Here is a 72,089-nt window from a genome sequence, read left to right as displayed (position 1 = left end):
AATAGCAGTTGGTAAACTAAATCAAATTCTATAATAATTATAATTCTATATGTTTAATATTTTTCTGAATTTAGAACTGTTTCTAATTTGAGCATACTGGCTCAAGTCATGGTCTGAATTTTATCAAGCATTAGAAGCCTTTATTTTCTTGAACTTCGATATCTTAGTGCTGAGCATCCAATAATAATACTCAAATTAATTAATACACACAAGGTTTTAACAAAAAATCTGTTGCTAGGTTCTGCTTTTCAAGAAGCTCTGCTTTGTATGTTCCTGTGACTTGTTATATTTTAGTATTGTTTATTGCCCTTCGAGTTTATAAATATTAGTCTAATATGCAAACAAAATTATAAACTATTTATTTTAATTTTCATCAAAATTGTACCTTTCTTACTAACTGCCAATTTGTGTAAAAGTTGAGACTACATTGTATTGTTCCACAATTAAATCACTGAATCTATGTTTCAGCTAATTGTGTCTTCTTATAAATCCTAAATCATCATTTTAAGTATCGTATTTATGTTACTTTGCTTGAGATTGGTCTAGTGAGCCTCTTCTGAATGGCAAATAATTAAAATTTTCGAGCACATTAGAAGTGGATAAACAATGTTACCAAGATATGATGTCTGATAATCTTTAGATTTGATTTTTAATGTAACTGAGAAGCTTAATAAGACATGTTATTTTTGATATTAAAATACTGCAATTGTTTATTTGAGTCTGCAGAGGAAAGACTTGATACACGACTTCTCAAGGAAGAATCGACATAGTAGCTGTTGGATTTCCCCTCTTATTTCTTCTCTTCTTATTTCCCTTCTTATTTCTCTTCTTCTCTAACTTAACAAATTCCTTGAGCTTAAACTATTTTTCTGGACCTCTCCAGGTATACACATGTCCTCTTGCCGGCTGGGTTGTTGGGGTGTACATTTAACAGAAGGAATAGCGTTATGGCTCACCAAAGAACATACCAATGAATACTTTGATAAACATCCAGATGGGAAACAAATAAGTCGGTGTTGCCATTTATTGAGGAAACTATTGACGCCACTTTTGAAATCTCCAAGTAAAATAAATAGTGCAAACACCTTCTTAATCGATTGCATTCCATCTGTATTTGGTGCACTGAATCGCCTTTGGGCCTTAATTTATGCTGCTTTAAAGTCATTTTTTTTTTCTGATTTGCAGATGGTTATAGGGGATGATAATTGAGAATTATCCAGAAGACTCTTTCTTTTTTCTCCCTCATATTTGTTCTAGTCAGCTCCTGCTCTACTATCTGTATGCCTTCGGGAATCTGTCAACCATCCCCGTATGTCCACTGCGGATATAGAGTTGAGTTAGAACTAAGATGAAATAGCTCTATCTTTATCCCCAGGAAAGCCTGGGTGACCAAAGTTTGATTACTGGCAGGGATAAGGACGAGGACCATGGTGTGAAGTTTAAATCTCAAAACTCTCTACTGCTTCCCAAATCAGTTTCTTCACTGAGAGGTTTCCCTGGGTCCAATCTGCTAAGTCAGCTTTACTTGATTAATGACAAGAGAGTGTTTAAAATCTTCACTAAATCTTCTCCATTGAACTCCCTTCAAGTCGGGACCCCTCACAGAGATGCCATTGGATCAAGTTGCTCTGCCTAGATAAATAAGGATTCTGGAAACTTCGGGGAGAATATTTGGTGACTTTGAATTATTTTCTCTACTGCCTCATACTGGGCCATACTGTGTGACATGGTCTTTGCAATGTCTATTTAATTACCTCAAATACCCAAGTAGGGGGATCTTTGTGTTTACAGTGGTAAAAGTCGGAAAACTTCAACTCTGTAGTGCAGATCACTGTTAAACCCTGAATGATTGAGCTGGAGTGTACTTACTCCATCATTGTGAGCCAGGCAACCTGCCAAAGACCAAGGTCCTAATATCACTTTGCAAGTAAGTTTTCAACAAATCAAATTAAGATGACACAGATAATAGTGAAAGCCTACTGCAAACAACAAAAACTCTTTGCTCAATTCAAATTTAAAAAGTTTAGTAATTTAATTGCTATTTTAGAAAACTAGTAAAGTCCATTCACAAAACACTTTTTCTTGATTAATTACCCTAACTATAATTAAATATAAAACTAGTGCTATTTCAAATGAGTCTAGAAATGATTAAAATTATCTTACTAAATATAGCATTTAGTATCTTTGGGATGGTGGTTTAGGAGCTCATGAGGCCTCAATTCTACACAAAGAAAAGCAGATAACTAAAGTATACTGAGAGGGGTAAATAATTTCCCCAGAGAAGGGCATACCAATTGAATATCCAATACCAAATAGTCAGTGTGCAAAATATGCATGCACGTAACATTATAAAGACTGAGAAGGCTGTATTTGTCTAGTTAGCTATGTGAATATGTGTGTGCATGTGTATGTATTTGTAAATGTGTGTGTTTGTGTACATATATTGAATTATATGCATATAGCAAAATTCAATGATAAAAGTTCTTGAATTTGAAAGAGTACAAAGATATAGATATATCTTGAATTTATCTTGAATTAATATATCTTGTTTTATATATGTATATATGTTGATATATTTTGATATATATCTTGATAGCTCTTGAATTTGAAAAAGTGCAAAGATATATATTTGCAACTCTATGGAAGGAGGAAAGTTAAAGGGGACTCTAATTATATTACATTTTCAAAAATGAAGGAAACACAACAAACAAAAAAGTGTGAACTCACCATACTAATAAAAAGTGTAAATATATTCAAATTTTTCATAAGGCAATTCAAAATTAATTTAGCATAAAATTAAATAAGCTACTTAAATTTGCTACAATTTTAACAAATTAATTGTCTCTAGAATAAAGATAGAATAGAAATTAAAAATCCTCTCTTTTAATATGTGAATATACAAGATATTTAACAAGATAGTGTTATTAATTTAAATGGGGTCTGAGAAATTTTTTATTAGTGTAATTAAATTTCCATGATTTTTTGCTTCTCAATTAAAATATGAACTTTATTTCATTTTTCTATGTTTTACTTTGAAATTATATTCTGTTGAAGCCCAGACCATTTAAATTGGGCTTGATGGACTATGATGTCTTTCTGCTTTTGCCACTGGTCATTTTGGAGTTCACTGTGAGTTATATTAATTCTGCCTAAGATAAGTGTATTTTAAGCACTAAATTTAATTGTCCTGTCCCCACACTCTACCCAGTAGGGAAACTACCACAGCTTCTTACAAGATGTAATCATAAATGATAATATCCTTTGGCTTTATTATCATGACTATTGCTTGCTGGGAGGCAAATTAGAGAAATCTATTTTAGCGACATGCTGGGTCTGTCTTTAATGATACTTTATATCTTAAGCTGAAGCAACACATCAAAGTATTCTTGGACAAACTGAAACATTTATCAATTTTATTTGATGCCTTAGTTAAAAAATATTTGTAACCTGTGAAAGACCTTTAATCACAATTAATTTTTTCTCTGTTGACTTCTAAACTCTATATTATATAAATGAACAATAATTTGCAGTGTACTCACTTTTTGTTTTTTAATATTTTCATTGTTTAGATGTTTTATATTTAGTAAATGCTTGGTTTGTGCTTTTTCAGAGAGTTGTAAAAAATATTCTTTGTTAAATTTTATTATAATTCAGTTTATATTTCAACCCACATGCTCTACTTAGCTTGAAATAAGAAGTGAAATTACTCTCATTAAATTGAGTCGTAACAGGTGAGTAAGGAACTCCTATATAGTCACATGGAATGCAAATAAATATTTTTAATTTCATACAAATATTTATTTCTAATATATAACAGTTATCTACTTGTAAATAAATGTGAAATAAACTATCACCTTAAATTTGTTCTCTTAGAAAATTTTGATTACATGTCAAAATATCACCCATCAATATAGCTAGCAATCTACCTAATAAAAAATGAATGCACACCATATATTATTCTACATTTATTTCATAATTCTGATTACATTGTCCAGAGCTCCAGTTTTTACAATGGCAGGTCTCTGTATGAGGGCTTTATCTGGTTGATATTGATGTCAATGCTATATTGTAAAATTACTAAAACGTTTATCAAACAGTGACTGATTAAAATAGTATACATTTGATTTATTTTGGTGATGGTGTATATTATATTTACAAATTCTTGTAAGGTTACATTTTGTTATCTCCATAAAATATACTTTATAATAGACTTTGTTTCTGACAAACCCCTTCTTTCATCACAGCCTTGAAAGAAATTAAACTATTTGTATTTGTTTTTAAAACAAATTGCCACAATTATCACATTTAAGTTTGCTAGATACCATGGAAATGACATGCCACCTGTAATTTCTGTAATTTCAGAAAATAGGAACAGAGAATCTCAAGAGAATCACACAAGCAAGGATAACCTTACAATTGAGGTCTGTGTTCAACTGTGAGACCTTTGTTTGATAAATAAGGCAAAATGAAATCAATGGAGACTTATGAATTCAACAATAGCCCTCACAGGCATGCAAATCCATGCATATACACACATATGAGAACATACATACACATATGAACATGCACCAAAAACACATTTAATGCAGGCTACATCAAACAATTTAGAGAACACTGAATTTAGGATCCAGATCATTTTATTTATAGCGTATGATAATCTATTACAATGTGCCATGATGTTTTAAGATCAGGAGACAGACCTGGGCTACCAGGGTGATAGAATTAAAGGAGAATTCACTGGCAGTAACCAAAGTAGATTCCTATACTTTAGTTAAGAATACATTATTGGTTAAAACAAAGGCAAGAATCAATTTTCATGCCCCTAAAATAATATCATGCCCTAGCACCTTTCTGTCACCAGGTTGCCATGGTGAAGTTCTTAAATAAATCTAGTGATTTGATGTGAGGGACATGAGGGAACTATACAAGAAAACACAAATTCCTATTCTGGGACAATAGAATACATTTACACTTTAAAAGTATTTTTGTGGTGTGAAAATGACCAGATTGTAACACGAAGAATGAAGAAATAATTTGAGCACATTTTTCTTTTACATGACAGTCTTGGTACAGTATTCCCTTCTGAGAAACAATATGAGGAAAGAATCAAAAGATTGAGTGCCAGAAATCTCAAAATCTCAAACAAAGAAAGCTCTGGAATACTAAAATTGTTTCATACAAACCAAGAACAGTACCTAAATAAAGCCTTGTTGTAAGATTTTGTATATATATATATATATATATATATATATAGATAGATAGATAGATAGATAGATATATAGATAGATATATAGATATAGATAGATATGACTTGAATTTATACCATGCTCCACAGCTGGATAGTCCACATTATTGACTCTATTATTCCCATACAAAGATACTGCTAACTGTATCAGATGAACTTTACATTTTATTTATTTTTATGTATTAGAAATGAGTTATTTATACTCATTATTTACAAGATTTCTGTTTCATGAATTGAGCTCATTGAGGATTGGTCATTGTATTTCACATTGAAAATAAAACTAATGTTGAAGTGCCCCTTTCTTTTTATTATCACAGGAATTTTTACTGTTTAAAATTCTGAGAAGGTACCTATGGACAGGGACTTATTATGCAGATGTGGCATTAATGTGGCAGGGATTCACTTGCCTCTGATACCTGAGTGTATCTGTTTTTCCAGAAAGGCATTTAAACTGATGTAATTGCTAAGGTTAAATATTTAGGAAACACTTAACAAAAGAAAAAAAAAAACAGGATGTCGGAATAACTGGTGAAGTTGAGAAATATGAGCAAAATAAAGCATGATATTCTCAAAGAATTAATAAAAACATTTCTCTAAATGTTGAGTCTTTTGTTATTCTTTCTCCTTCCTAATGCATATGTCTGTGCACAGAAAAACTTAAATACACTTAAAAACATGTACTTTTATTTCAAGTTCAACATCTGACCATGTAAGCCATGAAATTTATTTTCAGCAACAAAAGACACAACAAACATTAAAACTGGAACTAAAAGCTTTTCAGCATTTAGAGATCACAAGTAAAATATTAAACATACGGAAATATTTGCTTGGTAATTGTTCATCTTCAGAACTGTAGACTTAATATTCTGTGTAACAAGAGAGGAGTCCCTTTGTTTGGTGAAAATGTAAAAATATTTGAGTTCTGTCATTGTTAATCTGCTGATTTTATTTTACGTGTGATGCTATTATTTCACACTTATTATAATTTTTCAGCCAAATTGACATTACTATCTTTTTTTTCAGTAGGTAGAGGGGGCAAAAATGTTACTATCTTTATTACTAAAGGAAGTTGACCATTATATACTGGTGGACTCTTGTTTAATTGTTCCAGATGGAAAGTTCAAAGCATAAGTCATAAGCAATCCCACACCAGTTTGGAATTATGATTAATAGAATGGTTATTTATTTAAAAGGGAAAAACTTACAGATCACCGTCCCAGCCAACAGCCCTCTGCACAATCAGGAAGGGAGCCTAGTTGCGAGAAGCAGAGCCGGAAGCCAGAGTGAGAGAGTGGAGGGAAGAGGCCGCGTTTTTTTTGTTTTTTGTTTTTTTTTTTTTTTTTAAAGAGAGAGACCACGCCCCAATGGGCTGGTATCTCAGAGGCTATTGGCTGAAGGAGTGGAAGGAGCTCCTGCAACAGAGCAACAGAAAGTCTTTCCAGTTTTTGTTTTGAACATGTTAGGACATTGACGTTTTTAGAAAAAAAGAAAGAAAGAAAGAAAGAAAGAAGGAAGGAAGGAAGGAAGGAAGGAAGGAAGGAAGGAAGGAAGGAAGGAAGGAAGGAAGGAAGGAAGGAAGAAAATACAATAGGGTATATAATTTAATTAGGATAAAGAAAGCAATAAACATAACCAAGAATACAGATTTTCGGATTCATCCTGAGAAATTCAAGAGAATCAATAAACAATTCAAGCTTTGAAAATGCTTTGAGTATTGAATGAATGGTTTCTATGAAGCCTACATAAAGTTTTTCTTTGACAATTTTGACAACAACAGAATCAAACATACATAAAATTGAAATTATACCACTACATGTTCTTCTAGTTAAATTCTGAAAGTTGTTGAAATGCCGATTTATCCTCAAAAATATTAAGGAAATTTCTGTAGAACAATGAAATTTTCCATTTATGTAAATTTATACGTAATGTCAAAAGAACTTAAAAAATAAAGAATGGTCATGTGAATATTAAGAAAAGGGTGTAAAAGTTAGATGGTGACACCTGCTTTAGATGCTCTCAGTTTTTAGTTTGGAGGAGAACTCAGTCCTTAAAGTGGCTTTTCTTAGACTACTCATAGAAAGATAAGTGTCTGGGTTCCCCCGGTGGGCCCTGCTATCTAGACCCTAGCCCCACCAGAAACATACCCAGTGACCCATACATACACACGTAAGCAGCCCACACCACAACTGTTACCACCAGAGCCTTGGCCCTGACTTCACCTGGAGAGGAACCCCCAGAGCAGCATCTGCACCAACCAGAGGCACAGCCTACCTTCACTGGAAAAAGAGCAACCACCTAAATCACAGGCCCTACCTGCACCAACTGGAGAAAGAGGGACGCCCTAAAGTGCAGGTCCAAACTGCAGCCATTGGAGGAAGGGATGGGTAGACGGCAGCATAAGAAAACATTCAACAACATAAAGAGCAACACGGCAGCACCAGACTCGAGATTCTACTTAAGGAACACCTGAACATCCCAACGCAGATGAAGTAGAAGTAAAGGACCTTATAAATAGCTATAAGATGATGTTAGAGGCTCTTGAAAAGAAAATGAAAAATTAGTTTAAAGAACTGGAGGAAAATACAAACAAAAAATGAGAAGAAATCAACAAACCCTGCAAAGAAAGCCAAGAAAAAAAAAACAAACAAAATAAAACAAGCAGTCCAATAGGTAAAGGAAATAGTGCACGAGGCGAACACTGAAATAGAGGGAATTAAGAAGATGCAAACCGAAAGCAAGTCTGGAAATAGAAAATCTGGGGTAAACAATCATAATGATAATTAGCCATGTCATTTACCATGGCAACAAAAGGTTTCAAGGTTCCAGTTGAAAGAGTATAACCAGAGGCCGGAGGAACAGCGTATGCTGCGAAGTTTCAAAGAGATCTGCGGAGAGAGTCACATCTCACTAGCCAGATTTGGCAAGCAAGAAATTAGGCTGATTTTTTGGTTGTTTTGTGTTAGTTACCTTGGTTAGAACAATGCAACTCTAGCCTCATGCATGTCTGTAAACCTTCTAACTTATGATCCGTTTACAGAAAAATGGAGTCTAGTTTGAAGCTTCTGTGAAATGAACACGAGTCAGTTATGTGGAGTCTGAGTAAATAGAACAAAGCAGGCATTTAAGTGTCTTACAGTCCTCATGGGACACAAGATCTAGTTATGAAGCATATCCTAGTATGTTTTCTTTGTGGCAAAATTATACTGCTTACTGAGAAGTGACTCTTCTGACTATGCATGTATATATCTGCTCCCAAGATTAAGATGAACTCATGAGACTACATATACCTATTATATGACATTGCATACTTCAGTAAAGGTATTGGGGAGACGCCAGAGCTGTTTTTGCAAATGTAAAATTACAGACAGGAGGAACAGTCTCTAGAGTCCTGCAGACCCTGCCTGAGTAGAATTATCCTCAATCAGAGGATCATTTCTCTAGGGGGTTGAAATCTGAACACAGTTTTCACCTGTTATACATTTCCATGGCCTTCGTCTACAAACAACCCACTGCTTCCTCTCCCATCCTCTCCTCTGCTATCTCTATGGCATCATGAAGATATCATCCCCCATCCTTCCTTAATACTCATCATCCCTAACCCCAACTCCAGGAGGCTGTCTCTGGGAACCCACCGGACAAGATTGCCAGAAAAGAAAGTAGTCCATCGAAGAAAGGAGGCCATCCACAGATTTTTCACTCTCCCTCATATTCTCCAAGTCCAACTTCCCAGTTTCATGCCTAGCTCACTAACATACTTCCTGTTGTGGATTATGCTCCCTTTCTGGCTCCATTCCAAGGAGACAAAGCTTACCATCATAGAGTACCCTGTTTTCCTTCTTGCTGTAGACTCCCTGGTCCCCCACCATCTAGCCAACTACAATGGCTACGTATATAGAATATGTATTTAGGAATGACCCTTGTATCCTTAATCTTTCCAAGACCTTTATCATAAAGAGGTGTTGAATTTTGTCAAATGCTATTTCAGCATCTAATGAGATGATCATGATCATATGGTTTTTTTTTCCTTCAGTTTATTTATATGATGGATTACATTGATAGATTTTCGTATGTTGAACCAGCCCTGCATCTCTGGGATGAAGCCTACTTGATCGTAGTGGATAATTTTTCTAATGTGTCCTTGGATTCGGTTTGCCAGTATGTTATTTTTGCGTCAATGTTCATGAGTGAGATTGGCCTGTAATTCTCTTTCTTGGTTGAGTCTTTGTGTGGATTAGGTATCAGGGTAACTGTAGCTTCATAAAAGGAATTTGGCAATGACTCTTCTGTTTCTATATTATGAAATACCTTAAGGAGTATAGGTATTAGGTCTTCTTGGAAGTTCTGGTAGAATTCTGCATTGAAACCATCTGGTCCTGGGCTCTTTTTGGTAGGGAGGTTTCTGATAACAGTTTCTAATTCTTCACGACTAACGGTACTATTTAGATTGTTCACCTGGTCCTGGTTTAACTTTGGTATATGGTACTTATCTAAAGAAACACATTTCACATTGAACTTACAGTGACCACAACAAGCAGGATCTCGGAAGTAATCCCTAGCAGGCAACATACAACCAGCACACTGCGTTAAGAAAAAAAGAGGGTAACAGAAACCAAGGAACAAATACCGACCCTAAAACATCCAAAAATAAACACCTAGAATTACAATAATATCCAACCTAGGTGCTATAGAGGCCAGTATAAAGGCACAATCAATAACAACCATGACAATGTCTTCACAAGAGTCCTGCAATCCTGTTGAAGTTGGCCATGAGTATTGAAACAGAGCTGAAACTTAAGATAAAGACTTTAAAATATCCTTGAGGAATATGATAGAAGTTTTCAAAGAGGAAATGAAGAAATCTATCTAAAACATCTATGAAGTATCAATAGTAGAAGAAAATGAATTAAACAGTTTAAGATCTAATAGTGTAGATAGAATAAAGAAAGAAAGCACAAACTGAGGGAAATCTGCACATTAAAAACACAGAAACTTGAGCAAAAACCTCAGAAGCAAGCTTCACCAAGAAGTGATGGAAGAGATAATCTCAGCCATCGAAGTATGATAAAAGAATGTAAACCTCTTCCAAAGGAAACATTTAACCTGAAAATAGTGTTGGCCCAAAGCATGCAGGAAATATGGGACACTATGAAATAACCAAATATTATTAATAATAGAAATAGAAACACAAAAAGAATCCAAGTCAAGGGCAAGGAAAAAATTTTCAACATAATCATGGAAGACAATTTTCTAACATAAATGAAGCAAATTTCTGTCACAGTACAAGAAGCATAAAGCACAAAACATAGAACACATAATGGACTGGACCATAAAATAAATTTATCTTAGCACATAATAATCAAGACACTAATCATACTTAATAAAGACAATATTAAAACCTGCGAGAATAAAAGAACAAGCAACATATAAAAGCATAACTATTTAAATACTGTGAGTGCTCAATGGAGAACTAAAAGCCAGAATGAACTGGACAGATACTCTGCAAACTCTATGAGACCACAGATGCCAGTATAGACTACTATACACACACACACACACACAAAATCACATTAAATGGATAAAATAAGATCTTATGTATAAAACAAAAATTTAAATAATATGTATTTATAGATCCATCCTTAGACAAGAAATTAGAAAAAAATTTCAACCTGAAAAGGTTAAGTATATACAATAAAACACAGAAAATAAATAATCCCAGACCAGCAATTAAAATGACGAGGAACACAAACACACAAAATAAAGACTGTTCATTGATATTTTCCAACATCATTGAACTCAATGTCCTAATAAAAAGGCAAAAACTGAGAAATTGGTTGTAAAAACAGGATCCAGCTTTCTGTTAAATCCAAGAACTAGCCATTCACCTGAAGGACAAATATCAACTCAATCAAAATGGTGACAATATGTTCCAAGCAAACAATAAGAAGCAAGTTTTATAGCTATTTTAATATGTGACAAATATATTTTAACTCAAAACAAATCAAAAGAGATAGGGAAGGACACATTCATAAAAGGGAAAATCCATCAGGACCACTTTACAAGTAACATCTATAGCTCAAACACAAGGGCTCCCCAGTAAAATAAACACTACTACAGTTTAAAACACATAGTAACCCACACACACTGAGAATGGGAGACTTCAATACTACACTCTTTCCAGTAGACAAATCATTCAGACAAAGCTGAAAGAGAAACTCTGGTGTCGGAAATCCTTCTGTATATGTGCTGCTTTTCTTGGTTAATGAATAAAGAACCAACTTTGGCCTGTGATAGAGCAGAATAGAACTAGGCAGGAAAACTAAAGTGAATGCTATGAGAAAGTAATCAGAGTCAATGAGAAGTCATGTAGCAGCTGCCAGGGACAGACATCACTGCCGGGGACAGATGCCTATGTTGGAAACTGCCAAAATTTTGCTGGTAGGCCATGACCTCGTGGTGATACACAGATTAATGGATATGGCTTATTTTAGAATATGCGTTAGTCAGAAGTATGCTTAAGCCATTGGCCAAACAGTATTGCAATTAATGGAGATTAAAGGAACTCAAAGCAATTCCACTAGCATCAGAAAGAAGATAAGGCATCCACTCTCTCCATACCCATTCAATATAGTACTTGAAGTCTTAGGTAGAGCAATAAGACGACTGAAGGAGATTGAAGGGATACAACTTGGAAAGAAAGAAATCAAAGCATATTTTACAGGTAATTCTTGCAGATTATAAATACTTTCATAAAGGCAGTTTAATACAAAATTATCTCACAATGATCAGTAACTCTTCTACATATAACTGACAAATGGAATGAGAAAAAAATTTAAAATAAACAAAATTTTCACAATAACATCAAAACCGTAAAATACATTGGAATACTCTAACTAAATGAGACCAAGACACTGAAGTAAAACAATTAAAGAGGTATTAGAAGATGAAAAATTATCCGATGTTCATGGATTATTGAGGTAAAGTATTCATCCTACAAAAAAGCAAACTACAGAATTAATTCAATCAATATGATAAGTAAAAATATCAAACAGAAAATTTTCAATTTCATATGGAAACACAAAAAATCCAGGGTAATTAAAACAATACTGAATAAGAAAGGAACTGCTATAGGTCTAACCACCACTGACAACAAATTATATTTCAAAGCTTTAGTAATGAAAGCATCATTGCATTGGCATAAGCAAATACATTAATTAATGGGATCAAAATGTGGGTCCAGACGTAAGTCCACGCCCTGATGGAAACTGATTTTTCACTTAAAAAAATAGAAATACACACTAGATAAAAGACAAAATCTTCAAAATACGGTGCTGACCAAACAGGGGTGCTTATAGAAGATTGAAAACAGAACTATACTCGTCAGCCTCCACAAAACTCAATTCCAAATAGATCAAAGATCACAACATAAAACCAAAGGCACTGAACCTGATAGAGGAGAAAGTGGGGAATAGCCTTGAACTCATTGACACAAGAAAAGACTTCTGAACTAAAATCAGATAGTACAGGCACTGAGTTCAACAATCAATAAATAGCAGCTCATGAAATTGAAAAGTTTCTGTACAGCAAAGAAGATAATCATTTGTAGGAAATTGCAGGCTACAGAATGGAAAAAGTTTTAATCAGCTACACATCCAATACAAGGATAATATGTACAATACACACAGAACTCAAAAAGTGGACATCAAGAAAACAAATAAGGTAATTAAAAAGTGGAGTACCTGTCTAAACAGAGAATTCTCAAAGAGGAATCTCAAATTACTAATAAATACTGAAAACTGTTCAACTTACTTAGTCACCAGGGAAATACAAATCAAAAGTATTTTGGGAGTACATCTCACTTCAGTCAGAATGATGAAGATTTACAAAACCAATGAGAGTTCATGCTGTCAAGGATGGAGAGTAGGGGAACACTGATCCGCTGCTGTGGGAGAGAAATCCTTTATAGCCAATATGGAAATCAGTGTGGCCAAAAGAAACTGGGTGGACCTGAATGGGAGGAAAGGTAGGGAGCAACCAATAGGAATAGATAAAGGGGAAATTAATTGCATGTATTATATGAGGACAAAAGTTTGTTTTCAACAAAAAATAATAACTAGCCGGCCAGTGGTAACACATGCATTTAATACCACCAATCAGCACTGAGGAGGCAGGGGCAGGAGGATATCTGAGTTCTGAGTTAAGTGGCCAGTCTTGTCTACAGAGCTGTTCAGGACTGTCAGGATTACAGAGAAAAACACTATCTTGTGTTTTTTGAAAAGAAAAGAAACTAACAACAATAACAAAAACTCAAAGAATCAAATAACCATCACAATTTCTTGATGTTTATTGATAGAAAACTTTTGTTCCCATATTAATGAAAAGTATTTTTGTCATGGGTGATAATCCACTTTATGTGCAAAACACTACTAATTCTTTTGGAGCATTATTTCAATTCGAAACAAAAGGATAAAACAGCACATTGAAGATAAAAACTTAAGCATGCTCAGAGTGATACCTTAAATTTTCAAATATAGACTTTGTCTTTTTTCCTTTTATAATGTCAGTATTCTACACCCTGCATCCTTTTTGAAGTATCCACTCTTTCGATTACACACTATACTCCTGCTTGGTTCTGTGTTCTGTGATTGCGGCAGATTTTAGTCATATTCTACACAACACACAATCTTACGTCTGCCTATCAATTTTCCCTGGAAGTGGCTTTTGTGATACAAATTTCTCCCTGTGAAAAAAATGGATAATCAGATTTTGTTATTTCCATAAAATGCAACAAAAATCCACTCAATAACAAAAAGGAAATAGTAATCTCACACATATCACATAGAATGAAAATTTCAAAAAAGAAATAGGAACATTTCCACATTCCTTTTATCTGAAGCTTTGATATAAATACAAATTATGTGTGAAAGAATATTTATTAATGCAGGGGAGTTTGAAATAATTGAAATATGATAACATTTATGTGTAATTTTCTTTGGGTTACCAACCAGATCCCAAATAAAGACACAGAGCTAGTTATTAATTATGAATTCTTAGCTTAGACTTGTCAAGTAGGTCTTTTAACTTAAATTAACATGTTTCTATCCATCGACGTTTTGTCTCGGGACTTTTTAACTTTCTTTTATTCCATAAATATGTTTTGTTTTAAAAAAAAATAGTAACTAGCCAGCAAGTGGTATCACATGCATTTACTACCACCAATAAGAACTGAGGAGGCAGGGGCAGGAGTACTTTCCTACTTCCCCCTTGTCTGGCTCTCCAGTCTCTGGCATCTCTCTGTGGTCTCCTTTTCTTTCTTCCCTGACCCTGAGTTTGTACTCCTACTTACTCTTCCTCTCGAATTTCTGCCTGTACCTCCCATATCCCTATCACCCATGCAGTTTTTTAATAAACCAATCAAGAGCTTTAGGGAGTCAAGGTAAAACAGCAACGTATTTTAGATAATTAAACAAATGTAACTATCGGTACATAGTTAAAAACACTCAGACATTTGAAAATGTTTGTGGTATGCATATGTTTATATAATCTGATTGAAACCAGATAAATTTCATTCAATATATATGCATATTTGATAAAACATATTAAAATTCTTTTTAAATAACTATTAAAATCTGGAGTATATTGATAACTTCTTACTTTTTCTTTATAGAAGCTTGAAAATCTAATAGTATATTCTGGATGTTTTAGTATATTTGATAATAATGTTTCATGGAACAAAGTCTTGGGCACAAGTTTTAATTTTCAAGTGCAAAAAACAGGAGAATTTACTCTCTCAGTTAAATATTCATATAAACTCACTTCTTTTTCATTCTCTCTCTTTCTCTCTCTGTCTCTCTCTGTCTCTCTCTCTGTCTCTGTCTCTCTCTCTCTCTCTCACACACACACACACACACACACACACACCCCTCTCCTGGGATAAGTTATCCATTGGTCTCTTGTGGGTTTGTTATGTTCTGAGATGATGCATTGCAAGCTTTTGCTCTAGACAGTATCCTAAGGATCTTTTCATAGCAAGCAGGATGGAGGATGATCACAGTGCCTCTCTCTTACTCTGGTGCTGCACACTTAGATCCTGATCTGTCAACCTAAATGGATGTCTCAATCCAGAGAAACTGTGGGTGGATTTGCTTGCGGTTTCTTCACAGCACTGAAGTTTTCTTCCATTCAAGTATCTTCAATAGTGACACAATCTTCTGAATGAGAAGCCTTGACTGGATTCTTTTATAAAATAGTCCAGAGGGAATCTGGAGCAAGAGAATTTGACAAGAGCATTGAGCTCATGCTGCCTGCTGTGTCAAAAGTAATAGGTCTGTAACAAGTGTGTCTTATTCTTCAGTGTGAACTTCTCTGAATTAGAACGTTAGCTTTCAAGCCCAATAAAACTCAGAATGAACTCACAATTCATGATCATCTATATCTGTGTTTTCTAGATTATTCTAGTAATATAGACTAAAATCTGGAAAATGTAACTTTCTGGAGTACACCTCACTGTCAGATTTTCATCCTAAAATACCATTTCACTTCCTTTTTAAAAAAATATTATTTCACTTTATTCTCTCTGTATGTCTATCACTTTCTTGCTGTCTCTCTGTCTTTGTATATCTCTCAGTGTGTATTTGTATCTGTGTGTGTGTGTGTGTGTGTGTGTGTGTGTGTGTCTCAGGCTAACAACAGAACTCTGCAACTGGAAAGTCAGAGGACATTTGTGTGTGTCGAATCTTTCTTTCTATCATGTGAAATCCAGCTCTCAGTTTTGAATCAAAGTACCTTTTATTTTCTGAGATACCTCAATGTACATCATTTCACATCATTCAGAAGTCTTAAATGCATTGCTGGCAAAGCTCATAGGAAGAAATTAAGATCCAAAGAATGCTCATATTAAAGTATAGTCAATGGGTATTTAGAATCACAAACTAGAGAGCCATCAATGTCACTTGCATTTATTCTAGCACACAAATGGGGACACATTGCTTTTCCTACACTGTTAGTTAAAGAAAATAATCTAAGTCTTTATGAGAATGCACCAGTGTTAGATTGTATGATATAAAAGACCTCTGTTCTATAAAATTGAGCTTATGAAACACAAAGAAGCTTGCAAGCCTCACTCCAGGAAGAATGACAAACTGCCACAATTATACATTAGGCAGATTGAATTGATACTGGTTACCTGTAGAGCCATAATGTGCAGTACGTCTAGTGGGAGACTGAAATGGTATAATTTGGAATAGACATGAATGGCATCAGAGGACACAAGCCAGAAGCATGAGTTTATGACAATTTTGTTCACATATTTATATCAGCGACTTGGACCATTTCCTGTTGGACTTCTCCATCCAACTAGCTTGCATATTAAATGTCAGACAGGTTTACAAATGAGTAGACTGTGTGAGCGAGGTGAAAATAGACATCAGTCTCCTTAGAGTCACGTTGAGATTGGTTCTGAGAAACACAGGAAAAAAATTAAATCAACAGTAATAGCTGAGTATCGTGAACATATTTTTCTTCTATTTTCTATTAGTTTAAAAAGAATAGCTTTATACATTGATATTTCTTTAAGAAATATAAACACGGACTTTGTTTCTGGTACTTTGAAAAAGAAAGAACCTAAATATGAACTTCATACTTTCTCTTCCTAAGCCTTCAATCTGCCTACATTCTTTCGTTTCTGTCTTGGCTTGAAATTACTACGTGTATGGTTGTCCCTGTCCCCTGCATTTGGGGCGTGTGTCTGTTTTATCTGTGCCTGTGTGTTAGCCTGTGTCTGTCCCAATGCAATGCAATTGTGTGTCTGCCCAATATGTCCCTAGCAAAATTCTTTGCTCTTTGTTTGTTGAACAGTACAAAAACCTCAGGGTCTAAAGTGCTGTGCACCGCGCCCCTGTGTCTGCTTTCGGTGCACTTTTACCCAGTTTGCGAGATTCGGGCAAGGGGCTGGAGGTTAAAAAACACAGACACACACAGACAGAGAGACAGAGACACGGGTCATCCTTGAATTCCCCAAAAATGCCCCCTTTATTGTGTTCAGGGGCAGATTATATAGATATAGCCAAGCCCCAGTAAAACTCACCAGAAACCACTCTCCTGCCATCAGGAACTCCTGAAGGTCTCGTGCTCAGAGCAGCTATAGGCACTCAGATCAGGGGATTACAGGAAATTCAGGATCTGAGGTCTCACTGCTCCCAGCACTATTTTCTTAATGACAAAGTAAAATTCTATTTTGTATATATGTCACATTTTAATTTCCCATTATTCTATTGACAGGGATCTAAGATGGTATCATTTTCTTGTATTGTGAAGAGTGCAGCAATAAACTGGGAAGTGAAAGTCTCTATAGAATATGTGGGCTAGGATTCATTGGATACATAGCAAAGAGGAGCAAAGTTCAGTCACATGGTTGCTCCATTTTGAATTTTAAAGAAACCTATGCCCTCATATTTGTAACAGCTGTACTGTATTGCAGTCCTACCAAGAGTGAATAAAAGTGCATCTTTCTCCATAGCTTTCCAGGTAACAGTTGCCTTTCAATTTTGAATCAGAGTCATTTTTTTTTTTTCTGGAGAATGACTAGGGTTAAAACCCTTACCTGGCACCATTATTTTCCAAAAGCCTGAAGCTATACAGATCATAGTCACAGAAGGAGAACATACGAATATGACCCTGTTAAACTAGCATTAAACCAACTCTCAGATCTCTCAGTATAGCAATAGACTAAGACATTTTTCAATTCTTATAAAATTAAAAAGCCTATTTCATTGTTTGTTTCTGTAGATTGTTGCTGCAGGAGCACATTCTGCTCCTTCAGCCAATAACCATTTAGATACCATCCCACTTGGGTGTGCTCTCTTATAATTTAAAAAGCAGTGGGAACCTTGCGCCCACTCTTTTGCTTCTGGCTCCATTCTGGTTGGTAGACTCTTTCTGGTTGCCCTCAGAGGACTATTGTTTAGGACAGTGATCTGTAAGTTGTCCCTTAAATAAATAAGCCTTTTATTATCCTATTTCTGAACTGGTGTGGGATTGTTTAACAGCTTCAGATTGTGATTAGCACAGAGACCTGAAACTGGTCAATGTGTGAATAAAAGATCGAAAAATACCCAACCCTAAATGTGACATGAATGTCATAATCCCTTCTCTTAAGACTCAGGCTTCACAGTAGAACAGGGGAGACAATATTATAACAGTCAGAGAACATGAATGTCCACAAGGAACATTGTGTTTTCTAGAGAAATTCCATATATAAACTCACACTTGTTATATTAGCATGCACAATACCCAACAAGTTCAAGCTCGACAAAATTTCAGCACGGAGATGGGAGAGGAGCTTGAAGTTCCATCTATAGTTGTGGTGTTATCTTCAATTGAAAGCTCTTTTTCTTATTTGTTTGTTTACAATTTTGTTTTTACACCCTGGCTGAAGTTTCCCTTTTCTTCACTTCCTCTTAGTACTTCCTACACTGTCTCCCCCACAACTACTCCTTTGTCTTCACAAAAGAGAAGCTTCTTGGACCGAGAGAATAACTTTTCTTTAAGTATGGACTGCCTGGTAAGTAGGCCTCATTTCAGGGGACATCAACATACCCTAGAGGATATAGGTGAAAATAATTGGACTTCATATGTTTTTAAGTAGAAACAAACTAGTGTGAGTAGAGAATGGAGTGGATCTGGATTAGGTTGAGGAAGGGGAGGTCAACATGGCACAACACTTATTTAAAATTCTGAAAGAACCAATCAAAATTAGAAAAAATAAAATAGTAATAAAGAAAATAATCTAGTAACTCACTGATGAATACCATAAACCATTTTGTCCAGATTAAATATTTAATCTGACATATTCAAAGATGGAACCTGGTTAATTGTATAAGCTGAACAACTGTACAATATAATGCCGTGTCCTCCTTTCTATTTTGAAGGTAATTATTGTTCAATTATGTTGTCTAAGTGAAATAAAATTAGTATGGTAGAAACTTATTTAATGAGCAAATGATGTCTTTTACAAAGCTTTATTTTCTAAGTAAATACACTCTACACTTATCTGGTCATTGATTAAGTTGCTGCAGTCTCTGTTATCATACACTTTATCTGAACATTTAGATTCAGTTGAACCTTAGAAATCACATCCTCAATGATCTTAAAAAAGGCTCTGAGAACATAAACATGGCCAAACATTGTGACTTACAGTCTTTTTCTGTCTTCTATAATATTTTTCTTACCATAGAATAAATTTTATTTATGCATTCCTTGTAACTCTTAAGTGTTAAAATTCAAATCACTTGTAACCAGAAAGGATACACCCCAACATACACACCAAAAAAAAAAAAAACAGTGAAATTATCTGAAAAAGAAAAACTAATGTGATTAAGGAAGTATGCAAATCTTTACAATATTTGTAAAGTGTAAGTTTCTATTTTTTATTTATATAATGACATATACACTGCTGATGTCTCATGAAAGACAAGACATGAAAATAGAACACTATGATCTCTGTATCTTTCCTTCTCTCTTTTATGCTGGATTAGAAGTGTAAATTGATATTTAATATATTATATATATATATATATATATATATATATATATATATATATATATATATATACACAGCTATCTTCCACCTTAATTTTAAGGTAGAGAAGTTTGGTTGAAACAAAATATGACTAGATTAGACTGATTTAACTTGTATTACTTGCATTGTGTTGATCCCGATCTCTGTTATTACCAGTCAACATTTTCATTCATGTACTAAACAGATAAATGCCTGATGTCCTGTATTATCTAGAAAGAAAAGATGTGTCAAACCTATGTGGTTCAACTCTTGCTAAATAAACTGTGAAAATCAATGCTAGATACAAATATAAGCAAAAAGCGATTTGCCCCCTGCAGGATGATTTAACTGCAATTACTGGGCACTTCTAAATTTTCTTCTACCAGGCTGAGGACTAAAACAGGATCTACAGAAAGCTTCTATTTAATTTTTTTTTTAAGCCTAGCTGCGTAATTTCTAAAGAAGCTGTATTTTCTTTCAAGTCATTAAACATCAATTTACTTTGTGATTTTTCAAATCCATGGTGACTCATATACTTGTATCTGTTTATTTTCAGAACCACATAATGTCTGTTTCCCTTGCCAAGTTGTCAGCAGTACATATTCAAACTACAATTCACAATCTGTAATCAACTTTACTGGTGATAATCTTTCATTGTGCTTCTTGTTGCAAGGTCATTTGTGAGAAGAGAGTACAGAATGGAAAGCTTAGGTTCTTGCAAGTGAGCGTGGAGACTGATCGTCAGTGGTGAAGACATCCGGAAAGAAGTTTTATGGGTGTGATGAAACTCAGTAAGTGTCGGGAGCAGTGAGACCCCAGATCCTGAATTTCCTGTAATCCCCTGATCTGAGTGCCTACAGCTGCTCTGAGAGCACGAGACCTTCAGGAGTTCCTGATGGCAGGAGAGTGGTATCTGGTGGGTTTGGCTGGGGCGTGGCTATCTCTATATAATCTGCCCCTGAACACAATAAAGGGGACATTCTTGGGGAATTCAAGGATGACCCGTGTCTCTGTCTCTCTGTCTGTGTGAGTCTTTGTGTATTTTAACCTCCTGCCCCTTGCCTGAATCTCGATAGCAGGGTTCAAGTGCACCGAAGGGAGACACGGGGGCGCGGTGCTGGGCAAGTAAGGCCATAATTAACAGCAAAACAAAGCCTTCTGGGGAGCACCGAGGGAACTGTGGGAAAAAAAAAAGAGTACACTACCATAAGAAGAATGGTTATAAAAGAATGGACATGGCTATTTTAAAGGTGAATAGTGCTATTATGAAATAAAATTCTCTTCAAATTTTATAACAGACAAAATTGGTGAGAACCTTTTGTTGTCATGAAATTAGAAGAATTTACTGTTGCTGGTGATGACAACCCCTGACCTGTGTGTCAGAGAGATTTTTGGATATTTATAGTTACAGTTGTCACAGAGAAAACTACAAATATCTAAGATATAAGGAACTGATTGGAGTGTGAAAATCTTGTTAAAGCGATTTTTAGGAGTGTTATTTTTATTTAAAATGAGATCATTTATTTGTGTTTGCACTCAGTATTCCCAGGATGATACTGCTAATGTGACAAGTACATTCCATAGAGAGATGTGTGACCTTTGAGTAAATTATCTGAAAATAAGATTCTATTGTTTCATTATAATGGATCTTTAAAATATTTCTTTAAATTTATGAGTGTATAATAGAGTTACTTCATTTTTCTTAACTTTACCTTACTCCAAAGCCTCCCATAAACCCCTCCCAGCACTGTTTCTAATGTATGACCTCTTTCTTCCTTGAATGTGGTTATTTGCTTATATGTGTACATGTAAACAAATACATTATTAATTACAACATGCTCCGTCTGTATATAACTTTCATATATATTTTCAGATTTGACCAGTTTGCCCTCATTCAACATTTTTTAGTTGCCTGTAGTTCTTTGTTTAGAATTGAGACCCACGTTCCCCCCCACCCACCCACCCACATTTTTTGTGTGTCTGTTCTTGTCCTTGTTCAATTAATCATTAGTCAGTCATATTGGTGAGGTTTTGTGTGTGTAACTTCTGTCTTTACTAGGAATCATATTATCACAGAAAGCTTTTTTCATTTTTTGGCTCTTACCATCTTTCTACTCCCTTTTCTATATTATCCCCAGAGCCTTAGGGGATGAGGTTGTTTTGTAGATGTTCCTTGGGACTTTACAAGTCTGCATTTTCATTGGTTGTGAGTTTCTGCAGTGGTCCTATTTCTTTGCAAAGTGAGATTTTCTTGGTGAGGAGTGAGGATTACATTTATCTTTGCATATGAACAAATACACTGGGTCAGTGAAGTGAAAGCTGTATGTTCTTTTCCAAGATACATGACTTCATTATTTCTAGGTAGTGGGTTGGTCCCATCTTATTAAATAAGTGTTAAGTCAAATTAGAGAGCAATTGGTTAGAACCAAGTTATCTGGATCACTCCTGAACCCCATGTGCTGGTCGTTGTGGTTCATTGTCTTCATAGCTGAGTAGAACTCTTAGCTTTGCCCATCCTCTAGAGGATTGCATGGCACCATCTTTCGGTACCCGGAAAAGTACTCATCAGTGAAAAGGCTTCTAAATCAGTTTTAAATTAGAGACTTCTGGTCATCTACCTTGAAGCTTATGGTTCATACAACAGTAGGGACTTACCTTCCATCTCTCATGGGCAACCAAGTCTCAACGATAGCCTGTAATGCTTTGGGAATCTCATGAACACCCTTGCCTAGCAACTCAAAAGAGGGCTGTTCATGCCTGGTTTTTGAGTTTTGTTAGATGATCTTTTGATCTTGGAGGGAGAATTGTCAGTACAGATGAGAAACTTTAATTTAAGCCATGTATGTATAATTTAAGCTACTTATGCATATCTGTGTACAGATTTAAATAAATACTGTGTTGTTTGGGGTAAATAATTACCAGTATGACTTTTACATGCTTTAATTACAGAAGTGGAAGATACAGAAGTAATGGAGGACAAATTGACACTTATATTTTATTAAATCTTTTACTTTCTAACTCTCAAAGACAAAAACTTTTATGTTGTTTTTTCTGTTTTTGTTTTTTTCAAGACAGAGTTTATGCCCTGGCAACTCTCCAACAAGGCTGACCTCAAACTCACAGAGATCTGCTGTTTCTCCCTCCTGAATGCCTGGATTAAAGGCATACATGGCCACAGACCGGCAAGATAAAACCTTTTGCCAACCAACTTAGAAAAGATTAAGATGTAACCACTTGTGGCATTTAGACCATCTTATTAATATGAGCTGCAGGATAGGGTACAGGGCCATCTCCTGGACAAGACACAATAACAAGCAAGAATTAATTGCATCTGTGGATTGCTACACTGGATATGCACAATGGGACCCTCTGCATGCAGGGATAGATAGAGGTAGATTCAACCCTGCTGGTGGATCATTGGCTACAGATAGGTTCTGGGAGCTGTCTATTTAAGAGTGAGCTCACCAGACTCCAGTGAATAATTTTACATTAAGTGTCATGTAGAAGGCCATGGATAAAGTAAGTGATGACAAAATAAGTTTTTTTTTTCTTAAATAAAAAGGCATTTATTCACCAAAGAGTCTTGGAAGGAAGAGAAAAGTAGTGGGCATGGGAGGGTGGTAAGAGAGGGAGTGTGTGGAGAGTAATCAGAATGAATCATACCAAAAAAAAAACCCCTCAGTTTGGCAAATAATCATACTCATACATATTGTTCTCAATTGTATTGTTTGAAAGGCTGAATAATCATGGGAATCCTTTAAAAATGTATTTTTGTAGTGGAAACCAGTGAGATTAATTCTCTAAACCTGTGGCCCAGATCATAATAGATTGCTATCTGGTGAGCAGAAGGGCAGAAGAGAAGGAGGACCCAGGGTGACCAACTCAAACATTACATCAGACAGAGAAACAAAGTTTTCAGCACTGTCTGAGAAGCGAATGAGTCAAATTCCTGAGTACCAATGAATAAAGTCAAGTGAAAAAAAGAGATATATTTCTCACCCTTATTTACTATTATGTTTAAATGCAAAGCAAAACACCCCTCCTTTATTTTCCAAAGGCTCACTCAGTTGAATAAGCAGTGTGCCATTTCCTGCTATAAAGCAGTGAAGAAGAGCAGTTTGGGTACCCTGATTTGCTGAGGTGTGAACAATGTTAATTGGCAGTAAGGCCAGTCTGTTGCCATGGCTGTTCCTGTTCACCTCCTGTTCTCTGGGTTTGGTAGCTCCTGCTCCTCTTTTCCTCCTCACTTTCTTTCCCACAACTGTAGTCACATGCATCAGAATTCATCTTCATCCTTTCTCATTCAGAAGCCTTCACTGACTTCAGTCTCATGACTGATCACATCGTACTCCTTAAACACATTAGTGTCCAAAGTATATTGAGTCTATTCTTTACCCAAGACTATTATTAATGGTAATGTGATTATAGCATACTGGCTTACATCTATTACTAGCAATGAGCAGCTTAATAAAGGAATTGTTCAAAATAACTCCCATGAATCTTTTACTCTTATATCTACGTAATAACGTCTCTCATTGACCACTTTAGAAATAACAGAAAACTTTAAAATATATTTGCAATATCGAGTCCTCTTCAGTCACTGGGAAGGCCTGTCGTGTTTGTTTTATCCCTGGTGGTGCACCTGGTGCCTGGTGCATTGCCTAGCACACAATCAAATATTTGCTGCATGAATAAATAAGTGAATGACTACATCACAACCATTTGATCATTACTGTGCCCACTGACAGAACTTTACTGGAGACAATAAATATTGTAGGGGCAAAAAGACCTGTGTGAGATATTAGGAAGATGGAAAATTAGTATTAATGTTTTATGTAAATTTCACCTGTTAAGAAAAACGAAGTCCTGGAAATCTGCAGCCTTCCTGTCATAGGGAAGACATAAATTTTTAGCTGACTTTCTTAGCCTCTGCTTTACCGTCTTTGGGCTGCTCTTCTATGATGTTAGCTAGGTACAGGGATGTGTTTAGATGTATCAGTTAGGGATGAGCACCCTCAAACCAGTTGTGCCCCGCATTTTGACCGCCTCTAATTTTCTGTAGCTAAAGTTATAACAAATTAATTTTTTATTATTAGAAGCATATAGTCAGATGCAGCTAGCTAGTCAATCCTTTTTTAAAAATTACCTTGTTTTTGAAGTTAAATTATTATTACATTTCCTTCTCTGCATTTTCTCTCTCCAGCTTCTCCTGTATACTCTATTCCCTTGCTCTCTCTCTCATTCATAACCTCTGGCTTTAATTACTCTAATGGTTGTTTTACACACACACACACACACACACACACACACACAAACATACCCATACACATACACACCCATGTTGTGAGAACTCCTTCTGCCAATAACTTTTTAGATAAGGCCAATTTGGGGCATCGTCTCAGGTACTATAAGTGCAGACAAAAAGCTTGTGCAGCTCTTTTTCTGCTGGATTTATTTCCTAGTTTCCAGTGCTCAAAGAGGACTGTGGATTGCTACCCTTACTATGAGTTTGTGGGCAAATAATTAAACCTTTGTTATACTCCATCCCTGGCTATTGTGGAAATCTTTGGTATGCTTGCATACCCTTCCCCCGACCCAGAAATATATAAATACATCCCCCCATTTCTAAATATCTAAATACTGTTGGGTCATGTTGAAATTATTCTTTTATTTTAACGGAAACAAAAACAACATATTCCAAATACATAAAAAAAAAAACTTGAAATTTTTGTTAGAGTTAGTATGCATGATATATTTTGACATTCAATATACATTTTAAAACATAAATGCAATTGAAGATAATTTTTAAATTAACAAGTATTTTCATGGTCAGTGAAAATTAATTGAGTACATTTATTTATTTGTGTGTCTTTGCAAGCATGTGTATAGGTTCACATGCCACAGAAGACACATAGAAGTCAGATGAAACCTAGCAGGGATTGATTCTCTCCTATTAAATTCATCATTGAATGAAATTGGATCAGCAAACTTGTCCACCAAAGCCTTTACCAGTTGAATCATTGTTTTCTGGCACAGTTTCGTTATCTCTTAATAGCTCTGTGGGGTGGGCATACTTATTCTTCATAGCTCAGGCTGGCACCACCTTTCTGTGTACAGATGACCACTGGCCATCAAGGGATGAGATTTGACAAATTCTTTAGCACGTTTGGCCTGTTAGTAACTGTAATTGTGTTACACTAGCACAATGAGTGTTTTCAGGCATTTGATTTGCTAGTTTCTCTCATTACTTTATATATTTACATCATTAAAAATTAAAAATTTTTTAAAAACCAACTTCAAAACATATTCAAACATTAAAGTATACATTAAAGGCATGACTAAATTTTAGAAAGCATCAACAAACAAATTTGTGTCAATATTTGGGATTAGTGTAGTGACATTCTGGTAGTGAAATTAATTTTAAATATGTGGCAGTATGCTCTTGTATTGAAATGAATGTCTCTGTGGATGAGAAGATCAAAACAAATAAATCTCAAACAAAATACCAGCAACTCTAAGGATTGCTGCCATGTTTTGCTTTGTAAGTGTCTTTCTGTGGTTTGTTATTTTATTCCAGTTATCATCATCATTCAAATTGAACTGACTAAAATACCTACACGAGAAAAATATTAATATTGAATAATTTTGACTAATCAATGTCTAATGTTCAAATTTCCACAATTTAATAAAAATGAGACTGAATGAGTCAGTTCCTGTGATAGATCAAATATTTCATGTTGCTTGAAAAATAAAATCCTTGAATTTCTAGGTCCAACATTCTAGGATGTCATATTTATTTACTTATATTTTATTTACGTATATGACAAATAGAATTGTTTGTTTCCCTTCAGGAAAAAAAACCTAATAGTAGATAAAGTCAATTGTAAAAATGTTTAATAATTAATGTTTTTTATCTCTTTCTGAATGCTTTGTTTCAAAAATAATATCACGAGAAAAAAAATAAAATGACATTTATTTTTGCCAGAATTGTAACAGTAAAAATTACTTGTATGTTTCACTTGATGACTCTAAATGACATTTCAGGTTGCTCTTCACACCATGACATTTTCTGACATTCACAAACGAGATGAATCCTCCAATTGTAAAATTTATCTCCATATTCTCTGAACAGAACGGTGATATTGATTTGTCCAGACACCAGCATTCAATTTGACTCCCTAACGTTCACTGTGACAAATCACGATTCAGATGCAGTGCCTCTCATTGGATAAACACCCGCACGTGCACATTTATAACTACTGACATTACAGGCATGATGAGCACTTCATCTACAACCCTCTTTTTTTTTCCCCTGAGAGGAGCATCCTAGGAAAGATCTGTATGATGAGATGTAAATGATGGCCCTATGGGTACCTCGATCATAAGTAGAGAACTTTGAAAATCTGTAACGAGTAACCATGGAGACTGTTATCTCCACTGAAACAATACTCTCAAATTAGATGTGAAAGAAGGTCAAGTACAGCACTATTGTATCCTTTCTGTTTTGCCTTACTTGGTTGCAGACAAAATCTAAGACAAATTGCTCTAACAATTACAGATAATTCCAGCTGAGCATAAACACATTTTTATTGTTCTAAATAATATAATTTCAATTATAATTCTCCAGGAAACAGCTAATGAAATTAATGTACTTCAAAAGAAAGTGTGTGTCATATGCTGATTCATGTCACTCATTATTGTTAATGTTTGTATGAGACTGCAAAGTAAAATTCATGTAAGATATGAAGTTTTTTTAAAAAGTCATAAATCAATGCCTATAGTGCTTTTATTTAAAAGACTTCCATATAATTTCTCTGAAATCCGTTTGTCATAATGAGAGATTTTTCTAATTGCTGCAGTACCCATGAGTTTCCCTTCATCAGTATTAATTAAAGGTGCAAATATAAAGATAATTTTAATGCCACAAACAGTAACCTAGTTAACATATCCTCCGAAAATATGCCAAAGTTTCATGCTTCAAATATTAACACCATATATTGAGTTACAGTAAACCAAAAATAGGTAAAATTACCACTAATCAAGATAGCAACATAAAGTATTTAAATACGTCTGAAATGTGCAAGATTAAGTCTAGAAACCATATGCTTTATCAGCAACAGATGTGGCATTTAACAATCGTGCTTTAATTAACTGTAAAAAAGCCACACTAATTCCCCTTTCAAGGGACCATATCCATTAACATCCAGATGAACTAGTGTCCAAGGTCTCTTCTATTTTCAAAATAGCTGTTTTGAAATGCAGACAACTCTAATTGTTCAAAATATCTTCATTCCTTCCTCATTCAGGGCTGACTGAGAAGCAAAGGACAATGGCTCTGGGCTCTGATTGTTCTTCATGGACGGGCTCTGTGGGAGCCTTCTCAGCTTGGTCGATCACCTTCCTGGACCTGGGGGGAGTTGGGAGGACCTTGGTCTTAGCATAGAGCGGGGAACCCTGATGGCTCCTTGGCCTTGAGAGGGAGGGAGGGGAGGTATGGGTGGAGGGGAGGGGAGGGAAGGGGGAGAAGGAGGGGAGAGAAAGGGGAGAAGGAGGGGAGGGAGGGGGGAGGAGGAGGGAAGGAGATGGAAATTTTTAAATATAAAAAAAAATAAACCATGAGAAAAAAAAAAAAAAGAACCCCGTGTCATTTCTTTTTATTCTTTAGGCTCTGGGTAATTTTGTTCAGAATACTAACTTTAGAACAATTTCAATTATATCATGAAAACACTTTTTACAGTTCATGTAGTCAGTGTTAACACATAATATATAAAGGAAGTTGGAATACATCTGGCAAAACTTTTAATGCCATAACCATAGCGTTGGAGACTGTACGGATGCCAGTTATTTACAAAGCAACATACGGTGATAGACTAATATTTCTTGATTATGATAATATACCATGACTAAGAGCAAGTTTTTTTTTTTTAAAAAAAGAACAACTTCAGAGAGTCCGGTTTGGTCCCCTGTTCCATCAGTCCCCTTCCAACTGGACTTGGTGGTCTCCCGTTAGATCTGTCCCACCGTCTCAATGGGTAAACGCACTCCTCATGGTCCTGACTTCTTTGCTCATGATCTCCCTCCTTTTGCTCCTCATCGGGACCTTGGGATCTCAGTCCGTGGCTGACGGCGGAGGAGGACTGAGAAACCAAGGACAACGGCAATGAACATGACCTCTACAACATGGACGGGCTCACTGTGAGCCTTGTTAGTTTGGTTGCTCACCTTCCTGGACTTAGGGGGAGCTGGAAGGACCTTGGACTTAACATAGTGAAGGGAACCCTGATGGCTCTTTGTCTTGGAGAGGGGTGGAGTGGTGGGGGTATGGGTAGAAGGGAGGGGAGGGAAGGGGGAGGAGATGGAAATCTTTAATAAAAAAAAAAGAAAAAAAAAAGAACAACTTCAATTTGACTGAAGGGAACCATGGCATGTTGGCCCTAACAGGAAGATAGCTGTTCATGCTTCACCAGCATATAATCAAAAGAAGGCAAGGCAGTGTGTGCGGATGGGCCTCACCCTTCTAAGTCTGTCCCCAATTTAGTAAGGTCATTAAAGCTGCATAACCTTCACAGATAGAGACCAAGTGTGGATCTACCTGAGCCTCTGAGCGACACTGCTCCTTCAGTCTCCACCACCACCACTATCAGAAAGCAAGGGATATTTTTAGTTTCTTTGGAGACAGAAATACACTGCAACAACCTACTCTAGGTTCCCATGTACATTACTTCATATGAAATGATGCAACTATATGAACAGAAAAATACAAAAATAATAAATAATAAATAACCATCCCTAATATAACACCCAAATCCCATACACTTTTTCTGGTGAATGCTATTTATTGTTAAATGAGCATCTTTATCAACTCTACAATCTCTTCCAAAATGAAGTGAGTAAATCACATCTTATGTTCCCAAATTCACTTGATTAGTAAAATCTGATAAATAATATACAGAAAAAAATCTAACAACAAAACCAACAAACACTGCATTTCAAAAATCCCTTTATATCTTGCTGTTGGAACGTACATGTGAAAAATGACAACAGATCTTGCCCAAGGAGTTGTGTCATGTTTAGATGGTTAGGGAAAAAATTTAAAATTCACACTTGCTAATTAAGCAAAAATAAGGTCTTGTCAATTGTTAGACAGAAAGCACTAGACAAATTTACTATTGCTCAAGGCAACAAAACAACAAAGAGGCATAGATAGAAACAGAAACACTGAACCCCAATAACTCAATGGTCTATCTGAATATGCTCAGTTATTAAAAGATCCCTAAGATTTTTCTAGTCATTAAAGAAATATGTCGTTAAAGAAAGCGAGAGGCAAATATTTTAAAATAGAATAAAATCTTTACTAAACAAAAATAAACAAAACCCAAAGTCAGATTCTCTTATTCACTGTAATAGTATCCATCAAAAATCATGTAATCTGAGGCTACTGGTGAGAGTAAACAAGAGAGCCCTACTGGGAATTAATTTTACATTTTTTAAAAACTAAACAAGAGAGCCCTACTGGGAATTAATTTCACATTTTTTAAAAACTAAACAAGAGAGCCCTATTGGGGATTAATTTCACATTTCTTTAAACTTTGTGACATTGAGTTGTACTATGATACAACGATGTGGGATTCCCCTCTGTATGCTGTGAATACCGTCGTTTAATAAAGAAACTGGCTTGGCCTGATAGAGTAGAGTAGAGCTAGGCGGGGAAAAAGATGACTGATATACATTTTACTATGTTATATTTAGAAATTTAAAGGATTATTTAGTGAAAATGATTAACCTTATTATCAGAAAATAGGGTCATAGAATACTCCATAATTTATTCTGATTTTCCAATTTTAAAGGGAAAATTCAAGACAGGAGTGGTGCTTATCTGCAGCAATAAGAAGACAAAGAAGTACATTCCTAGACCTAGGCAAGCATGGGCTGTATTTGGAAGCTTGACAAAGAAAGCAAGAAAATAGAAATAAAATAGAGGATTCCTTAATGAGTATATTATTTAGATAGAAATGAAATTTAAGATACTATAACAATTGGAGGAAATATTTTTGCTCTGTTTATGAATATTTAATGGCATTTGAGTATCTTGTTTGTAAAAAAATGTTGAGCTTAATTGTATATAATTACTGTTTCAAAAACACTATGACGCTGTCATTATAGTCTCTGAGGTCCTAAATTTTTGTAAATCCTACCAGCAATAGGATGCTACACCATTAGTGTAGGTCTAAGTCTAGGAACATTATGATTGTTTCTAGAAGTGATATGGAAATTTGCTTACAGAGCTCCCTTTCACTGACAGTGTTCAAGCGGCTGACAGCTGATGATGGTGAAATATTTCTTACACAGACGGATAGGTAGGGGCCATGTGGCAATAAGAAATAAAGAGAATCAAAGATAGTATGACATTGTGCCCAAATGATATGGGTGCTTATTCAGGGGTTCAAGTTGTTTTAATTATTTTTTACGGGAACAAACAATAAATAAAACATTAAATGCAGTTATAATTTAAACTCTAGTTACGAGTATAATTAAAACATGAGTTTTATATATATATGAATATGTCTCTCTTTATACATGCTATACATATATAATACATATATAAAATGTAGAAATAAAAATTATATATATATATGTGTGTGTGTAAAGAGAAAGATACAAAAGCTACCTTCACACTAATTCCAAAATATTCACAAGATAATAAGTAGTTATCTTTAAAAATAATTGAAAATATTTTTTCAACTTGTAATAATTATGTTGACAATCCTTTTAACTGTATTGGCAAATACCATAAATAAAAAGTGTATAATCTCTAAATTAAAATAGGGAAATCAAAATTGATAACCTTTAGTAGTAATTTTAAGTTATTGCTCAATAAGACAGCTACCATATTGCTCAGTAAATAGTCCCAAAACAAGATGAAAGTTTTATAGTTTTATATATATTATCTCATATAAATTCTATTTGAGTTGATTTCACATAGAACAGAACTATTTTTAAAAATAAAATTTTAAGGCATTAACCCTAGCCAGAGTCTAAATTGATATGGTTTGCAAGACCAAGCTTCCTATCTGTAAATAGATTTCATCTATCTCCTCTCTTCCTATCTCTGTAAGTAGAGCATAAATATCTGGATATTTATACGTTTATGTTTCCACATAGTCTGGTTAATGATTTAGTTATGATTGAACAGGATTAGAATACTCTAATTCTGTTTGAGTTATATTTTCCAAAACGGGCCAGTGAAACATGATACCTTTGCAGTAGATTTGTTGAGACCCGGTCATTAAATACCTACTAAATTAGTGTAAAAAGCACAGAAGAGTCAAGAAGCTAGCACAATTGAGTAACCCATCCAGAGGTCATATAAACACTAACATACAGAACACAAACTAATGTTTTGTATTTGTTTGTTTCTATTTCATTTTTCCTTCAATATTTTGCCAGGGAACTTAAATTTTCAGGCTCTTGAGGTTCAATTTCAGGTGTCTCATCTTGGTCTAATAGTGTAAACCTTTTCACAGTTATTTTATAAAGGAGAACTACTGACATCTAAGAATGCTGAAAGCAGGAAAAAATAGTCTTCCCCAGGGAAAAGACAGACACTCAATTGTCTCCTCAAACCAAAGGATCAGTTCTGAATACATGCATATAAGTCACAGTAAACCGGTAAAACAAAGTGTATTTAGAAATTTGTATGTGTATGAACACAAATGGACAGGTATTCGTGACCATAAACGTAGACCTATGTAACAATAGATAAGGAGGAAAAAAAAAGAGTTCATGAATTTGAAAGAGGGAAGGGTGAGGTATATGAGAGAATTTAGAAAAAAAAAAAAAGGGTTTAAAAAATAAAGACAGAATGTCATGGAACAAAGGACAGAAGACAAGTGTGAAATATAAGAAGGCAACCAAAAATGAAGCTTTTCATGGGGATCTGTGGAGTCTGAGTAGACAATGGTAGTATCTTCTGGGGTGTCCTAACAATAGATTGAAGAGGGAAGAACTATGAAACATACTACCATGTGCAATAGTGTCTGCTGTGTGGAGCTATGCCAGCATGACCTTTAAATGGCAAGTGAAAGACTGATTAGGCAAAATGGCTCCGTGGAATGTTCATCTCAACCAACAGTGAGTATTTGGTGAACCATACAGACAGGGTTTCAGCATGTCTTTCAGCTAAGCAGTCGATTCTCAGAGCTGTGCTGAAAGCTCTCTAAAACTCATTGTCCTTTGGCAAAAAATCAGACAGTGCATTTAAACTTGGCTGTGTTGTAAAAGTCACGTAAACAATGAGCACTGTAGAGCGAAAATTGTTTCAAAGTAAATTACCTTAACTAATGAGATAGTGAAGTAGAAAATAGATTTAAATGCATTTTAAATAAAATCTTGTAATTAATTTTGTAAACATTCCTTTTCTGCCAAGCAATCAGGTAGGAGATCTTAACTCTCCCTCCTTTCCTGCAAATCTAAGCCCCTAGTATTATTCCCAGCTTTGTAGCCGACCACCTGCTGTGGCCTCTCTATACTCTCTGCCCCATTCCCAGAGTTATATAAAGAACCTGGTGGAAAACCCAGCTTTCCTCTCTCTTGCGGAACCTCTCACACCCCTCTTCTATTTGATCCCTATAGCTTACTGTCAGCTTCCAACACCAAGAAACACCTTCTACCTAGCACAAACAATGGCTAACCTGGCAGGATCTAAGAAGCCTTCCCTACTAGGCAACCCACAGAGGGTACATTCTGAGAAGAAGAGAACGAACAATCAAAACAAGACAACCAAACAAAAAAGTAAGGAACTAACACCCACTCAATAAATATAAGACATGATATCAGCAACTAGAAGAACAATAATCCCAAACACACATACTTAGACACCAGCATAAAAACATAAAAATATAGTCAAAACAGGAAAGTATCTCTTCTCTAGAACACAGCAGTCCTATTAGAGAAAGTCCTGGGAAATGCAATCAAGTTGAAGTGTGTGTGTGTGTATATATATATATATATATATATATATATATATATATATATATATATATACATATAATATATATATAAATAAAACTTCAAGTTCAGGCTGGATGTGGCAGCAAAAACCTTTAATCACAACACTCAGAAAGCAGAGGCAGGTAGATCTCTGAGTTTGAGGCAAGAATGGTCTACAGAACAAGTTAGAGGACAGTCAAAATTACACAAACCCTGTATTGAAAAGACACACACACAAAGAAAAACAATAAAAAGTCTTCAAAATAGCTTATATGTTATATATTCAAGGTTGTTAGAGAGGATATAAATAAATTCATTAATGAATCAAAAAATGAAAGAGAAAATATTGTTTACGATATGAAGTGAAAATAGAATCAATTAAAAACATACTGACAGGAAATCTGGAAATAAAATATCTAGGAAATTGAACAGGAACCACAAAGGCACAAGAGTCAAGCCACACCAATATAATACAGAGATGAAAGAGAGAATCCCAGACACTGAAAAAAAGATAGGAGAAATGGATATCTCTGAAATGAATATTTACATGAAAGAATATATTAAGAATTTAAAAATTCTTAACAACCATGAAATTTTGGGCACTGCAAAAGAACCAAATATAAACATAACACGAATAGAGGTTGAAATAGAAACCCAAAATAAAACAAGAAATTATTTTAAGCAAAATTAAGTAGGAAATTGTCCCTGAACTAAAGAATTAGTTGCCACTATGAGAAGCAGGGAGTGTCAAATTATTGAATGAGAAAAACATTCTGAATGGCTTATAATGATGAAAGCACTAAAATTACAGAACAGAGAAATAATATTATAAACTGAAAAAGAATATATACACACACAGACCTATTAATTAAAATTTTCAATGGAGACTTTAAAGCCAGAATGCCCTCAACAGTTGTTCTACAAACTCTAAGAGAACAGAAATGGAAACCCAGACTAATAAGCCAGCAAAATTTTAATCAGTAAATGAAGAAAGATATTCGACATTAAATCCAAATTTAAGCTGAGTATATCTGTAAGTCAAGTTCTACGAAAGCTGCTAGAAGAAAAATGTCAACCCAAAGAGATTAAGCACATCCAGAAAACATAAGGAATACAAATCAAAAGATGGGGAAAAAGTCACACTGCAACAACAAAACAAAGGGGATAAACAAACACTTCTCATTGATAATCCTGATCATCAATGGTCTTGATTCCTCTATCCAAAGAAGACAGAGACTAAAAAAAATGAACACTATAGCAGAATCCTTTTTTTACATTATTTAAGAAACACAACCTAAAATCATGGATAAATATCAGCTCAGTGTAAAAAGATGAAAGGATATTCAGAGAACTCAGTCAACAATTTGAAACACCCACTTTAGTGCCCAAGAATTTCTAGAACAAAAAGTATCATCCAAATGAGTGTATGGCAAGACATAATCAAAAAAGGGAGGAATAAAAATGGAAAAAAATAAAATAATCGAAAATATAGAGTTGGTTCTTTGAAAAAAGGAAGATTGACAAACTGTGAACCAAATTAACTAAAAGGTGGAGAAAGAATATATAAATTAACAAGATTAGAGGCAAGAAAGGGAACTTAACAAACAACACTGAGAAAATCCAGAGTATGCTAAGAACACACTAAATTTTGTATTTTACTAGACTAAAAAATACCCACTTCAGGCCTGGTGGTACGTGCCTTTAATCTGAATATTCATGAGGTAGATGCAGACACATCTCTTTGAATTTGAGGCCACCTTATTCTACAACTTAAGTTCCAGGACAAGGAAGACTACAAAGAGAAAGTCTGTCTTGGAAAATAACAAACAAACAAAAAGCAAACAACCAAACAAACAAAAGAAGAAAAGCAAAAAACGAAGCTGTATTAGAGTCATAATACCATTGGGTTCTTATTATGTTGTCTATCTCCTGCTGAGCACGGGGCCTGCTTTTAAGTCTGGTTTATATTCACAGAGAGTAATCATTGGAGAAAACTTTTTTTTTTCTTTGCAAGCAGTTGTCAGTTAGAAATAGCTTCTTGGATTCCTATGGAAGCTCTTATTTCCTTCCCCAGTCAGTACTGGGACTCCATGTGCCTAGGAGTTGTTCAGACTCTATCCATGCTGCCAAAGATTCTAGGAGTTCTTAAGTGCACCAGTTCTTTTAAAAGAAACATATGACTTTCTGTATTATTTACATAAGTTGATACCACTCCAAACATTCAGTTAGACCTACTTTAAAATAATATTATTTTTTGCACATAGACAGACATAAAGTATAAGCATGAAATTTCTAAATGGGTGATAACTTGACACTCTGAAGTGGAAATTATTCACTAGAGACATACATATGTAAAAATTTAATAGGAAAAAAATCTCTATATTCTTACTTCATTTGCTCAAACCATAAAAGTACAATGACATAGCTCTATGACTCACAGAACCATCTCAGTCATTCATGCATGGAACTGATCTCATTTCACTCAACTGTAAAATTGGTCCCTCCAAATTCTGACAATGCTAAATGTTTCTCTTTCCTTTTTGTAATGCCAACTACTATTTGATTACTCTAAGTTGAGATTTTCTATAATAATTTGGTTTATAATTTAAGATATATATTTGCAAAAATGAAACTTTGAAGTATATAGGTATTTTCAGATAAATTCATACAGTATTTATAGAATGAAAAAGATACTAGAATATACCAGATGTTAAAACCACCAGAGGAGGAAATGTACATGTATCCAAATATTCCTTAGCAGTTTTAAATAAATTTTCTAAAACTCTGGTTATTGTACAATGTATTTCATAATAAGATTGCTTATTATTTTATTTTTTCTATGAATAGTTTTGTAGCAAGAAAATTAGCTTTTATGTATTCCAGGAATTAGTCATAGATCAATTTTTCCACACTAGTTGGCTTGAGAACCTGTTAGCTTTTCAAATAACAATGAATAGAAAAGGTTAAGTTTCTGATAGAGTGAGATTGACAAGAATAAATTATATAATTCAAAATAGCTACTAAAAAATTCTTGGAATGTTAAAAGAACAAATACATGATAATCATTTGAGTGGAGGTGTCATTTATCCTGATTGATAACTGCATGTTTTATTCATGAACTAAAATGTCATGCTGTGTCACAGAATGCCATTTGAAACTAAACACATGCTTTTGGGATAAACACGGGAGTGGGAAATTCCACAAACAGAAAAATCTTATTAAATTCTATTTTTTTTCTCATGGTTTATTTTTTTTTTATATTTAAAAATTTCCATCTCCTTCCCTCCTCCTCCCCCCTCCCTCCGCTCCTCCTCCCCCTTCCCTCCCCTCCTTCTCCCCCTTCCCTCCCCTTCCTCCACCCATACCTCCCCTCCCTCCCTCTCAAGGCCAAGGAGCCATCAGGGTTCCCCACTCTATGCTAAGTCCAAGGTCCTCCCAACTCCCCCCAGGTCCAGGAAGGTGATCGACCAAGCTGAGAAGGCTCCCACAGAGCCCGTCCATGCAGAACAATCAGAGCCCAGCGCCATTGTCCTTTGCTTCTCAGTCAGCCCCTGCTGTTGGCCACATTCAGAGAGACGGGTTTGGTCGCATGATCCATCAGTCCCATTCCAACTGGAGTTGGTGATCTCCCTTTAGTTCTGTCCCACCGTCTCCATGAGTGAACGCACCCCTCACGTTCCTGACTTTCTCCCTCATGTTCTTGCTCCTTCTGCTCCTCATCAGGACCTTGGGAGCTCAGTCCAGTGCTCCAATGTGGGGCTCAGTCACCTTCCCCATCTGTCGCCAGCTGGAGGTTCCCTCACAATCCTGACTTTCTTTCTCATGTTCTCTCTCCTTCTGCTCCTCATCAGGACCTTGGGAGCTCAGTCCGGTGCTCCAATGTGGGGCTCTGTCATTTTCTTCATCTATCGTCAGGTGGAGGTTCTGATGCCCTTCAGTGGAAGAATGGATGAAGAAACTGTGGAATATATACATGCTAGAATACTACTCAGCGGTAAAAAATAATGACATCTTGAATTTTGCAGGCAAATGGATGGAAATAGAAAACACTATTCTGAGTGAGGTAACCCAGACCCAAAAAGATGAACATGGGATGTACTCACTCATAATCGGTTTCTAGCCATAATTAAAGGACATCGAGCCTATAAATTTGGGATCCTTGAGAAGATAATAAGAAGGTGAACTCCCAAAAAAAGATATAGTAATCCTCCTGGATATTGGAAGTAGACATGATCGCCAGGCAAAATTAAATTCTATTTTAAAAATTATCATAAACTTTATGATTCTGTAGGAAAAAAATAACCTATGTATGTTTTAATCAGCACTTGTATGATATATCCTCAGGCTCCCAAACAAGAAGCCTAAAAATAATGAACTCAATGGTTAGTAGAACTGTTTGTCAAAGACTCATAGTTAGAAACTCTGAAACTACATTTTTATAATACAATGATTGTATGATTATGTAAATATATTTTGGATAATGAAAGTTTTGTTTTTCAACATGAGATGGAACTTATAAACACAGAAGGAAAGAAGCATACATGAGCATCTAGTGTTTGACTGAGATGTATGATGCAGTGCAAGCTTGTGCAATTATAAAGAATAAAACATGTGAATGATCATATAAAGATGAATTCATGTGCATATATGTATGTGCATATATAGTGTAATAAATAAAGCTTTGCATCACTTTAAGAATCTAGAGGAAGAATACATGAAGTAACTTTATTGCCTGCAAGCACATGCTATATATTTGAAATTATAAATAGTGAATCAAAATGTTACCATGGCTCAATGTTGGAGAACTAAGGAGATGAATTAATAAAATCCGTGATGCACAAATATGAGGATGTGAGTTGGATTCCCTTCTTTATGCAATTATACACACTAGTAAAATCCATCCTTGTAAGGCAGACACAGAAAAATCCCCGCGGCTTTTACAGATATTTAGACAAATTGGTGAGGCCTAGGTTCAGTAGGAGACTTTGTCTCAGAAATTATATGGAGAGTGATTGAGGAAGACATGTTTTCCTAACCAGTGGCTTTTACAGGCCAGTGCACATGTCCATATATGCTCAAACACAAATGCAGACATTAGGACACTCACAAAGAAGCTCACCCAGTTATCATGTTAGCCTCGTTACCACAGTTGTCAAGATCTGAAGCAAGAAGATTTCACTGTATTCTCGGCTAAAGAGTTAGTTCAATTATAGGACGGGTAACTTAGTGACTTCTTTCTCAGAATAAATGGGAGTATAAATCCTTGCTGGGAGAGTTTTCCTAACTTTTACATGTGTATTATCCTAGAATCAGTTCCTGTGATTGAATTTATATCTGTTTTATAAGGATCTATTTAAGATTCCCTTGAAGTGTACATTAGATTCCTTATTTCAAGTATCTTAGTCAAATTGCATAAGTTAGTCCATAAAGTAGTTTTAGTACTTTATTATATAAGGTTTTATTTCTATGTTCTAGTTTTTAGGGGGTGAATATATCTGCTCTTGGAGCTATTATACAACTTAACCCAAAATGTGCATTACAGTGAGAATGCATACAGAATTAAAAGTAGAATAAGATGGGACAGAAGAAAATATGGGGCCATGATACCATCTCAATGAGGAGCTCAGTAAAACCCACAGTGACATCTGAGCATAGAATCGTCTGTGGACCTGACTCTTGAGCAATAAACTGATCAGCACTGCGGTTATACATTGGGAGCTGGCCACCTGCAGGATCTCATCTCTGGAGAGAAGAAACTGGAGGAACAGATAGCAAAAAGCACCCAGTCACATCAACAAGAGGACTAGCAAACCCAATCTAAGCATCTTAGGGCAGAAATCCAAATCATCAGCACTTCCATGTCATGGTACCAGGCAAAAGAAGAAAAATCATAGACTACGGAAATGAGTTTCTACCTAACACAGGAGAAAGATAGAGTGAAAAGAACAACATGAAATCCACCAATGACACTCTGTTTTAAAAGGAACAGCAACTCATAAACAGGAATTTATTAGCAAAAGCACTTATCTGTCTTGGGCATTTGCTACAGTCAAATGACACAGCAAGAGAAGATTCCACCTCTGTGATATTTGCTTTTTGGAGTGTGTCAAAAAGAGTTAATGTAACTAGTCTAAAGCTAAATTTCTTGGAAAGAACTGTCTACAGAATTGAACTGTGGTTGAAATTTGGGTTTTGTAGAACGTCCCTACTCCTGTGAGGCCCAATGAGGGTAGCTATGCAACATCAATTATCTCCAGCAAGAGATTATATATGTTTACAGTGAAAATAAGAACTAATCATAGGAATTCCCAACAGTTGATAGAATATTGCTTTTATTCTGGAAAATAATAATAATTAAATGTCAGTGTTCAGAATAGTGTCAGTTCATAGGTAGTTATACCAAATCCCAGGAAAAACACGTTTAAGGCTCCAGGGTAAAAGTAATTAGATTCTGAAAATTTTTATTCTCCTTCTAAAATGTATTTACATTTTCTCAGTTAAAAAAAAAATCTGTTCTTACTAGATATCCATAACTCTATTCATTTGATCTGAAAGTTAAAAATTCAAAATATATGAAAACTCATATATTATTGTGGGATAATTCTCTTGTAGACTGTAAAATTTGTCGCCTGTATTAGTTTAATAAAATGCTGATTGGCCAGTAGTCAGGCAGGAAGTATAGCTGAGTCAACCAGACTCAGTGAATTCTGGGAAGAGAAAGGCAGAGAGACACAGTCACCAGCCAGAAACAGAGTAAGCAAGATGAGAATGTTGTAATGAAAAAATGTACTAAGTCATGTAACTAAACATAGGCAAGAATTATGGGTTAATTTAAGTTGTAAGAGCTAGTTAATAATAAGCCTGAACTAATAGTCTAAACACTTTATAATTAATATAACACTCTGTGTGTTTCTTTGGGACTGAATGGCTCTGGGACTAGATGGGACCAAAACTGTGTCTACATATTATAGTTAGCAAAATGCCACATACTAATTATGTGAATATTTAAATAAGTTTTAGCTTAATAAAAATATAAGGATAGCTGTGTTATATAATTTCACATACTGTGAAAATTATACCTGTACTGAGTAATGAACTATTTTCCCATTATAAGCAACCAGATTAATAAAGTTTGGCTCAAAATCATTATGCTGAAATTATTTTCAAATTTATTTCTATTAGCATAATAAACATCATTTTCTTAGAAGTCTTATCTCAACTAATATTTTCTAATGAGAGCTTTAAAAGTTCTAGCATTTAAAACTTCCATTTAGGGTTCAATTAAAGATTCCAGGATGAGCTAAAAGGTTGGGGAGGGGGGTGCTAAAATTCTGAGGGTTAAGAAGTCTATTCACAATAGGTTTCGATTATCCATAATTATTTATTCTTCTAAATAAAAGTGAAACAGAAAGTATCTTTCACATCATTTGAAGAAAGTACAAGTTTTCATCAAACATTTAACTATCTTGTATTCTGTGACTTAAATATATATAGTTTTCTCTTAATTTTTACATATATAGAATAATGTCTAATTTGCATATAGCATTAGGTTTTCCACATTTTTTATTTGATTATGATATTACTGTGTATTTTCTAATTCACTAGCATTTGAATATTGACTATAAATTTTTCTGAATAGTTTAGTGGTTTATGATACTGAGCTGATAAGTCTAGTTAATGCTTATTTAAAAACTGTCCACCCTGTTTTTCATATTTTATACTGTCTCATGAGAAACAAAGGAAATGGAAAATATAAGGTGAATAATTATCATGAGTGTTTCATTCGTTAATGAAAAATAACCATAACTTAAAAACTATAAGAATCTACATACTCATTACTTATTTTAAAGTAAAAGGAGAGATGATTGAAGACTATAATTCTTATTGGCTTGATGTTAATCACTGGAAGAAGATAATTTTTTCATGTTTTCAATAATTCAATATCAATATTTTACTATGATGGTCATACTCAGTTCTCCAGAAAAGCTTTAGGAAATTTTAGATTCAAATAGATTTATAAAAGCCTACCTTAGTTAACACAAACTTACTCATATTTGAATTTTTACAAAATATGGTACTTATTATATTTCACTGTAGTTTTGTAAAGTAAGGTATAAGTCATTTTTAAACCCGATATTTTGCACAAAAGAAAAAGTATATTTAAATATTATAGTGACAAACACATATAACATATTTACATATGAAATCTAAAGGAGATATGAATTAAGTAAGCTTTGTTGTCAGCATCATGTGCCAAGTAGATTCAGGGAACAATGACAAAATACGAGTTGAACATAACACAGTAATCTTAAATAAGGACACCAGAATAAGCATGGTGGTATACACATGTGATCTATTATTTGGGATTTTGAGGTAAGAGCATTGTGAATTTGAGGTCAACCTTTTAGATAGATACCGATAGTACGGGTGTTTGAATGTGACTGCCCTCTTAGGTACATATATGTGCATCCTTAGTCTTCAGTTTGTGAACTGCTAGCGAGGATTGGGAAGTATAGCCTATGGTGAAGGAGTCTGTTGTTATGGGTGGGATTTGAGATTTCAAAGCCCCATACGAGGCCTAGTCCTTCTCTCTCTGCTTGCCAGCCTGCTGATCAGGTTGTAGATATCAACAGAATGTAATTTCTTCAGTAAGATGACTGTGTTTGTACCATGTTCCCTATAATGATGATAATGAACTAGCATTCTCAAGCTGTAAATAAGGCTCCAATTAAATCCTTCCTTTAATAAGAATTGCTGTGGTCATGATATTTATTTACAGCAATAGAACAGTGACTAAGTCACATGACAATACAGCACCGTTGACTGAGAAAGCCTTTAGAATGTGACTAAATGGTAGCCTATATTAAGTACTGAGAGGCCCAGTCTTCCTTCTAGGGGCTACAGAAACAATCTCTCTCTGAGTTAGCAAATTAATGTGGTAGTTGATATTTTTAACACACACACAAACATACACACACACACACACACACACACACACACACACACACACATACACATACACACACACTGTGCCTAAAAGTGTGTGGAAATGTGTGTGCTAGTTTTATGTCAACTAGAATTATCTGAAAATAGAGATCCTCTACTGGAAAAAAAAAGTCTCCATAGGCTCCAACTGTAAGGCGTCTTCTTAATTACTGATTGATGGGTGAAGGTCTAGCCCATTGTGGGTGGTGCTATCCCCTATGCTGGTGGTCCTGGGTTCTAAAAAGAATCAGTCTGAGCAAGCCATGCTGAGCAACCTATAAGCAACAGCCCTTTAAGGCTTCTGCATCATCTCCTGTTGACAAGATCCTTTTCTGTCTGAGTTCCTATCCTGACTTACTGCAATGAAAACCAGTGCTATGAACATTTACGGCAAATAAACCCTTTGCTCCCAAAGTTTCTTCAGTCATAGCGCTTCCTCCTAGAAATAAGAACCTTAACTAAGACAGTGTGTAAGCTAAGACAATACACAAGCATATAGATATATAATATATGTCTTCATTTGTTTTTTTGTCCTTAAATATTCTTTTCTTTTATTTTTCTATAAGATGAAATACTTCCAAGATTTCTTATAAAAGTCTCCCTGCTTATCCTTAAGTCAGGCCTAAAAATATTTTGAGAGCACATGTTCTGGCGATCCTAATTTTTATCTTCAATCACCTTGTCAGTCCCCTTCTGACTGTTTTTTTTTTTAGATGACTTTATTGAGCTATACATTTTTTCTTTGCTCTCTTCCCTTCTTTTGCCCTCCGCTTCAACCCTTTCCCATGGTCCCCATGCTCCCAATTTACTCAGGAGATCTTGTCATTTTCTACTTCCCATATAGATTATATCTATGTATGTTTCTCTTAGGGTCCTCATTGTTGACTAGTTTCTCTGGGATTGTAATTTCTAGGCTGATTTTCTTTACTTTATGTTTAAAAACTACTTATAAGTATGTACATATAATAATTGTCTTTCTGGGTCTGCGTTACCTCACTCAATATGATGTTTTCTAGCTCCATCCATTTGCTTGAAAATTTCAAGATGTCATTATTTTTCTGCTGTGTAGTACTCCATTATGTAAATGTATGACATTTTCCTTATCCATTCTTTAGTCGAGGAGCATTTAGGTTGCTTTCAGGTTCTGGTTATGACAAACAATGCTGCTATGAACATAGTTGAGCACATGTCCTTGTGATATGATTGAGCATCCTTTACTATATACCCCAAAGTGGTATTGCTGGGTCTTGAGGAGGGTTGTTTCCTAATTTTCTGAGAAAACGCCATAATGATATCCAAAGGGGTTGTACCAGCGTGGAGCTGGAGAGATGGTTCAGAGTTTAAAAGCACTGCCTCATCATCCAAAGATCCAGACTTCGATTCCCAGCACCACATAGTGGCTCATTTGGGTTCTTTTTTTTTTTTACTTGAAATTGTGTATATATGTGTGTTTTCTTTTTTTTATTAAAAATTTCCATCTCCTCCGCTCCTCCTCCCCCTTCCCTCCCCTCCCTTCCACCCATACCCCCATTGCGCCCCTCTCCAAGCCAAAGAGCCATCAGGGTTCCCTTCACTATGTTAAGTCCAAGGTCCTCCCAGCTCCCTCTAAGTCCAGGAAGGTGAGCAACCAAACTGACAAGGCTCACAGTGAGCCCGTCCATGCTGTAGAGTTCATGCTCATTTGGGCAGCTGAGGAGAGGGTGCCAGAAATGTCCAGATCCTATTGCCATACTCATGAATATTTTGCATATCACCATAGAACCTTCACCTGGCATTGGATGGAGAAAATGGCAGAGCCCCACATAGAAGCACCGGACTGAGCTCCCAAGGTCCTGATGTGGAGCAAAAGGAGGGAGATCATGAGCAAGGAAGTCAGGACCGTGAGGAGTGCGTTTACCCATTGAGACGGTGGGACAGAACTAACGGGAGACCACCAAGTCCTGTTGGAATGGGACTGATGGAACAGGGGACCAAACCGGACTCTCTGAATGTGGCTGACGGTGGAGGAGGACTGAGAAACCAAGGACAACGGCGATGATCATTTGGGTTCTTAAAGAGACTGGTTCTTTTCAGTCTTTGTCTCACTATGTTTATATCATTATATATTTAATGTGCTTGATTATTCTGTTTTACTGATTTCAATTATAGTTCTACAATCCCCATTATGTTAAATAATATGTTTAAATTTTAGAAAACTGGTTTCTCAGTCTTCCTCACTGTCAGACACATTCAGAGAGTCCGGTTTGGTCCCCTGTTCCATCAGTCCCATTCCAACTGGACTTGGTGGTCTCCCGTTAGATCTGTCCCACCGTCTCAATGGGAGCTGGGAGGACCTTGGACTTAACACAGTGAAGGGAACCCTGATGGCTCTTTGTCTTGGAGAGGGGTAGAGTGGGGGTATGGGTGGAGGGGAGGGGAGGGAAGGGGGAGGAGGAGGGAAGGAGATGGAAATCTTTAATAAAAAAAGAAGAAGAAAAAAAAATTTAGAAAACTGAAGGTGTCTAATTATGGCCTTGATTTTCTGAAGTACACTTGTATTGTTGCCATTTTCTTGGCATTTCTCTATATATTGATATATAATATTTGTGGATTATAATGCATTGTTAGTTAAATAATAGTAAAAGATGTGCTGCATGTGTGTGAAAGAGCTGTAAATAGTGACCTGAAGAGATGGATGGATAGTTAGATAGGTAGATATTGATAGATAGACAGATAGATAGATAGACAGATACATAGATAGATACATAGGTAGATACATAGACAGACAGATAAATCTAGATTAGAGTTTACTAAGATGAGTTCAGGTACCATTAACATAAGTAGATACTGTTAAAATAAAAGTTTTATTTGAAGCATTTTTTTTAGTTGCAGCCATTAACCTGATTAAAACCACTGTCATGGTGGAAGGTCAGCTGGCAGCACATATCTAATGGATTAGCTGTTCTGATCAGAAGTTCTTTGTCTACTATGCTGCAATGCTATGCAATTATGCTGTCTTGGAGTTCCTAAGAGATCTCAGCATAGAAAAATGGATATCATTTGAATCCTGAATGCACTCATCCAATTTCTCTATTGTTCATTAAGCAGTACTGGTTGTGAGTTATGGGAGAAAATTCTATTAATATTAATAACATATCATTGGAAATAGCAGTTTGCAGCTTATTATGTCCAACCATTTTCTAGAATTGGGATTCTAATAACATTGAAAAATGTACAAATGTTCAGAAGTATTGAAAGAAAAAATTAAGTCAGTGATAAACACTGTGAGGACAGATGTTGTATAAGTAGATTTCCACAGGTGAAGGGGAATTGGGAAGAAGGTTACATTGTGGAATAAGGCTACCCATCCTTTCTTGGCAGAACTGTTTTCCTCAATGACAGAACTGTATCTCTGTGCCGGACATGACTGCAGTGTACACAGTGGCATTCAAAATCATTATTCACTTTTTATCAATATTTTTCTCATAGTTCTCTTAAAGGATACTTTAGTCTTCTACATAGGATTGTCTAAAATATAATATACTGGAGATGTTCCAACTCCATTTAGAGGTTCTTTACTAGATCACAACACAGATTTAAATTTAAACTTACTACTTTTGTAATAATTGACATGTTTCACTATTAGCTGCTTTCTAGATAAATAATTATTTATTAATTTTTATCATATACTGTATGATTTGACAAATTACTTCTTGTAGAAAGCCAAAACTTTCAGAATATATGATGGAAATTATAACATAAAACATCTCATGTGTATTAATTCTCATCTACACTATTTACAAAAAGGTCATAAAAGCTTTAAGTACTTCTCCAAGTGACTTGGAAATTTTGTATGTTACTTTTCAGCACCAAAAATATTAAAAAAGGGAATGTTTAATCCAATCCTCAGAGGTTCAGAAAAGAATTTGATACAGGAAGAATATGAAAAGTTGAGAATGTCCATTTTTGTACTTTAGGCATGCTTTTCATTATTTTTTTCATAATGAACTCATCAGTAAAATAAAGATTCTCTAGATGAAGAATTGTAATTCTACATTGACTTTCAGCAGAATTATGTGCAGTATTCAAATCCTGTCTTGTGTTATAGCTCCTGCTTAGGAGACTTACTTTCTTTGTCCTTAGTAATTTTCTGTCTTCTTTCTCTTGCCAAGTTTGCATCTTCTATTTCAATTCATGGGTAGCTGATACATAGTATATTCTTTCCCAATTCTTTAATTATATTGTCTTAGTTAATGTTACTGCTGCGGTGAAGAATCCCCATGAAGACAGCAACTCTTATAAAGGAAAATATTTACCTGTGCTGGTTCTCTTATAGTTTAGAGGTTTAGTCCATTATCGTCATGGTGGGAAGCAAGGCAGCACGCAGGCAGGTATAGTGCTGGAGAAGGAGCTGAGAGTTGGTACACCTCGATTCACAGGCAACAGGAAGTAGCATGTGATTATGGACAGAGCCTGAGCATATATGAGTCCTCATAGCCGTCCTCCATAGTAACACACTTCCTCCAACAAGACCACACCCACTTCACTTAATGGTGAAACTCTTTAGTGATAATTTTCTTTGAAAACACATGTACTAATAAGTACCCATTTTCAAGTGGAAAGGATAATGCACAATTTATCAGATTCTTATTTTTCTTATCAAGTTCTCTTGGTACCTCCCTATGAAAAATGGAGAATTCCATTAGCTTATTATTTTTGGTTTTTCATAGGCGTAATGAAAAATCTTGTGCATAATTTTTCGAGAGTTCTCTTCAGTTCAGTGAAGGAGACTGAATATACAATCCTAAGAAGAGTCAACAGAAAGGATCACAATAACCCAATTTCAGAGCAATACCTGGGAATTATTAAGATCTAAATTTACTTTACTAAATTATATTCATTATACAACTTTTGAACATATTAGCAGTTATGGAAAGCCATACAGTTTACTTGACACCCCCCAAAAAATTAATTTACTATTAGAAGAATTTAAATAATTCATTTTGACAGGATAATTAAGAGTAGCATTTTGTTAGTTATCCAATATAATATATTCTTGTCATAATTTTCTAAGTTTATTTACTTTTTTCTAAAACATAGCTGTTTATTGATTATTTGGGAATTTTACATCATGCAATCCAATCCTACTCACCTCCCAGTCTCTCCATATCTACCCCTCATTTCTGTAGCATGCCCCCCAAAAAGAACCACCCTCAAAAATAACTCAGAATAAATAATCACCTCACTCTTCTGTCTTTCCAACACCTCCTCATTCATCTAGCGACATTGGAAACTGTTGTATAACATGTAGTATATACTTTTAACCAATCAGCCCATCCACAAAATGTTGCTGGCAATGAGTCATTGGTCAGATTCAAGGCCTCTGGCATACCATAATCACTTAATTTTACTGAAACTCCTTTTAAATATCCTGCTGTTGCCGTGAGTCATGGAGAATCTGTGGTTGGTTATTCTGCAGGATCAGTTTATGTACTTCAGTAGATCATGAATATGGTAGATGTTAGGGAGTTTATTTACTTTTGAGTCAAATCTATGATTGATTTTGTGTAATACTACAGCAAATATATGAAAGATAATAATTTACTATTGATAGGGAAACTTTATTCTTTTTTTACTTACTTTCCAAATACTTTATAATGTACTACCAGCCTAATATTTTCTGTATGTATTCTGTCCTAAACATAAATACTGTGAAATAACAAACATTAATTTCCCCTGTGTCCTTTTTTTTCTTATTTTTGTTTTTCAAGGGTTTCTGTGTGTAATAATCCTTGATGTCAGGAAATCCTGGAACTCTCTCTGTAGACCAAGCTGGCCTCAAACTCACTGAGATTCACCTGCCTCTCTCTCCCAAGTGCTGGGATTAATGGCAGGCACCACCACTGCCCAGCTACTATATGCTTATAAGGAGGCACGTTGTGATATTTTAAAATCAGAAGATAAAGTTAAGAAGGAAAAGTTATGAATATTCCGTGTGTATTACTTTAATAGTCATAATTTAAAATGTTAATTTAAAATAATTTCAGATCATCAAAGCAAAACTCATTTCAGAAAAAATATCTTCAGTTTTTTTGAACTTTCTTTCTGGTCGAGTGGAATGTTATATGGTATGTTCTTCTGTAATGGACCACTGCTGCCAGAAGCAGCTGCATTTATCATGTGATCATTGTGGAAACATAATTGACGTTTTAGCCAGTCTGTAGGGATTTGAACAGAACAGAGACATAAAAGCACATTCGCAACTTATTTTCCATTAGTATTTACAAGAACCTGCAACTGCCTAATACTGAGAGCTTGACTTATGAAAATACAAATACATATATTCAGCAATTTTCCTAATGCACTTGCATCTCTTGTTTGTGTCAGCCCAGGTCTCAAGCTGTCCAGGGTGCCTCAAATCATGGTACCCAAGACGACTTTGTCCTTCATCTCCAGTGCTAGATGTGTGTGCACATGGCAATCATGACATCCATACCTTAGAATATTTTGCTATACTATTTCCAGTTACAGGGAGTTGAAGCGTAAGACATTCAACAAACACAAACTGCTTCCTTGTGAAAATTAAAGTTTAACCAAGGATTACAGTAGAGCAAAATTCAGTTTAAACAACATTGACTATCTCAAAATGTATCAGAAGGCAGTGATTATATGTTAAACCAAAAAGAATTTCCCAATGTGCCTTTTGTAATTTCTATAAGTCTCAGTTTTATCTGCAATACTGTGATTGTATTATGAAAATTGATATAAGTAAAATATCAATAGTATTTCATTATACTTTTGACCAGTCTCGAATTTTCTTTGAAAATTGAGATATATTTAAATAAAACAATAAGATAAGTAAGTTAAAGAATTGTTACTAAAATTAAATAGGTATATCTTTTTTTTTTACTTTTGAAATGTTTAAGTACAAAACATAAGTTAGGGCTCAAAATATTTAACCTCAAAGAATAAATTCCATCTTTTGTTTCAAAAATTTTCAAGTATTGAGTGTAAACTTCTAAATCAATCATAGTAAAATTATGGCCTTATAACACTTGTTTTTTTCTTACCTTGTTTTTGTGATTATTTTTTGATACTTTTGTCTCAGTTAACTTCTGCTATTCTATACAATACTTGAAACTGGATATTGTAACATTTTAATGATGTTTTAATGAAATTTTATGAAATTTAGTATACATTTTATGAGATTTTCAACAATTTATGTTTATTGATTATGAAATATTCTAGTCTTTTTGCTTTGGGATTATTTATATAATATTTTCAATTTATTATATATTATCTTTCTTTTTTATGATATGCCCTTATTGATATAATCCATAGCCTTTCACATACCAAGAAAGAACGTGGCTCTTGAGTATTATACTAGCTTCCCCAAAATACTTTCTAATAATAATCAGTTGCAATCACAATTTTTCTTAAAGCATAATTATTTTTTAATAACCTCCAGGTGTTGCTTCATATCTTTGCTGAAAGTTGATCATTTTAATAGTCCCTCCAATTACTTTCTATATCAGTCAGATATGATATTTTATTAGTGTGATCTACAATTAGAGCTCTAATTATATTTTTAGCTTGAGTTGATTTTGCTCAACCTCATTAGATGGTTATAAAAATAATCTACTGTACAGTGTTAGAGATAGGACCCAAGGACACAGCCAAGCAAAGAATGCGCTGCACAACTGAGTTACAGTCTCAGATCCCTAAACAAAATGGAATAAATGCTTAGATAACATCATAAATTATTCAAGATAATTTCAGTAGCTTAAACTATTTTAACAATCAAAATTGGGAATAAGGGAAGCCATTTCACAATTTCCACCAACAATTCTCCCTTTATTGCTTAGCTTTTACATCCTATGTGAGCAATTTGAGATGAAATATTAATTTCAAACTAAAGATATACAGAAACATTATTCAATTACATATATGATTCTCTGTTTTCTCATAGTGTAAAATATTTCTTGGTATCTCAGTGTCTCCAATAAGTGCATGAACCATAGAATAATATTTTCATTTTCTTTCTTTTTAGTTCATTGAAAATTCCATACAGTGTATTTGATTATATCAACTCCCATTCCCCAGATCCATCACATCTTTCCTTATTCACATAGCATTGAATGCTCTTTTTCTTTAATTTTATTTTAACCCATCAAGTCTAATTTGAGTTGTCCATATATTTTTTAGTATAAGACAATCCACTGGATTATGGTCCCCCTCCCAGGGCTTTCAATCCTTAAATAAAGTTGACTGTGCTCTCAGTAGTTAACTATTTCAGTAGCTAACTCTTTATCAGATAGGGGTATAATTTTGTGTATATACCTGCTTGATGCTGGACTATTACTGTATTGATATTGCACAGTTATTGTGCATCCTGTATCACCCCATGTGAGTTGACATATGAAAATCCCTATATTGTTTCCTATCTGGATAACACTTACTGTCAAGCTATACACCTCTAATTTCCCATCCTCTTTTTGAAGATCCATGAGCTTTGAGAGAGGAGTGTAATATAAGCATCCCCATAGGAACCAAGCACTACAAAATCTCTTGTTCTCTGTGTAGTGTCAAATTGTGTATTACTTAGTTGATTACCAACTACTGAAAAAAGTAACTTATCTGGTAATGGTTGGCAGGAGTACTGAGCTTTGGGTGTAAAACTAAATCATTAGAAGTCATTGTGATATTGTGTCTATTAAAAAGCAGAAAACTAGTAATTTCTCTCTGAGAGCCCATGGTCTAACTATTTACCAATTCTCAACCTTGTTAACAGCTCTGCACATATGTTTCATACCTTGCTGCCATCCTTTAATACAATCAGAAAGTTATTTAGTACTTTCATGATTCTTTTGTCAGAATTAAACAATGCAATATTTTGCCAGCCAAATCATTACCGTAACACACATAATTCATACCTAAGTTACACTATTACTTTTCTACTATGGTAATGTGAATACTTTTCAGTATTATAAAAACTGGCTAATAGGAACCATATCAACAATGGCTGCATCACCGGATTTCAAGAATTTGGGGCCATCTTCCAGCTTCTTGCCAGAACGACGATCAATCTTTTCTTTAAGCTCAGCAAACTTACATGCTATGTGAGCTGTGTGACAAGAGCTTCTCTGACTATCCTCCACTGGGTCGTTTCGCTGTTCGTGACATGAGGCAGACAGTTGCTGTGGGTGTCATCAAAGCTGTGGACAAGAAGGCTGCTGGAGCTGGCAAGGTCACCAAGTCTGCCCAGAAAGCTCAGAAGGATAAATGAATATTATCCCTAACACCTGCCACCCCAGTCTTAATCAGTGGTGGAAGAACGGTCTCAGAACTGTTTCTCCTAATTGGCCATTTAAGTTTAATAGTAAAAGACTGGTTAATGATAACAATGCATCATAAAACCTTCAGAAGGAAAGGAGAATGTTTTGTGGACCATTTTTTTTTGTGTGTGTGTGTGGCAGTTTTAAGTTATTAGTTTTCAAAATCAGTACTTTTTAATGGAAACAACTTGACCAAAAATCTGTTACAGAATTTTGAGACACATTAAAACAAGTTTAATGAGAAAAAAAAAAAAAAAAACCTGGCTAATAGAGTTGAAGATTCTAGCTCAGTTCCTCCTTGATTTTCCATGTTTAAGGCAAAGTAAATGTAGTTTTTAACAAAAGGATTGTGGAGGGTAAACAAGAAGAAAACTTTTACAGCAAATTTGGAAATCAATATGGGGGTTTATCAGAAAATTGGGAATCAATCCATCTCAAGACCTGGTGATACCACTCTTGAGCATATTCCCAAAGGATGATTAATCGTACCACAAGGACACTTGCTCAACTATGTTCTTAGCAGCGTTATTCATAATAGTCAGAAACTGGAAATAATTTTGATTTTCTAAACCAAAAATGGATAAAGAAAAAGTGCTGCATTTACATACTATTGCCCAGCTCTAAATAACAATGACATCATTTAAGTTGTATATAAATGATGGAACTAGAAAAATTCACCCTGAGTGAGGAAACCCAGACCCACAAAGACAAACACAGTATGTACTCACTCATAATTGGATATTAGATGTAAAGCAAAGGATAACCAGGCTACAATCTACAACCCCAGAGAAGTTAGGTACAAGAAGGACCCTAAGAGAAACGTATTTATCACCAAAGGAAGGGCAAGTAGAAATGATATGTGCTGAGTAAACTGGAGGTGAGGTATAGGGAAGGGAACGGGGGATGAGGACATGAGGGAATGGGGTGGTCAAGTTTGGGGAGGGACGGAGAGGAAGATCCACAAGAGATATCTTGATAGAGGGAGCCATTATGGGGTTAATAAGAAACCTGGTGCTAGGGAAATTTCCAGGAATCCAAAAAGATAACCCCAGCTTCAGTCTTGGATTGATAAACAACAACAAAATCCCTTCAGGAAGATTTTTAATCTCATTGAGTAGTCATGTACAGAGCTGTCAGGAACAAAGAGGAATTGGGCACTATTCAAGTATCATATCACAAGAGAAACCAGAAAATATCTAAAGCCAGGAGAGATGTCTCCTTCTCAAATGTGTTTCAACAGCTCATGGAGAAAAAAAATTATAAAGTGGCAGTGTTAAAGGAAAAGATCTTAAAAGATTCAACTCCACGACAAAAATGAACAAAAAAGATGGCTGTGTCATTGAGAGTCATGGAATTATTGACAGAATTAAAATATAAAAACACTTAGATTTTTATATTAGTGGGGTTTATTGTTGGGGATTCGAAACAATACTCCAAGAAGTCAGTATAGAAGCAGACACTATCCTGATGAAGGAAGCGAACCTCAGGGGACTGCAACTAAATAACCTCCCAAGCTTTAGGATGAATTCATAACAGAGTACTTTAGACCCAATAAAAAAAGTTTTCTGTGAATATAAGTCTCCCCCTGAAATTGTGCATCATGGTGATGTTTCCTGTCCCACACAGATTCCTGTTATGTAGATGTACATACCACATATGCTTGCTTGCTTACTGCTTGGAGGCCAGCCAGTCCAGTCTCCAACTATTTTTAATTCCATTATGTTATAAAAGCCACTGTCTCTTTCTTTCTATTTTACTACCTCAGCTCCTTCTACAATTAAAACCACAAGTAGTCAAGAAAAACAACTGTAGGTAATTCTTTTATATATATATATATATATATATATATATATATATATATATATATAAATATATATATATATATATATATATATATATATATATTAGGTTTCTCGAGGCAAGGTTTCTCTGTAGCTTTGGAGCCTGTCTTGGAACTAGCACTTGTAGACCAGGCTGGTCTTAAACTCACAGAGATCCTCCTGCCTCTGACTCCCGAGTGCTGGGATTAAAGGCGTACACTACCGCTACCACCACCCAGCTCTTATTTATTTAAGATTGAAATGCCAGAGGAATCAGCATAGAAAAAGTCCTGCAACAAGCTCACAGGTTCATCAAAACGTCTTCTTATTTGACCATGGAAGAAATGTTGTCAGCAGTTACTAAGGATATTAATATAAATGAAGCATATCACTGGCATCCCGTTTTCCTTATACTTCATAAGGAAAAGTCTTCCAAAAGCCTTCCACCACTTAAACTTTTCTGTGCAAGTTTCCATTAGATATGGTGTGCAAATCATAACAGAGTGTTCAGCTTTCCTGCATCATCTAATTTCATTTCATATATCTGTCACTGAACTTATTAATATATACGAACTAACCAGTCTCTGATCTGGGAAACTAACTTCACCACTACTTTCTTATGAGCTCTGTGAATTAATCAACTTAATTGTATTCCTACCTTTTTTTAAATCTTCATGCTTGATGCTTACAAGTTCTTTAAGAAGACTTATTAAAATACATTTTCATTTGCTTTTAGATTTGGGTTGTTGTTTCAATGTTCTGTGAAAATTCTCTGAAAAACAAATATTTTGAATAACTGCAGTTTATGAGTTTTATCCAAGTATTAGTTTTGTATGATCATATTACAGAAAAATTCCTCCTCTTCAGAGAGACCCTGGATCATGAAGTCCCATGGTTTTCCATGCCAGGGAATCACTGCCTTCCTTGTGCCACCTGTATCCAATCACAAGTGTCCTATAAATGGAACTGTACAAAAAGCGTCTTTTGAAGGGCTTTATTATTACAATTTCCTTGAGATTTGGCTCAGTTGCTTTCTTATATGTGATATTTAATGAAACAAGTTGCTGAAAAAAACAAATAATTATAGCCACACTGATGATTATCTTGCATATCATCATAAACTACAAAACTTTAAAAAAAAACATAAAATTACTTTAAAAGACCAGATAAAGAAACACCTTTAACTTGTATGTATGACCAATATTTTTTTGGCCAAAATATTAGCTAGTTGCTATGTTGAGAGTACCATAAGCTGTCCTTAAACTCAGAGTTATCATGTTTCACCCTCTGAGTGCTGGAATTATGGATGTGAATGTCCATATCCAGCTCAAAAAGATTATAAACACAAAATTCATAACAAGAAATACTCAACACTAAAAATGGACAGAATTCACTGAGAACATACTTATCATCTTCAGTGTTTCATGATCCAATATTGGACCACAGAATGAGAGCAGTATGCTATGCTAAAAATATTGGTTTCTCAAACAGCAGCATTGTTAGCTTTGTAAACAGATATCAATCCGAGCTTTTGAGAAACAATTTTAATTTTGAGGATTTCATACATGAACATTGCAGCTGCTGATTTTTATGGATCCATCAAAGAGGCCTCTTTATTGCTTTTGATAAACCAGATTAGAAATAACTGTTTTGAAATCATCTGAATTTTAACTGACAACTTAGATGATGAAATATAGAGATGGAACACAGATGATATGTATCTCATGTATAAGGTTGTCTTGAGGGCCTGCGGATATTAGCTCGGAGAGTAAGAAAATGGCTGTGAAAATAAGGAGACCTAAGTTCACAGTGAGGTGAAAATTAGGCATTCAGCAAATGGTGTTGGGACAGACAAATGACAGGAACTCACTGGCCAGGCTGCCTCACCAAAGTGACAGTGACAAGCTTCCGGTTGAGGGAGAGAGTCCTTCTCAAAATGTTAGGTCAGGACTGATGGCGAGGGGCCCTCTGTACTCCTCTGCCCTCAGTGTGCACATGCATAGGGTTACAAGGCACTCAGACACAGGGTAAGCATTTAACACACACACACACACACACACACACACACACACACAGAGAGAGAGAGAGAGAGAGAGAGAGAGAGAGAGAGAGAGAGACAGAGACAGAGACAGAGACAGAGACAGAGAAAGAGAGAGACAGAGAAAGAGAGAGACAGACAGATAGTGAGAGACAGACAGAGAGACAGAGAGACAGAGAGACAGAGACACAGAGAGAGAAACACAACATCATATTTAAGGAGACTATATTGAAACTTAATGTTCAGTGGTAAACATGAGTACATTATTCTCTAAGTCCAGCTGACCTTGACTACTTGACTATTTGGACTCCTGCAAAGAAACAATTTAGTTTGATCATATGGTGATTTTATGTGATCCAAAAAAGATAGGAAGCTAAGAAGGGCTACTGAGGATGTGAAAGTAGAAAAGAATATTGAAAAGATTATCAGAGAAGGCGAAATGCTCCAATTACATAGTATACAAGTATGGAAATGTAACAAAACATATTACCTTTAACAATTAATATATAATAAAGCATAAATAAACTCTTGTGGATTTTAAATGAATAAATCAGATTTTAAATGAATTTTAGATAAATAATTGTGAATTCAATCTGAATAACCCAAACATTTTTTTCTGCAAGGGATTATAGGACATTCAACTTGAAAGCACAGTATAAAGGGACGTAGTGTTTTTAAGATACATTCATTCAGCCAGTAGCTTTGCTAAGTTATATTGATAAGCTCCCCACTATTTTACAAATTAAAAAAAAAAGTCTTACTAGAAGCTTAGAAATAACTTGGTAGGACTACATTAATAAGTTACCACTATGTAAGTATCTCTATAAGTTTCTTTGCTTTCTCAGATTGGGAGACTTGACATTGAAGAAGAAGATATTTCTTCCAAGGGTGTTAGGGGTCATTCTCTTTCATTTTTGTTTTCTTTCTTTCCTTTTCTTTTTACTTATAGGTGACTACACTGCTGGTGTCTCCAGAAATAGCTTTCCTCTGAGCTGGCAGTTTGTCTCACTGAGTGTATAAGCCTCTTCTTCTATAGCTAGGGCCTCCACTAAATATCTTACTTTGAGTTAATTCCTTCTGTATAGGGCACAATCACATTCAGAAGTACTGTGAGTTTGGATTTTTCTTAATTAATTTGGGGTAGGTTTCAGATAATAATAGTTGAAATAATATCAATCCACATTTTACTGTTTATACTAATATAGTATCTGCACTTTTAAAAATGCTTTTTCTATGTTTGATCATTTCCTTTTGAGAAATTGGTTTTCACAGGGTATTTTTCATGGCTACCCAGATGATAAGTGACCATGCCATTTCTGAACTGCAGATAGATATTTGAATAAAGATTAGTCATTTTTAAAGCTCCCAGAATCTAAGAAAAGAAGACAACATCTTTGACTTGATAAATATGTCTTGCTTTATTTAATGATGAAAGAAAGCATGCTCTCTCAGGTGCAATGCAAAGATATCTGCTGCCACCACTCATTCAAAACAGGACTGAAGGGATTAGCCATACAGTGAAGCAACAAAAGGAAATAAAATCTTATGGATTAGGATTGTTTTGCTGGGTTTTGATCCTACTGCATGTACTGGCTTTGGGGGAGCCTAGTCTGTTTAGATGTGTACCTTCCTGGACCTGGATGGAGGGGGGAGGACCTTGGACTTCCCGCAGGGCAGAGAACCCTGACTGCTCCTTGGACTGGAGAAGGAGGGGAAGGAGAACTGGGGGAGGGGGAGGAAAATGGGAGGTGGGGATGAGGCAGAAATTTTTAATAATAATAATAATAATAAAAATAAATAAATTAATTAATTAAAAGATTAGTCTCTCTATGGTAGATGACAAATTTGTACACTCTCTGCACACAGGTAGCTCAGAAAAGTGGATAAGGATTCCAAAGCCAACCTTAGCTTCATTGTTAGACCCTGTTTCACGTTTCCAAAATAAATAAGTTAATATTAGTATATGTCAAAAGTGTATAATATATGGATAATATTCGGCAGAATTAGTATATATTTCTAGTTTCTCTCATTAATAAAAACCTTTCACATTATATAATTTTTCTAAAATAGTTGTCTATATAAATCATTGACTCTGCCTGTATAAATGATTATAAAAGTTAAAATGGGAGTCCCACAAAAACACCAAGCTAATAGCTGTAACTTGTACACAGAGAACCTGGTGTATACCTTTGCAAGCTCTGTACTTACCTCTTCAGGCTCCGTGAGCTCATATGAGTCCTGCTTAGTTGAGTCAGTAGGTCATGTTCTCCCGGTGACACGGGTGTGTCTCTTTTACTTTCTCTTGGGACACTGTTCCTCATATTTGGTTGCCTGTTGAGTCTTAACATGAGGAATTTTGCCTTGTCTTACTGTATCTTCTTTTGCTGTGTTTGATTGGTGTCTCTTGGAGGACTGCTCCTTTCTGAAGGGAAATAGAAAGGGAGTGGATTCAGGGGAGAGAGGAGGTACAGGGGACCTGAGAGGAAGAGAGGGAGGGCAAACTGTGGTTGAGATGTATTATATGAGAGAAAAATGCATTTTCAAAAAAGTGGAGAAATTTAAAAAAAAGAATTAAAATCACAATTAACTTCAAAATATTTTAAATGTTATGAAGATATTTTTTATTAGCTATTCAAAAAGATTTTTATTTATTCATTTATAACAATGAGAGACTGGTCTGGAGAAATGACCTGGAAGTTGAGAACATGGATTAATTTCTCTTCCAGTGGATCTGTGTTTACCAGCCTTTACATCAGGAGACTCACGTTGTCTAAGACTCTAGCTCCGTGATATCAATTGCCCCTAGGCTCTATGAGCACACGTATGCATATAGCATACAACCAATATGTATATACATGATTAAACACAAAAATGGCAAAACTAAAGTATGAATTTTATCAAAATTTATCTCAGAGTTTGAGAAGTTAGTAATCTTTAGTTTACTTTCCTTCAAATATTAATTTTCATGCCATTACTCATAGCACTCAATCATATAAAACAATGGATTATCTTAATTTTGGATTAATTACAACATTGTTCAATGATAACTGCAATTCAACATTAAACATAACTGGTGATTTTGGGTGAATGACATTATTATTAAAAATTTTTTTCCATTGGCCGGAAGCAGCTTCTTTATTAAACAATGGCAGTAAAACATATTCACAGCTTACAGAGAGGAATCCCACATCACAAGACCGCTCTGCCTGAAGGAAAGGTTAAGTAAGAGCAAGATCAGTTTTTGGCTTGAGGCAATGCACAAAGCAAAGCAGCCCATCCCATACGCCAGGTAAGCATTTGCAAGCTTCGGGCAAGGGGCTAGAAGTTAAAATACACACACACACACACACACACACACACAGAGAGAGAGAGAGAGAGAGAGAGAGAGAGAGAGAGAGAGAGAGAGAGAGGGAGAGGGAGAGGGAGAGGGAGAGGGCAGAGGGAGAGGGGAGAGGGAGAGGGAGAGGGAGAGGGAGAGGGAGAGGGAGAGAGAGAGAGAGAGAGAGAGAGAGAGAGAGAGAGAGAGAGAGCGCCACGGACCTCTAATCACTGGTAAGAAGCCCTCTTTTCAACAGCACCATGGAGGCTTATATACCCAACAGTCAAGTGGGCCAACAGGTGAAGACCTTATCCTCTGATCCTCAATGCAAGGCACAGCGTTTAGTAATTCTAATCAGAAGGCTCTAGCAGGGAAGAGCAGCTGAAGGCCAGGACTCCAAATGGTCCCAACAGTGTTTCTTTTTTTATTTTATTGATATTTATTGAGCTCTACATTTTTCATTGCTCCCTTCCCTGCCTTTCCTTCTCCTCTTCAGTCCTCCCCCCAAATCCCCATGCTCCCAATTTACTCAGGAGATCTTGTCTTTTTCTACTTTCTACTTCCCATGTAGATTATAACTATGTAAGTCTCCCTTAGTGTCTGCATTGTGTCTAAGTTCTCTAGGATTATGGTTCATTAGCTGGCTTTCTTTGCTTTATATTTAAAAACCACCTATGAGTGAGCACATGTGATAATTGTCTTTCTGTGTCTGGGGTACCTCATTCAAAATAACATTTTCCTGCAAAATTCCAGCTGTCGTTATTTTTTTCTGCTGTGTAGTACTCCATTGTATAAATGTGCCACATTTTTCCTATCCATTCTTTGATCGAGGGGCATTTAGGTTGTTTCCAGATTCTGACTATGACAAAGCTGCTATGAACATCGTTGAGCACATGTCCTTATGGCACGATTGAGCATCCTTTGGATATATACCCCAAAGTGATATTACTGGGTCTTGAGTAAGGTTGTTTCCTAATTTTCTGAGAAATCACCACACTAACATCCAAAGCTGGTTGTACCAGCTTGCACTCCCACCAGCAATGCAGGAGTGTTCCCTTTACCCCACAACCTCTCCAGCATAACTTGTCATCAGTGTTTTTGATCTTTGCTATTCTTACAGGTGTAAGATGGAATCTCAGAGTTGTTTTGTTTTGTAGTTCTCTGGTGACTAAGGATGTTGAACATTTCCTTAATTGTCTGGAGGCATCGCAATCCCTGACTTCAAACTTTATTACAGAGCTACAGTACTGAAAACAGCCTGGTATTGGCATAAGAACAGGAGGACCAATGAAACCAAATAGAAGACCCAGATGTCAATCCACACATCTTCTGATCTTTGATAAAGAAGCCAAAAATGTCAAATGGATAAATGAAAGCATATTTAACAAGTGGTGCTGGCATACCTGGATATGAATATGTAGAAAAGTGAAAATAAACCCATATCTACCACCATTCACAAAACTCAAATTCAAAGGGATCAAAGACCTCAAAATAAAGCCAGCCACACTGAACCTTATAGAAGAGAAAGTGGGAAGTACACTTGATGCATTGGCACAGGGAACCACTTCCTAAATATAACCCCAGCAGCACAGACACTGAGAGAAACAATTAATAAATGGGACCTTCTGAAACTGAAAATCTTCTGGAAAGCAAAGGACACTGTCAACAAGACAAAACAACAGCCTACAGAATGGGAAAATATCTTCACTAACCCCACATCAGACAGAGGTCTGATCTCCAAAATATACAAACAACTCAAGAAATTGGACACCAAAAGATCACATAACCCAATAAAAATGGAGTACAGACCTAAACAGAGAACTCTCTACAGAGGAATCTAAAATGGCTGAAAGACACTTATGAAACAAATTTAAACTAAGCATTCTATTTACAAATGAAAAGTCCATGGCTATATTGGTGTATACTGTGTATTTCTTCAGAGATTTACAAGCCTTGGCCCAATTCATAAAGTGAAATATTTGGAAATCTTCCAGAATTAGGGAAACAGACATAGTTATGCTCAATGCTCATTAAAACATGCAGGATCCTTTGCTGGATAATCCATGATGTCTCAAAAAATAAGGAATGTTACAAAGAGTTCAAATACAAGGGATTAATTAGTCTTTGGTTTCTCAGAAAGAGAATTGTTCCATTTGTTTTCTCTTGAGAAGAGTGAGCACAGAGAAGGAGCTATAAGGCCAATAGAGGAACAAATAAGAGAAAAATGGCCTGGAAAACTTCTTTGGGATTCTTAGCATGAGTAATATTGAACTTGAAAATTCAAGAACAGATTATATGATGATCAAGATACAGAGCAAAACACCACATAAATCAGTTGCCAGAGACTACACAGCGCTTAAAAGACAGTGGTATACTAACCTTATCATTTTTTATTTTTTCTAAAAAACATCATTTAAAATACTGTCTCATGATTAATTTATTATAGATCTCAACAATAAAATCTAAAGTTTACAAGGTTAGCAAATCAATATTTTACATCATTAAATATTATTTTAATGCTACATAAACAGACAACAATACTTTCCAAATGAGCTGCATTTTTTATATTTTGTAGCATTCACATGCAAATTGCCCAAATGAGATAGTTTGTTGAAGGCTTTATGGGAAATACCACATTATCTTTCAAAAATTGTGGAAGTGTATTAGGGGTGGGGAATTGTCTGCTGCTCTTGACATCTCACTTATCCGCTTGATGGCAATGGGAGAAAAATATTATTTTTTTTATGAGCTGTTGATCCTAGAGAAATGAGCTGTCAATGGCAGAGAAATCTGTCAGCTGAACAGAAACTACAAAATAAAGTGTCTCAAGAAGTTATTTATTATAATGGAGGCTGTTTTATAAAAATTATTATCACACTATTTCGTAAAATGAATCATAGATGACCTAACTAAAATAATTCTGCAGTTCAAGCAAATATGACTAGCAGTTGATGATTATTAATCGCAAATGCCTTCAAATATCTTTCTTGCTCTACTTTACACAGTTCACTCATAGAGAGGAATAATTCCACGACGGTAATGTGTGTGCCTGTTACATCTTCACCTGTGCTTCAAGTAGGCAGGTCAATGTGCAAAACTAGTCACGGCCTCGCAGAAGATAGGTGATAACAAGAGACCACAAGTGAAAATGAATACACGAGGAAGAGTTATTTTGGTGATAAAAATATAACTTTTTTGAAACATATTTTTCAGCCTTTCCTTTCCTTTCTTTTCACAATAGAACATTTATAGTTACTTGTGATTAGAAATGATTTAAGAAAGATTTAAAATATATTTTTACAATAATTTTTCACATTTACACACACACACACACACAAAGCACACTGTATTTACATTATTCCTATCTTATCTTTCAAAGTTTCCCATATCTACCCTCCTCGAATTCATGGCCTGTATTTTTAATTATTGTTACACATAAATATGCAAATATATGTATATCCATATACGTACATTATATATGTTCATATGTGTATACACATACACACAACCTCTTTAGTCTCTTTAGACTGTATTTATATGTTTTTAGGGCCTACCGATTTATATTAGGCAAATAAGACATTCCACTTCTGGGGAAGACAATTCTCTCTCTTTTATCAATAATTAATATACTAATATCCTATTTTATTCTATTAATATTCATTTCTTTGTTTGGGGTGCAGCCGTGTGTTTTTTTCCTGTTTACTTTGATATTTCAGTTCTTATTGTCATTATTTATACATTGCGTGAGCAGTCATACTGTTGAGATTTTATGGGTGTCACTTCCTTGACATATCTGAAAGACACAGTTTCATGGAAGAAAACTTTTTTGTTGGTTCATGCAAGCTTTCATCTCCTTATTCTACAATGCACCCAGAGTTTTAATTATAGGATTGTGTTATAGGTATCTCATTCAGTACTTGATTTTCCAATCTTAGCTGTTATCTGCATGTTGACCAGATGTCTTTTGTCATGTTCTTTTCTTGCTTTGGAGATAAGCTTTTTTGATGTGTAGTGAAGATGTACCTATATGTGGGCACAGAGAAAAGTATTCAAAATGTAGTTGGTGAATTATGCAAGTCTGGAAAAGTATCAGTGGTTCTTTCTCTTCTTCCCACAAGTAGTGACTTTGCTCCCCTTAATTGATTGATTGTAAATCTAATCAGAAAACTGTCGCTTTTTCCCTCATTTTTTTTATTAAAAATTTCCATCTCCTCCCCTCCTCTTCCCCCTTCCCTCCCCTGCCTTCCACCCATACCCCCACTCCCTCTCTCTCCAGGCCAAAGAGCCATTAGGGTTTTTTTTTTTTTTAGACATGGATTTTCTGTGTAGCCCAGCCCAGCCTGGAACTAGCTCTGCAGACCAGACTGTTCTTGAACTCAGTGATTCACTTGCCTCTGCCTCCCAAGTGCTGGGAATAAAGGCATGTGCCACTACTGCCGTGAATCAACAAGGCAGTCTATGGGCCAAAAAAAAATAATAATTTGTTTGTTTCTTGATTTTTTGCGTTTTTCAGTCATTTGCCTATTGTGGATAATGATCCCTCCTCTACCAGAGTTTTATCTGATAATGATTCTCTGGCAGCCTGGGGGCTTCATCTCATCTAATTGTTTCCTTAGGTGTACTGTACCTTTTCAGTTTTAGGTGGGTACATTTCTCAATTGTTGACCTAAATCCCTGAGCAAATCCAATCCTAGTCATAAAGTCCTTTCCCACACTTGTTTCTTATAGGATATTGTCTTTTCCTTCTCTTGGTTTAACATTTTACACTGAAGTCTTTAATTTATTTGGAAATATTTTTTTGTATGTGTTAGATACATGCTTACTCTCAGTCTTTTGTCAATGGATATTCAGTTTTCCTGTCCAGCGATTACTGAACATGCTGTCTTTCTTCTAGTGTGTATTTTGGGTGGTTATGTGATTTCTATTAATTGAGTTTTACCTTGCTTAGAATACTATCTCCTACCCATGCCTTTTTAATTAATTTCTGAATAAACATAAATTCATCTCAGTGTTTTAAGTATGTTTTCCTAAACCATAGATTCTTCATGTAATCATTATAAATCAATGATGCATTTATAAGTGACCCTGGATTCATCCTCTAATACCAAAGAAAATGAAATTGAGTACAGATGAACAATTTTTGATGTCACTTTCAAATAATTGAAACTATCAATGATAAATGCACCTTTGTTTAGTTTCTCTGGTTTGTTGTGTATTTGACACTGCACAAAATTATTATCAGCATAATATTTTCTTTGTGTTTTATGCTGTCTTTACTATGAAAAATGATCCTCTCAGTAGATATTTTGCTAAGAATCAGAAAAGAAATCACATACTGCCAAGCGCTTGCAGGATGAGGAAAAATAATGTGCACCTCAAGACTTTTTCATAATTAGAATAAAATACACCTTACAAGTAATGATCGCATTAAACAGAATTTTGTAGAGAAATTCCCCTTTCAGAGTGCTTCAATAATTCAGGAGCCACTCTTTCCTTGAACTGTGATTCTAATACTTCTTGTTGACTGATAGAGAGAACACATGCCATATATAGTTTTCTGAGGCAGCAATAACTGTGTCTGTTAGATCTAAGCTTCTATCTTCACACTATTAAACAAGTTCTAGCTTTAGCTTGGCTTTATATAAGCAGTATACTCAACAATGTTTTGACAGATAAATTTTTTTCTGATGTGGAAAGTAATATTACTTTGAAGAAAGTTTATTTTCAATATAATACACGAAACATAGTAATAACACATATGTAATCGAAATGTTTTCTTATTTTTTCCATACAAGTTGCTTGATGAGGGAATGAGCACCTTTGATTTAAGATAACACAGAGGTTACTCATTTGAAATATCAGCATTCAGGATACTCTTGTCATATTTTTCTGCTTTATTCATGGATTATCTTGTTCATCCTCTGCTTATCAGAATAAAAAACAAAAAATTCATAGGTATATAACATATATGAACAATAGCCTGTGTTTGCTGTAAGGACACCAACATGTTCCAGCTCTTCATAAAAGAACCACATTCAAAGCAAGCAAACACTTCTGCACACAGCCACATACGTACCCATAAATAGGCACACATTTATTTATGAGTATTATTTTGAGGGATTCCATCAATTTTGTGTCATATTTTTATTATATCAATGATGTCTTATTTTATTTTGTTGACATTTGTTTTCTTTCCTGTATAACAAGAGAGAAAACCTTTGCCTGAAGTTTGGGCAAGCAACAGAAAAGACAAAACAAATAAAAGTTCAATTAATAGTTATTTGCGGCTATTCATGGGAATAACATTTTACTGATGATGAGATGAAAGCTCTCATGAAGTCACAGCAAAAGACATGCATCCCAAACAACAAAATGTAAATGGCACTTTTAGCAGCACAGTTTGACCAATGTTACTCCAAATTTCATGACAAGGTTGTGGTGTCTGAGCCTGGCAATGACATTTCCAGTGCTGCTACTGCAGGCTCTTAGCAAAATATTCTTGTTATCAAGGTGTATGGGAGTGTTTAACATTAGCAAACATGATGACTTTTCACACATTTTCACTAAGTGATAATAGTGATATGAAAATAATTGAGAGGATATGTCAGTGTTACATACTTCAAATAAAGTTTTGATATTTTCCAAGGTTAACAACTTTATTTAAAGGTGTGAATCAATGCTTTGTCCAAGCAAAATGTATATAGAACAGAGAAAAATATCATCTTTAAAAGGGGCCCTTGAAAATATGACAATACACACAAGTGCAAATTAGCTGATTTCCTTGGGTTAAATTGAAGTTTTATCTGCCGAATAAAGGTCCAGAATGTGGCTTGGAAGGCCAGAGAGAAGGCAACAGGCATCAATATGTCAGCTGATGGATGCAAATAACTTACCAAGGAACAAGTGTTCAGAAAGTAGAACAAATTCAGGACTCTGCACTGTTTTTTCTTGATAGTTTGAATCAAGATTCATTTTAAGAAAGTTTAGAATTTTACTATCACACACACATACACACACACACACACTCACAAAAGAGAGAAAAGAAAAAGAAATGACTGTCAAGAAGACTGGGAAAAAGAGGAAGCAAAATAATTGACCTGTGGCCAATTCTCAATGACCTTAAAGTATTCTGAGGATGTGGTGTATGCGGTTTAGAAGAGCAAAATATCATCTCACAGGCTCTTCCTAGAGCAACAAACAAAGATAGATGCATGAACCTAAGTGGCGAGAAGCAGCATGCTAGGGGATATTCGCAAATCAACAGTATTATTATTTTTTTTTTTTTGTATGTGGGTAAAATAGCAGAGAATCAACATTGGATCCCTTCTAAAACGTTGTTCACAATGTGCTTAATGCCGCTATTTTTCTTTATTGCTTGTTTCCGGTTTTGGAGGCAAGATTCTAGTTTGTGGCTGGCTGAAAACTTAAGGCAATCATGTTACTACTCTAAAACGAAAGCAGATATTATTTTACCTGTCCCATCTAGTCCCCAATTCTGAATTACCCACTAGCTATGAACTCATCCATGGCTTCATCAATAGATGAGGTCAGTGCCTTCATGATCACCTTGTCTCCCTAAATCTGATCTTTGAACATATCTTCACGGAGCATCATGTCTTCAATGTATGACTTTGCGTACCGGATTCATATTTAAATCACAACAGTGTTTGAAATTCTGCATTTTGTTCACTCTGTCACTGCGCTAGTTAACATGTAAGACCCTGAGATAAGAAACGAGAAGGAATTGCTTTCAAAGGATAAAAATCTCAACATTTCATAGCAGCAATCATAAACTGGGACGAGTAACTTTTGTTCCAAGGCTTTCATTTTTGTTTTAATGTTGGTTTTTTTAAATAACAAATAAAGCAGCAAATAAAAAATAGCAAATAAAAAAAATAATGTCTCTCCCAAGAACTTGCTGTGAATTAAACTTAAAAATGAATGAGGTAATCAAACTATGTAACTAAAAAACGCGGAGAGAAACCTGAATGTAAATGGTCAATTGCGTTGAACTCAACAGCTCTAGGTAACATTTCCTGGGTTCAAGTCCTAACTTCCCAGCTTGTTCTCCTCATTTTGCTTCATAAAGGAAATCTCTGAGTGTTTGAAATGGTCTCCTTGCTAAATTACAGGCTTCATCTAGCACTCTTTTGGCAACAACAAAAAGGTCTTTGCTGCCTCATGACCTTCTGTACCTTCCCCAGAGAGCATTAGTGGGCTCGCACCACAAGCACCATGATCCTGTGGCTTTTTTGTCTGAACAAATGGGAAGCCACAGGAGCACACGCAGTTCATTCCGCAGCATTCCCTTCAAGCCATTGTGAACACTTTTATATAACTTATTGATTGGTCAAACAAGTGAAGCAAGAAAGAAGAAATAAAACTTTTTGATACTGTATAAAAGCAAGTTAAACTTAAATTACATCTACACGTAGAAGAGTAAACATGTGGGCAAATATCCATGCATATAAAGTACTTTTTACAAAAAAAAAAAAGTTGCTTAAATTTCTGACTTTGAAGATAGATACACTGATAGAATGTTTTGAAATGTTAATATACCTGAAAATTCGAATAAAAATGTTAACATCAGATGAAATAGTGAGAACAAACAAATGGAAAATGAAATGGAAGAGCCCTGTTAGTCACAGCAGTACTATGATCTCCATACTTTAGTTGATATAGTCACGAGCCTGCTAAAACTGTCCAAATAATTGAGAACGAAGTCACTTTTGAAGTCATTTAAATTTGGGGCTATATAGATTGTTCAGAGAGGTTAAGGGTTGTTACTGCTCTTCCAGGGAAAATTGGAGTCCAGTTCACATCTCCCCACATTGTAGCTCACAACAGCCTGTGACTTTAGGGACAGGATTGCTGAGTTCCCCTTCTGGAATATATTGGAAGTTAGTGCCTATAGAAAATAAAGATCATTACGTTCTAGCTTTTATGTGTATAGTATTGGTTTTTATTTTGTGTTGTTGATTTTTTGTTTGTTTGTTTTGTCTGCAAGGCCACAAGATGATGTCAGTTCTCCAGGGTGGGACTGGAGTTAAAGGTTGTAAACTACTCTGGGGATGTTTGAATAGAAGAATGGATCTTCTGGACCAGCAGCCAGTATGTGTAATCACTGAATAAACTCTCAAGTCCTACAAAATAAATACTTTAAATGTATTTCCTAGGAATATCAAAAGCTGAACCTTCAAAGTTTCATCATCAATGACTGCTTCAACATAGAACTATAATAGACATGCTCTTACAGGGTCAGGGGAAGCCCATGAGGCCTCAAAGATTACAGTCAACTAAGGGGATATTGTCCCAAGTGGGAGAAACCATTTTCCTCAGAAAAATCAACACATTTGTTATCCAATATCAATTGATCAGGCCTGCACACATGCAGAGAGAGAGAGAGACAGACAGACAGAGAGAGACAGAGAGACAGAGAGAGAGACAGAGAGACAGAGACACAGAGACACAGAGAGACTGAGAGAAAGAGAGACAGAGAGAGAGTGAGAGGTACCATTATACAGACTGATTAGGTTAAATTTCATGTGTGTGTGTCCATGAATATAACAACAATTAATGGGATAATGACCACAGGTTTGAAAGAGAACATAGGGATTTATATGGAAATATTTGGAAGGAGGAAAGGGAAGGGGGACATAATGTAATTATAATCTCACAACTAAGAAAAATAATTAAAAGGTATTATTAAAATATCAACCAAAAACTTACCTGAAGTACTCAAAGCAGTTAATATATATTTGCCAGTGAAGTTCATTTTATTAGATTTATATCCCTTTCATACACGTTAATAAGAACACATTAACAGAGGATGCAGTTATCATAACCATGAAAAAAGGGAAACAAAAACAAATAGCTGATGATTGCTAAGTTGTGGCAGTTTATCATAAAAATAAGCGTTTCCCCCCTCCGCCTCCCTCTGCTGTCTGTATTCATGTCCTGCGTCCCTGTGTTCTTATTCTCTTGTTCTCTTGTGTGGTATGATCTATTCTCCGTCTCTTGCTGTCTCACTATCTCTACTATTCTTCGCCCCCCCCCTCCCCGCTTCTCTAGACCTGCTGATGTCTATTCTGCTGGCCCTGTTCCGTCTGCTTCCTTTGTCTGCTTCCTTTGCTTTCTGTTCCGAACTCTTGCAGATGAAGCTGCATATTTTCACTCTCCCACCAACAACAAGAAACTTTGATTTAATAGAGCAATGATGTCCACCGCTCTTTACTGTGCCCCGTTGCATACCCTTATGATTGTAATTTTATTTCCGTTTTGAAAAGAAGCCTTAAAACATCCAGGCACTCAGGAGAGAGTGAGTACATTGTTTTCAGTCAATAAAAATATATTCAGCAACTTTGTAATTACATTTCAAACGAGCTGTTTATTTTCCTGCTCTTTAGAAGAGCTAATTTTGTTGATAGTTCCAGCATATAATTTATAATTGCAGTGAATTCACTGTGAGTGGAAATTGAGTGAACTGGCCACATTGCGTCTATAGTCTGGGAATGAATACCGAAGAATGTTTATCCTCAACTCACCTTCTCCTCCTTATATGATCAGTGTTCTTAGCACCAGAAATGGTGCAGCCCACAAAAACCACGTTTCTCGCTTCAATCAGTGTAACAAACAATCTTTCACAGACCTTTCTGGAGACACTCATTCCCAAGTTATTCTAGATCTCTCTCATTAAGTTGAAAATTGTTCTTAACCATCCTCTAAATGTTTGGTAGTCAAATTGTTTACATTTTTTGGATTCATCTGTATATTGATAATGTTCTTCAAATATGTTTCCATTTTTCTTGTTTAAAAAAATGAATGAAGTGCAGAGAATATTGGAGGTCATGGTTTATTTTTGCTTCCCTGTCTTTCTAATGAAATAGCGCCGACACCATAGTCTCTCTTAGTGCTATATACAAAAGATGTAAACAAAGGAGCAGAAATGTAGAAACAATTATAAATGTCTAAAATATTATTTAGTGTCTCAAAAACAGAAATGAAGAGGAATCCCATCACAAAATCTGAGGCGAGTTTTCCAGAGATGAGTTAAAAAGTGAGGTCGCATTTGTTTGTCAATGTGATCTGAGGTTAGGAAGGTCTGTTGATCAATAAAAATTTTACAAACACCTGAAATTATCAACAAGAGAACTGCTGGCATCACATCAATATACTTCTTTGATATAGCTACCTGGAACAGAATTTTCCACAAGGTTAGGTTTTCATTACAACGTTGACATTTAATCAAATCATGTAGGAGTTCTAAATGACAAGTAAGGAATAGCATCTAAGACTACATAATTACAGTATGTTTCCTTAAAATTGTTTTCTTAAATAAATAAATGCATAAATACATATAGATAAACAAAAATGTAACAATAATAAAAAACTACTCAATTCTTTAAGTAGTTAGCAATTCTTATGAAAGACGATTTTCTAACAGATGTTGAAAGTGTTTCTGTCCTTTAGTGTGTGGTTAAATGCCAGCTAATATTTCCAATTTGTAGTCAACAAATTTGTGACTGGTTCAAATATTTGTTTATATAGCTTCAGTTTGTAAAAAAAGGGAGGGCTTTCTCTTTCCTAGGCAGAAAGAATCTGATGTGACATTTGACAGATCACCCAGAAACAGCTGCATAATCAACAGAATTCAACGATGAGTACATCTGAGTAGAAAAACTTACTACTCTTTACAGAGGGATTTTTGGTTCATAATCTTTTACAAAACACACTCCTGCTTCTATTTAGCGTAAAATCCATGATTTAAAAATGAAGGATGAAGAATTTATCCTGGAACTTTCTTCTTTTTCCCCCCGCCCTCCTGGAACTTTCTTAAGGAGAAGCACTGTAAGGGGTGGAAACATGAGTGTAAGAAAAACCCAAACCAAGGATTTGAATTCACAGCAAAACTATAGATAAAATATATTTTCTTGGACTAAATCATAGATAATTCCAAAATCACAAATTCTCCTTAAAATTTTAGTTTGTTGTTTGACTTCGTTACCTAAAACTTTTATTTTTTCCACGTATTCATGAACACCCCTTTAACCACTGAACACTGGAGTCTAAGGGAAGTGTATCTTTGTGAATTCCAGGGACACCTAGTCTACATAGAGATTTCTAGCACACCCAGAGCTACATAGTATGAGTCTACTTTGATACAAATAAGCAGACAAGATTACATATACATATAATATATTTACATATAATTTATAGAATATATATGTGTGTGTGTGTACTGTAAAGTCATAGAAACTTCTTTCTTTCTGATTTTTTAAAAAAGTTTTTCTTCTATATATATATATATATAACTAAATTCTAACTTATCAAAATTGGTTAGCCCAAATAAATAAGGTTTATATTTTACTATGTACACTAATAATTATAAGTGTGGAAAACTCATACAGAGTTTCCAGCTTTCAGAATTAACTATAATCCCTTTATTTTACCAAGATTTCCCCATTAAATATATTACATATACATTTTCTTTAAAACTTGCTTTAATGATAGGGCTTTTGATTTAAGACACATCTACTTCATTGACTTGGTTTACAAAGAAATTTATTATTTAGTTGCTTTTAATGACTACTTTTTTCTTGATGCTTTATCTTAAATTTACTTTTTAGACATCAAGAAACAAGATGGATATCAACTATTAACAATACTGACAATCACCAATACTTAAATATTATGAACTAAATGGAAATTTCCAATGTAAATTTTATCTTTACCATCATCTCAATATTGCCCTGCATTATTTTATGCACTTATAATTCAATGGATTAAAATACAGTTGTTGTAATTGGTAAGACATACCACTAATGT

This window comes from Arvicola amphibius, chromosome 11, assembly GCF_903992535.2.
Source record: "Arvicola amphibius chromosome 11, mArvAmp1.2, whole genome shotgun sequence".
NCBI lineage: Eukaryota > Metazoa > Chordata > Mammalia > Rodentia > Cricetidae > Arvicola > Arvicola amphibius.
The sequence above is the reverse complement of the archived record's forward strand: the minus strand, read 5'-3'. Positions refer to the sequence as shown.